Genomic DNA, 72,089 nt, shown 5'->3' with positions numbered 1-72,089 from the left:
CTGCAAAAGCTTACCATGGGGAACCTTCTCAAACGCTTTGCTGAAATCCATATACACCACATCAACCGCTTTACCCTCATCCACCTCTTCGGTCACCTTCTCAAAGAACTCAATAAGGTTTGTGAGGCACGACCTACCCTTCACAAAACCGTGTTGACTATCCCTAATCAAATTATTCCTTTCTAGATGATTATAAATCCTACCTCTTATAATCCTTTCCAAAACTTTGCCCACAACAGAAGTAAGGCTCACTGGTCTATAATTGATGTGGAGATGCCGGCGTTGGACTGGGGTAAACACAGTAAGAAGTTTAACAACACCAGGTTAAAGTCCAACAGGTTTATTTGGTAGCAAAAGCCACACAAGCTTTCGAGGCTCTGAGCCCCTTCTTCAGGTGAGTGGGAATTCTGTTCACAAACAGAATTTATAAGACACAGACTCAATTTACATGAATAATGGTTGGAATGCGAATACTTACAACTAATCCAGTCTTTAAGAAACAAAACAATGGGAGTGGGGAGAGCATCAAGACAGGCTAAAAAGATGTGTATTGTCTCCAGACAAGACAGCCAGTGAAACTCTGCAGGTCCACGCAACTGTGGGAGTTACAAATAGTGTGACATAAATTCTGATTCTAGGATCGCATGATAAAGACTCAGGAGGAAAAAAGCAGAAATATTTATGTGAAATAGTGTGACATAAACCCAATATCCCGGTTGAGGACGCGCATCTCCATTAAGGACGGTCACCTCAGCACCTCACTGTACCGCAAGCCCACGGATAACCTCACGATGCTCCACTTCTCCAGCTTCCACCCTAAACACGTTAAAGAAGCCATCCCCTACGGACAAGCCCTCCGTATACACAGGATCTGCTCGGATGAGGAGGATCGCAACAGACACCTCCAGACGCTGAAAGATGCCCTCATAAGAACAGGATATGGCGCTAGACTCATTGATCAACAGTTCCAACGCGCCACAGCGAAAAACCGCACCGACCTCCTCAGAAGACAAACACGGGACACAGTGGACAGAGTACCCTTCGTTGTCCAGTACTTCCCCGGAGCGGAGAAGCTACGGCATCTCCTCCGGAGCCTTCAACATGTCATTGATGAAGACGAACATCTCGCCAAGGCCATCCCCACACCCCCACTTCTTGCCTTCAAACAACCGCACAACCTCAAACAGACCATTGTCCGCAGCAAACTACCCAGCCTTCAGGAGAACAGTGACCAAGACACCACACAACCCTGCCACAGCAACCTCTGCAAGACGTGCCGGATCATCGACACAGATGCCATCATCTCACGTGAGAACACCATCCACCAGGTACACGGTACATACTCTTGCAACTCGGCCAACGTTGTCTACCTGATACGCTGCAAGAAAGGATGTCCCGAGGCATGGTACATTGGGGAAACTATGCAGACGCTGCGACAACGGATGAATGAACACCGCTCGACAATCACCAGGCAAGACTGTTCTCTTCCTGTTGGGGAGCACTTCAGCGGTCACGGGCATTCGGCCTCTGATATTCGGGTAAGCGTTCTCCAAGGCGGCCTTCGCGACACACGACAGCGCAGAGTCGCGGAGCAGAAACTGATAGCCAGGTTCCGCACACACAAGGACGGCCTCAACCGGGATATTGGGTTTATGTCACACTATTTCACATAAATATTTCTGCTTTTTTCCTCCTGAGTCTTTATCATGCGATCCTAGAATCAGAATTTATGTCACACTATTTGTAACTCCCACAGTTGCGTGGACCTGCAGAGTTTCACTGGCTGTCTTGTCTGGAGACAATACACATCTTTTTAGCCTGTCTTGATGCTCTCCCCACTCCCATTGTTTTGTTTCTTAAAGACTGGATTAGTTGTAAGTATTCGCATTCCAACCATTATTCATGTAAATTGAGTCTGTGTCTTATAAGTTCTGTTTGTGAACAGAATTCCCACTCACCTGAAGAAGGGGCTCAGAGCCTCGAAAGCTTGTGTGGCTTTTGCTACCAAATAAACCTGTTGGACTTTAACCTGGTGTTGTTAAACTTCTTACTGTGGTCTATAATTACCAGGGTTGTCTCTACTCCCCTTCTTGAACAGGGGGACAACATTTGCTATCCCCCAGTCTTCTGGCACTGTTCCTGCAGACAATGATGACCTAAAGATCAAAGCCAAAGGCTCTGCAATCTCCTCTCTAGCCTCCCAGAGAATCCTAGGATAAATCCCATCCGGCCCAGGGGACTTATCTATTTTTACCCTTTCCAGAATTGCTAACACCTCCTCCTTATGAACCTCAATCCCGTCCAGTCCAACAGCCTGCATCTCAGTACTCCCCTCGACACTGTCCCTCTCCTGTGTGAATACCGATGAAAAATATTCATTTAGTGCCTCTCCTATCTCTTCAGAGTCCACGCACAACTTCCCACTACTGTCCTTGACTGGTCCTAAGTAGGGATTCTATGACTTAGTTATTTCAACATTGATGTGCCTGTACTTTTGGACATTGTACAACAGACACCTTGGACTGAGAGGTGCATGAGGTGTTCAAAATGACAGCGTAAATTTCAATGGTATCTGAATCCCAATTGATCACTCATTTAGCCACATTCCACTGAGACACGTTACTACCGAGTGTTTAACAATAAAATACCAGCCGTTCTGCCTGTTGGCTTCTTCAAAGTTTCAGTGCTCTGGAGCATAATTCATTGAATCTCTACAGTGCAGAAGGAGGCCATTCGGCCCATCGAGCCTGCACCAACAACAATCCCACCCAGGCCCTATCCCCGTAACCCCACATACAGAATCATACAATCCCTACAGTGCAGAAGGAGGCCATTCAGCCCTTTGGGTCTGCACCAACAACAGTCCCATCTCGGCCCTATTCCCGTAACCCCACATATTTACCCTGCTAATCCTCTGACACTAGGGTCAATTTAGCATGGCCAATCAACCTAACCTGCACATCTTTGGACTATGGGAGGAAACCAGAGCACCCGGAGGAAACCCACTCAGACACGGGGAGAACATGCAGACTCTGCACAGACAGTGACCCAAGCCGGGCTAAAATTGCCCCTTAGTGTTAGGGGGACTAGATGGGGTAAATGTGTAGGGTTATGGGGATAGGGTTGGGTGGAATTGTGGTCGGTGCAGACTTGATGGGCCGAATGGCCTCTTTCTGCACTGTAGGCATTGACATGGTGGGCTGAAAGGCCTGTTTTGGTCCTGTATGACTCTATGACATCTTTCCCTCCCCCTTTAGGATTCTGACGGGATCATCCCCTGTTCCATTTGTTAGTCACCCACAACACCCTGTCCACCGCCCAGCTCAGCACCTTCCCATGCGATCGCAGGGGTGTAACACCTGCCCTTTCAACACCCCCCCCGCCTTCCTCGCCTCACTATCCAAGGCCCCTGTGCTCCTTCCAGGTAAAGCAGTGATTTACACACACGTGCAGACGGTTGAGAAAAGGATGTAATGGGATATAGATCAGCTTGCTGATATGGGTGGTGAGTTCCATATTCCCACCGCCCTCAGATCCCTGTTTGATGTCACCCCCACAAGTGTTTTGTTTACTCCATCTGGCCTTTTACTTTCAGAAGATAAACGACTCATCAGTTTTGTGCCAATCGAGTTGGTTTCGGCTGTCGCGTTCCCTCTGCTACGTGATTGACAATGCAAAGACAACCCTCTGTGAGAGGACATTGTACGTTTATGGTTGGATGTTCTAACCACTCGAATCAGTAAAGCTCTTGCACCTTGAGTTCAGAATGCATAATCTCCCAAGTCTAAGTATTTAAGAAATCGCACTCACAATGGTACCAGGGCTTAGATAGGTTTCTTCGGATTGAACAGAAATTACAGGAACAAAACAGGCGATTGTACAAGCTGCTGATCTGTCCTCCCCACGAGCCTCCTCCAGTGTTGTTTAACCCTCACAGCATACCCTGTTACTCCTTTCCCACACATTTATTTATTTATCCAGCTTCCCCTTAAGTGCATCTAAAGAACACAGAACAGTACAGCACAGGAACAAGCCTTTCGGCCCCTCCAAGCCTGCGCCGATCATGATGCCTGCCTAAACTAAAACCGTATGCACTTATGGAGTCCGTATCCTCCCATTCCCATCATATTCATATGTTGACCAAAGAACTAATGCTATTCACCTGAACCACCCAACAACAGCAAGTTCCACACGCTAACCACACTCTGGGCAATCCCAGGGAGGGGACTCAAATGTTTTATAGCTCCAACCATGGTATATAGGTTATTATACCCTGGCATATACCTGTGCCATCACTAAGACCGTCTATTTCTGCCTCCCTATGTTACTATGGGGCGGCACGGTGGCACAGTGGTGAGCACTGCTGCCTCACAGCGCTAGGGACCTGGTTCGATTCCCGGCTTGGGTGACTGTGTGGCGTTTGCACGTTCTCCCCGTGTCTGTGTGGGTTTCCTCCTGGTGCTCCGGTTTCCTTCCACATCTAAAGATGTGCGGGTTAGGTTGATTGGTGATGCTAAGTTAACCCCCTAGTGTCCTGGGGTGCATTGGTTAGAAGGATTAGAGGGTAATTATATAGGGTTACGGGGATAGGGCCGAGGTGGGATTGTTGTCGGTGCAGACTTGATGGGCCAAATGGCCTCCTTTTGCACTGTAGGGATTCCTTGACTCTTCCATGACTCACATTGCTTCAGCTCACCTGGTGCTGAAACCCTCATCTTTGTTTTCTCAATATTTGGTTAATCTGACGCACTCCTGGCTAGTTTCCCACTCCTTAACTCCCGTAGACATAAATTCATCTAAAACTCAGTCCCATTCCCCATCATGGGGAGGCAATGGCTTAGCGATATTATCGCTAGACTATTAATCCAGAAACACAGATAATGTCCCAGGAACCCAGGTTCAAATCCCGCCATGGCAGATGGTGGAATTTGAATTCAATAAAAAATATCTACTGATGACCATGAAACCATTGGCGGTAAAAGCCCATCTGATTCACTAATGTCCTTTAGGGAAGGAAATCTGCTGTCCTTACCTAATCTGGTCTACATGCAAAGCAGCATGATGGCACAGTGGTTAGCACTGCTGCCTCACAGCACCAGGGACCTGGGTTCGATTCCCGGCTTGGGTCATTGTCTGTGCAGAGTCTGCATGTTCTCCCCGTGTCTGCGTGGGGTTTCCCATGGGTGCTCTGGTTTCCTCCCACAGTCCAAAGGACGTGCAGGTTAGGGTGCATTGGCCATGCTAAAGTCTCCCTCAGTGTACCCGAACAGGTGACTAGGGGATTTTCACAGTAACTTCATTGCACTGTTAATGTAAGCCTACTCGTGACACTAATAAATAAGTAAACATTTAAGAGCCACAGCAATGTGGTTGACTTTCAACTGCCCTCTGAAATGGGCTGGTAAGCCACTCAGTTCATGGGCAACTAGGGATGGGTAATAAATGCTGGCCCAACCATCATCATCCGCATTCCATGAAGGGATAAGATACAAGTAAGATACCCCTGTGCTCACTGACTTGCCTTGACTCCTGGTTAAGCAACACCTTGATTTTAAAATTTACTTTCCCTGTTTTCAAATCCCTCCATGACATTATTGTCTGCCCTCCCTATCTCTGCAATCTCTTCCAGCCCCCAAGCCCTCCGAGGTATCTGCGCACCCCTCCCTCCGTCCCCCCCAACAAACATTGTGCATTTCCATTTTTATTAGCTCCACCACAGTTTGCCGTGCCTTCAGCTGCCTGAGCCCTGAGCTCTGGAATTCCCTTGCTAAACCTCTCTATCTCTACACCTCTTTCCTCTTTTAAGATACTCCTTAAAACATACCTTTTAAACATAGAAACTAGAAGCAGGAGTAGGCCATTCGGCCCTTCGAGCCTGCTCTGCCATTCATTATGATCATGGCTGATCATCAAATTCAATATCCTGATCCCCCTTTCCCCCCATATCCCTTGATCCCTTTAGCCCCAAAAGCTATATCTAATTTTTTCTTGCAATCACACAATGTTTTGACCTCAACTACATTCTGTGGTAGTGAATTCCACACATTCACCACTCTCTGGATGAAGGAAGAAGGGCGAAAGATGAAGACCTTTTTTTAAACACAGTGAATGCTTTTGATTTGGTAAGAAGTCTCACAACACCAGGTTAAAGTCCAACAGGTTCATTTGGAATCACGAGCTTTTGGAACCCTGCTTCTTCATCAGGTGACACTTACCTTATGAAGGAGCAGTGCTCCGAAAGCTTGTGATTCCAAATAAACCTGTTAGACTTTAACCTGGTATTGAGAGACTTCTTACTCTGCCCACCCCAGTCCAACGCCGGCATCTCCACACCGTGGCTTTTGGTTTGGAAAGCCTTGAAGGGTAATGGAGGCAGATTCAACTGTGGACTTCAAAAGGGAATTAGATAAACACCTGACAGGAGAACAATTGCAGGGCTTTGGGGAAGGTGTGTGGGATTACCAGAGCTGCTCTTCCAAAGAGCTGGCATGAGATTGATGGGCTGAATGGTCTCCTTCTATGCTGTAACCATTCTGTGCTTCAATGATTCTATCCTGGGGAAGAGGAGGGGGACCATAAAAGAGAAGTCTTTACGATTATGAAAGAGTTTTGATAGGGTAGACAGGAAGAAAATGTTTCTCTCTGTTTAGACCAGAACTAGATGTCAAAATATAAAGACAGTCCCTAAATAAATCCAATCGGGAATTCAGGAGAAGCTCCTTCGCCCAAAGAGCAGAAAGAATGTGGAATTTGCTATCACAGGAACTATTTGAGGTGAATAATGTGGTAACCTTTAAGGGAAGTCTAACATAGGTGCATGAGAGAGAAAGGAATAGAAGGCTATATTGGTGGGGTTATCATAAAATCCCTACAGTGCAGAAGGTGGTCATTCGGCTCATTGGCTATGCACCAATTTATCTTACCCAGGCCTTTTCCCCCATTCTATCCCTGTAGCCCCACACAGTTACCACGGCTAATCCTCCTAAGCTACACATCAGCATGGTAGTGCAGTGGTTAGCACGGCTGCTTCAAAACGCCAGGGACCTGGGTTCGATTCCCGGCTTGGGTGACCGTGGAGTTTGCACGTTCTCCCCCTGTCTGCATGGGTTTCCTCCGGGTGCTCTGGTTTCCTCCCACATTCTGAAAGACGTGCCGGTTAGGTGCTAGGGGAATTTCACAGTAACTTCATTGCCATGTTAATGCAAGCCTTACTTGTGACTAATAAATAAACTTTAACTTTAACATCTTGGGACACTAAGGAGAAATTTACCATGGCCAATCCACCCCATCTACACAACTTTGGCAGGTGGGAGGAAACCAGAGTACCCGGAGGAAGCCCACGCAGACAAAGGGACAACGTGCAAGCTCCACAGTCACCCAAGGCCGGAATCGAACCCGGGTCCCTGGCGCTGTGAGGTAGCAATGCTAACCACTCTGCCACCGTACAGCCCATAAATAGGAGCAATGGGTACCAAATATGTAAAGGTTAGAATGCCAGGAAGTGGTTTTCCACAGCATGTCATTTTCCACTAGAATAGTTTATCGTTTGGGCTGGATTTCCTGTCTACCTTCCAAAGAGAAGCTGGACAAGTGAACAAGGGAAGAGGATATGTTGAGTTATAAGTGATTGCTTAAGGAGTAGCTGGAGCTGGGTTTGATGTGGTGAAGAGTGGGAAGGAAGTGATCAGAATTGCTTTCCTAAATTGACCACAGTTTTCTCTATGTTTTGTTCCTGTGATCACAGGGTTGGCTGAATGATTTATGATGCTGCTTTATAACTGAATGTGGACTGGCTTTTCCTGTCCTTTTTCCTATATTAATGCATTCTTCAGTTTTCTTTTCAGCTATAGTTTGCAAACAAAGAATCTAGAAACTGGAGTAGGCCATTCAGCCCCTTCAAGCCTGCTGCGCCATTCATTTTGATCATGGCTGATCATCAAATTCAATATCCTGATTCCCCCCTTCTCCCCATCCCTTGATCCCTTTAGCCCCAAGAGCTAGATCTAATTTCTTCTTGAAATCAGACAACGTTTTGGCCTCAACCACATTCTGTGGTAGTGAATTCCACACATCCACCACCCTCTGGGTGAAGAAATTTCTCCTCACCTCAGTTCTAAAAGGTTTATCCCTTATCCTCAAACTATGACCCCTAGTTTTCAGTCAGGCAGCATGCTCGGTGCAGGCTTGGAGGGCCGAAGGGCCTGTTTCTGTGCTGTAATTTTCTTTGTTCTTAGTTCCGGACTCCCCCACCATTGGGAACACTCTTTCTGAATCTATCCTGTCTAACCCTGTTAGAATTTTATAAGTTTCTACGAGATCCCCTCTCACTCTTCTAAACTCCAGTGAATATAATCCTAACTGACTTAATCTCTCCTCATATGGCAGACCTGTCACCCCAGGATCAGCCTGGTAAACCTCCGCTCTATGTCCTGGACCAAGGTCTCCATGGTGGTTGCTATCCTACCAATAGTTACCTCAGAGCGCAGCCATGTTGGTGCGATGGCAGCCGACTGAACGTGGACAGACTCCTTCATCGTCCAGTGCTGCATCGACAGCCCTACCTGATGGCCTGGTGTCTGTCTCCGACAGCTGAGTGAGTTAGGGCCAAGTACAGAGGCTCATCATTTGCCTCGGACTCTGCAGGAGGCTGGTCTGCAGCAGCCTCCAAGTGCCGGTGATCTTGGATGTCCCGGCCTCCACCTGCCGTGCGCTCCGATCTGTGCCGTGCTCGCCAGATTGTGCCCCCGAGCCTGCTCTGCAGCGAGGTCCTGCCGAGGGTGCGCGTCTCCGCTCTGGAGGAGGGTGCGGGTGAACACTACGATGGCTCGATATCTTGTAGGTCCACAGGATCTTCGTCCAAGGTGGTGTGGGGGCTGGGACTAATGGGCTGACTGCTTGCCGCTAATGCCTGTCAAAGAGACAAGAGATAACGAGTGATTAGCTGCATGGTAAAGAACTTTTTCAAAGCACAGTGCTTTATTGGGAGAACACTAAGCTGGTGATGGGACCTCACTTGTTTGGGAGACACCATTCTCAATCTTGGCGCAAGCACGGTCTCAGTCCTCACCTCGCTGCAGAGCAGGCTCAGGGGCACAATCTGGCGAGCACGGCACAGATCGGAGTGCGCGGCAGGTGGAGGCCAGGACACCCAAGATCATCAGCACTCGGAGGCTGCTTCAGACCAGCCTCCTGCAGAGTCCGAGGCAAATGATGAGCCTCTGTACTTGGCCCTAACTCACTCAGCTGTCGGAGACAGACACCAGGCCATCAGGTAGGGCTGTCGATGCAGCACCGGACGATGAAGGAGTCTGTCCACGTTCAGTCGGCTGCCATCGCACCAACATGGCTGCGCTCTGAGGTAACTATTGGTAGGATAGCAACCACCATGGAGACCTTGGTCCCAGGACATAGGGAGTAGAGCGAAGGTTTACCAGGCTGATTCCTGGGGTGACAGGTCTGTCATATGAGGAGAGATTAAGTCAGTTAGGATTATATTCACTGGAGTTTAGAAGAGTGAGAAGGGATCTCAGAAACTTATAAAATTCTAACAGGGTCAGACAGGGTAGACTCAGAAAGCATGTTCCCGATGTTGGGGGAGTCCGGAACTAAAAACAAAGAAAATTACACTCCTCAAACTGAGTAAGGGACCTGAGCTCAGGTTCATTGGCCCTGCACTCCTGTCTGGGTCATTTCCCTTTTGTTATGGGTGAGTTTCCCCTGCATGAAGACAGTTGGGCAGACTGGGAGCAGGATCAGATGCCAGGGCAGAGGATAAGGATGCCTCCCTTGTGTGGGTGCTGAGTGGACACGCGTTCAGAATGCAATGCAGCACAGGATGTGAGAAGAGATGGAGATGTTAAAGATGTGTGTGAGAGAGTCAGTGGTGATGTCCCCTGGGCTGGTAGTATGTGAGATCCCCATGTTCTGTAACCTTACAAATGCCTAGTGCTTGAGAGTGAGTGAGAGGTGGGAGTGAGAAGAAGGTTGACTTACCTTGGCGGAGCGGATGAGATCATTCATCCTCTTCCCCCACTGAATAGCGGTTCTCCTTGAGGAGTGTGGCAACGAGCGCCTGGCAATCTGCCCCCTGACTGGCATGGATAGGGTTGGCGAACCTCTGAGTTCCATCACTGGGGCAAAGGATGTCCCGACAAACCTCAAGAGCATCCAGAAGTGCCCCCAGCGCATTGTCGCTGAACTTGGGGGCAGTGGACATCTTCCTCGCCACCACCAGCAGTCTAGGAGGGCAGACTGTGCGTAGTGTACATAAATATGGTGCCTGGAAATATCATCCATTGAGGGTTAGAATTCCAGCACCCCCATCACCCACTCCCCCCCACACCATGAGATGCAACGTGTTTCACCTTCATGCATACATAATGAGCTGGGGGATGGATGATCCAGCGTGGAAACCCGCCAGTCCAGCCAGCGGGAAAAGCCCAGCTTTTCCCACCCAACCACTGCACTTAGCGTACAGAGTGGAAAATTCTGCCCTACAATTCTGAATTTCTTGGCCTGCAGTTAAAAAGAATGCCAGAAATGCAATGGCTAAACTTTCTCCAACCACAATCGATGTGGATTAAAATGGTTGTCAGTTGAAATTGGTAATAAGAGAATTTGTCCTGAGGATGAAATAACTCCTCAGAGGCCGGTGTCCCTTCACCAGGTTCCCTTTACTTACAAACTCAATTCTACTCCTAAGAGTGCCTCAGGTACACAGTCAGAATCAGGTGCGCACAGTAAGAAGCCTCACCTGATGAAGGAGCCGCGCTCCGAAAGCTCGTGATTCCAAATAAACCTGTTGGATTTTAGCCTGGTGTTGTGAGACTTCTTACTGTACATGCAATGTGATTGCAATGTGAAGTCTCACAACACCTTAATCAGGTGCACTCACCTGATGAAGGAGCAGCGCTCCAAAAGCTTGTGATTCCAAATTAACCCGTTGGATTTTAGCCTGGTTTTGGGAGACTTCTTACTGTGCCCATCCCAGTCCAACGCCGGCATCTCCATCTCATCAGAATCAGGTGTGTTAGTGGACCTGACACTCCCATATTTATATATAGGTGAGGCTCCCTGATTGGGCAGGAAATTATGACCTCAATCAGGGAGCTCATACTCTGAGAGGCTAACCTCATGGGCCTCGTTGAAGTCATTACACCGCTCCCCCCCCAAGTCCGAGGAATCTCAGCAGTTCATGCATCTCATGGGTCTCTAGCACTGGGACCGGATCCTCCATCTTGGCATCTGACATGAGAGGTGTGTATCTAACAGGCGCCTGTCTCATACAACCTGAGTGCTGGAATTCTAGTTTGCCCCCTTCCTCGGCCGGCAGAAGAGTAGCCATGGTCTTGTCCGCAGTCAGAACCCGGAGTGCCAGAAGACCTGACCCTCCCATATTTATAGATAGATGAGGCCCCCTGATTGGGCAGGCAATGATGACCTCAATCAGGGAGCTCATACTCCGAGAGGCCCACCTCATGGGCCTCGATGAGGTCATTACGGGAGAGCCACCTTCAGCTTAAATCTGCAGCGAGGTCAGAAGGTGGAGCCTGACCTCAAAAGCAGAGAAAGCAATGGGTTTTATGCAAATGCTGCGAACTCTCAGCAGACTCCTGCAAGTGCAAATGGTCTTTAAATGACTGGCTGGCAGAGAAGAGACTTGTGGGTGCCAAGGACTGTTGGAGAATCAGTCCAGAGCAACACTGGAAACTTAGTTTTGTGATGCTGCGGGGTCAAACCAGTACATGGGATTAACGAGTTTAATGAGGTGGAAATTGGCCACTCAATCACTGCTTTATAGCTCTCATGGTTTGAGGGTGTCAGTTGTGACTCAGTTGACAGCATCTTACTTGAAAGGCGTCAGTTCAAGTTCCATAAAAACATAACCTAGGCTGACACTCCAGTGCAGTATTGAGAGTGGCCAGCTCTGTCAGAGATGCAAATTCTCAGATGAAATATTAAATCGAGGATCTCTCGACCCTCTCAGAAGTAAGTACCTGGCGCTGTTTAGGAGGAGCTTGCCCAATGGTGTTCTGGCCAATACTAGCCTCTCATCCTAAATCACTCTAACAGATTACTAACCTGCTCATTTATCTCCCTGCTGTCTGTCGGAGTTTGTTGTGTTTAAATTGGCTTCAGGTTTTCTATATTGTACCAGTGATTACTCTTCAAAAGCACTTCATTAACTTTAAGTGGGTTTCCCACTTGCAGATGGCACGGTGACCCAGTGGTTAGCACTGCTGCCTCACAGCACCAGGGACCCGGGTTCAATTCCCAGCCTCCGGTCACTGTCTGTCTGGAGTTTGCACACTCTCCCTGTGTCTGTTGGGTTTCCTCCGGGTGCTCCGGTTTCCTCCCACAGTCCAAGGATGTGCAGGTTAAGTTGATTGGCCGTGCTAAATTAATCCTAGTGTCAGGGGGATTAGCAGGGTAAGTGGGTGGGGTCACGGGAATAGGGCCTGGGTGGGATTGTGGTTGGTGCAGACTCGATGGGCTGAATGGTCTCCTTCTGCACTGTAGGGTTCTATGAAAATCCAGTGCTAGTCTTCTGGGTGCTCTGGTTTCTTCCCACAGTCCAAAGATGTGCGGGTTAGGTTGATTGGCCATGATAAATTGACCCTTAGTATCAGGAGGACTAGCGGGGTAAATGCATGGGGTTACGGGGATAGGGCCTGAGTGGGATTGTTGTCAGTGCAGGCTCAATAGGCTGAATGGCCTTCTTCTGCACTGTAGGGATTCAATGATTCTAAGGTGATTTGGGATATTCTGAGGTCAGAAAAATCATTATACAAGTGCAAGTCTTTTTTTCCCCTCAAGTAGGATAGCAAGTGGTGGAGTTATGCAAAAATAGAGGGTGGATATATGAAATAAAAACATATACTAGACCATATACTTCAAGGGTGGCACTGCTGCCTCACAGCGCCATGGACTCGGGTTCGATTCCGGCTTTGGGTGACTGTCTGTATGGAGTCTGCACATTCTCCCCATGTATGCGTGGGTTTCCTCCGGATGCTCCGGTTTCCTCCCACAGTCCAAAAGATGTGCGGGTCAGGTGGATTGACCATGTTAAATTGCGCCTTAGTGTCCCAGGATGTGCCGGTTTGGTGGATTAGCCATTGTAAAAGTGTGGGGTTACGGGGATAGGGCGGGGTGGTGGGAATGGGTAACACACTTTGTTGGAGAGTCGGTGTAGACTCGATGGGCCGAATGACTTCATTCTGCACTGTAGGGATTCTATAATACCCAGCAGCATCGATGGAGAGATAAACCGAGTTAACATTTCAGGTCAGTCCTGCTGTTATTGTTTTGGGCTTAGATGTGGTAGTCATTCTTCTGGACTTACAGATAAGGCTGGAGACAACGCTATTGGCAAACTCTATCTCTTATTGAACACTATGCTAACTATTCAAAAGGTAGACTTGGCGTGAGGTTCTACGTATAACTATCTCTCGCCATGCTCTGTTATCATGTGATCTAACATTACTGACAATATTTATGTATTCATTCTGGCTCCTGTCAACGTAAGATGGCTGCTGCCACCCACCTACACTGGCACCCGAGCCTGATTCTTGGCTGTTCAGATGGATTTCTGCCAAAGTTAGGGTGGCATTTTGCTGCATTTCCGGGCCCAGTTTTTGTATAGATGCTGGAAGATGCTGCCCATTTCACTCTGTAGTCACAGTGAACGCTGATGGTTGCTGTTATTCTTAGTGCAAATTCTTGGTGATTGTTCTGAATTTTGGTGCACTGTCTCTTTAATACAAAAAACGCTGCCCTCTGCACAAAAGGGAATTGCAATCAAGCCCATTTAATGCATCAGTTGTCACCACAGTTCCAGGGTCACATTGAAACACTTTGACTAGTGTCCAGGTTGATAATTATTTGATCCGTTCTGCCATTGACATGAATCATTTACAAAAGATTTTCTAACTGGTTCTGATCTGTGGCACCATGGGGGTAACACACATTGAGTAACTGCTGTACAGTCAGTCAAAATGTGCTGTGTTCATATGGGCCAGGGAGGTGATGGCCTAGTGGTATTATCACTAGGCTATTAATCCAAAAATTCAATGAAAGTTCTGGGGGACCTGAGTTCGAATCCTGGTGGAATTTGAATTCAATTTTTAAAAAAATAAATCTGGAATTAAAAATCTACTGATGACTATGAAACCATTGTTGGAAAAACCCACCTGGCTCATTGGATAAAAGCAAATTACTGCGGATCCTGAAACCAAAAGATAAAACGCTGGAAAATCTCAGCAGGTCTGGCAGCATCTGTAAGGAGAGAAAAGAGCTGACGTTTCGAGTCCAGATGCCCCTTTGTCAAAGCTAGAAGGTGGGAGATATTTTCCCCTTTGTGGCTATGGCTCATCTTTCATTCCCTCACCCTGCTGAGATTTTCCAGCATTTTCTCTTTTGCCATCTGGCTCACTAATGTTCTTTAGGGAAGGAAATCTGCCATCCTTTCCCCGTCTGGCCTACATGTGGCTCCAGAGCTATAGCAATGTGGTTGACTCTCCACTGCCCTCCAAGGGGAACAAATGCTGGCCCAGCCAGCTACGCCCATGTCCCAAGAATGAATTTTTAAAATCTGCAATATTTTGCTTTTAACTGGGTAATCTTTCTCCTCCACGTTCCGAGCCGCAGATAACTGTCTACGCTACGAATTAGAAATGTGATTCTGAGACTGACTATTGCCGATGGCTGAACTGAAATTAATGTTTCTTTTTTAAAATACACATATATATATAATTAAGAAGAACAAAATCCAGACCCAGCTTGTTAATTAGAGGCACAAGTTTAGATGACATGGAAAATACACTGCATATTTATCAAAATACCTGCATTCATATTGCAATGTTCACACTTTCAAAGTCTCCCAAAGTACTTTATAGCCAATTATAGTACTTTTTGAGGTGCTCCCCCTGTAATATTGAACCAATATATGCAGAGGAAGCTTTTGAAATAATTCCTCAGAGGCCAGTGTCCCTTCACCAGCTTCCCTTTATTTACAAACTCTATCCCTCTCATAGAGTGCTTCAGGTAAACAGTCAGAATCAGTGGACCTGACATTCCCATATTGATATATAGGTGAGGCTCCCTGATTAGGCAGGCAATCATGACCTCAATTAGGGATTTCTTTCGATACCAATCAAGTAAACGAACTCAAATTAACTTAGGGACAAAGTAAAAGGGGCAGCTCCCCAAAAGGAAGGGGGGAACAGCCCGAACCAAAATCAAAGTCGAAAGGAAACTTAAAACGTCAAACCAAAAGGTGATTATCGGGGTCGATAATACACCCCAGCTCCTGCGGCGCCCAGCGGTCGTGGAAGGCGTCAACCGCGCCCGTGGACACCGCATGCTCCCTCTCCAGAGACACCTGGCCGCGAATGTAGCCGCGGTAGAGGGGCAGACAGTTGGGATGGACCGCCCCGTCGATTGCCCGCTGCCTGGACCTATTGATGGCGCGTCTCGCCAGGCCCAGGAGCAGGTTCACGAGGAGGTCGGCATCCCGACCCGCCCCTCTCCACACCAGGTGCCCGTAGATCAGGAGCGTGGGACTGAAGTGCAAACAAAACATCAATAAGAGGTGTTTGAGGAAACCAAAAAGGGTGTGCAGCCTAAAACACAGAATGTAGACATGGTCCACGGACTCCACGAGGCCACAGAAAGGGCAGTCTCGGGAGCCCGTGGACCTCAATTAGGGAGATCATGCTCCAAGAGCCCAACCTCATGGGCCTCGTTGAAGCCATTACAGAAGACCCATTTGTGGCACATGGGCGTTGCTGGCTGGCCAGCATTTATTGCCCATCCCTAGTTGCCCTTGGAGGGCAGTTGAGAGTCAACCACATTGCTGTGGCTCTGCAGTCACATGTAGGCCAGACCAGGTAAGGACAACAGATTTCCTTCCCTAAAGGACATGAGTGAAGCAGATGGGCTTTTCTGACAATTGACAATGGTTTCGCGGTCATCAGTAGATTCTTAATTCCAGATATTTTTTATTGAATTCAAATTCCACCATCTGCCGTGGCGGGATTCGAACCCGGGTCCCCCAGAACATTGGCTGTCGTATTTCCGACTTACAACGACACTTCAATTTTAAAAAAACTGCCTTTAATGTATTTTGAGACATCCTGAGGTTATGAAATGTGCAAGTTATTTATTTCTTTACCCTGAATATTATGTGTGACTTGAAGTTACTTGATAGGAGAGTATGGAGGCAGCGTTACCCTGTTCCAGCATGACTGCTCTTTGGCTGACCTTACTCACAGGTACCTGGAAGCAATAACTAGTCAGCGATTGTTGCTCTCGCTGTAAGTGCAGCAGAAAAGGCTTTTAAAACATCTCCTTTGCGCTACTGCTGGTGTTACATTAACTTTGCGTTGAGATTTGACAATGTTGCATGTCTCTACAACGCTGGGTATTACACAGAGCTGCTTTAATCCCATTTAATACAAGAACTGGAACAAGTAGGGTGAGAGCAGGAGTCCAGTAGTGCAGCAACGGCAGGGCATGATAGATCTTATTCACAGCTCAGACGTATTAAAGTAGATTGGTTGCTGTTTCTAGGGATCAATGAGGCCTCCTATGTCAGTGTTTAGAAATCTAAGGAAATCCTAGTACTTCACAATAATATGGAAAGTGAGAACACTGGGTAACACAGTGGTTATAGAATCATAGAGTCATAGAGGTCTACAGCATGGAAACAGACCCTTCAGCCCAACTTGTCCATGCCGCCCTTTTTTTTAAACTCCGAAGCTAGTCCCAATTGCCCACAATATCCCTCTATACCCATTTTACCCATGTAACTGTCTAAATGTTTTTTAAAAGACAAAATTATACCCGCCTCCGCTGCTACCTCTGGCAGCTTGTTCCAGACACTCAGCACCCTCTGTGTGGAAAGAATTGCCCCTCTGGACCCTTTTGTATTGAACCTGGGTCCCTGGTGCCGTGAGGCAGCAGCGCTAAGCACTGGTACAGTTAGTACTGCAGCCTCACTGCGCCAGAGGCCTGGGCTCGACTCCCGGCTTGGGTCACTGTCTGCGTGGAGTTTGCATGTTCTCCCCTTGTCTGCGTGGGTTTCCTTCGGGTGCTCTGGTTTCCTCTCACAGTCTGATAGCCGTGCTGGTTAGGTGCATTGGCCGTGCTAACTTCTCCCTCAGTGTGCCCGAACAGGCACCGGAGTGTGGCGACTAGGGGATTTTCACAGTAACTTCATTGCGGTGTTAATGTAAGCCTACTTGTGACACTAATAAATAAACTTCAAAAACTTTAACTTAAACTTTAAACTTTGTTCATGGCACCTGGGTGTTGCTGGCTAGGCCAGCATTTATTGTCCATTCCTAATTGCCCAAAGCTGGTGGGGTGCTGCGCTCTGAACTGCTGTGATCCACAGGCTGTTACAGACAAGCAGATACAGTCACAACAGTGTCACACAATAAGAAGTGAGATATTGTGGCTGCTTTTTCACAGATCTGAAGGAGGATAGAACATAGAACATAGAACAGTACAGCACAGAACAGGCCCTTCGGCCCACGATGTTGTGCCGAGCTTTATCTGAAACCAAGATCAAGCTATCCCACTCCCTATCATCCTGGTGTGCTCCATGTGCCTATCCAATAACCGCTTAAATGTTCCTAAAGTGTCTGACTCCACTATCACTGCAGGCAGTCCATTCCACACCCCAACCACTCTCTGCGTAAAGGACCTACCTCTGATATCCTTCCTGTATCTCCCACCACGAACCCTATAGTTATGCCCCCTTGTAATAGCTCCATCCACCCGAGGAAATAGTCTTTGAACGTTCACTCTACCTATCCCCTTCATCATTTTATAAACCTCTATTAAGTCTCCCCTCAGCCTCCTCCGCTCCAGAGAGGACAGCCCCAGCTCCCTCAACCTTTCCTCATAAGAAATGTTGAAAAAAAAATGGGCGGCACGGTAGCACAGTGGTTAGCACTGCTGCTTCACAGCTCCCGGGTCCCGGGTTCGATTCCCGGCTCGGGTCACTGTCTGTGTGGAGTTTGCACATTCTCCTCGTGTCTGCGTGGGTTTCCTCCGGGTGCTCCGGTTTCCTCCCACGGTCCAAAGATGTGCGGGTTAGGTTGATTGGCCAGGTTAAAAATTGCCCCTTAGAGTCCTGGGATGCGTAGGTTAGAGGGATTAGCGGGTAAATATGTGGGGTGGGATTGTGGCCGAATGGCCTCCTTCTGCACTGTAGGGTTTCTATGATTTCTATGAAGACCTACCCTCCAAACCAGGCAGCATCCTGGTAAATCTCCTCTGCACTCTTTCCAGCGCTTCCACATCCTTCTTATAGTGAGGTGACCAGAACTGCACACAATATTCCAAATGTGGTCTCACCAAGGTTCTGTACAGTTGCAGCATAACCCCACGGCTCTTAAACTCCAACCCCCTGTTAATAAAAGCTAACACACTATAGGCCTTCTTCACAGCTCTATCCACTTGAGTGGCAACCTTTAGAGATCTGTGGATATGGACCCCAAGATCTCTCTGTTCCTCCACAGTCTTCAGAACCCTACCTTTGACTCTGTAATCCACATTTAAATTAGTCCTACCAAAATGAATCACCTCACATTTATCAGGGTTAAACTCCATTTGCCATTTCTCAGCCCAGCTTTGCATCCTATCTATGTCTCTTTGCAGCCTTCAACAGCCCTCCACCTCATCCACTGCTCCACCCTAAATTTCATATTTGGAAATCGGGCGTACATGCCTCCCCGGCACTAATGTAAAATTTGGTACGACGTCAGTCGCCAACCAGTCGTCATCACGCCAGTCTCTGATTATACAGATTAAGCTTGTTAACCACCCAAACACCTGGCACAAGGAGCGATCGGCAGCGGGTCCCGATGTCCGTGGAGAAGGTGGGGGTTGGGGGGGAGTGACAGGAGATCTTGATTTAATTTGAATTATTATTGTCACATGTATTAACATACAGTGAAAAGTAATGTTTCTTGCGCGCTATACAGGCAAAGCATACCGTTCATAGAGAAGGGAATGAGAGAGTGCAGAATGTAGTGTTACAGTCATAGCTAGGGTGTAGAGAAAGATCAACTTAATGCAAGGTAAGTCCATTCAAAAGTCTGATGGCAGCAGAGAAGAAGCTGTTCTTGAGTCGGTTGGTACGTGACCTCAGACTTTTGTACTTTTTTCCCGACAGAAGGAGGTGGAAGAGAGAATGTCCGGGCTGTGTGGGGTCCTTAATTATGCTGGCTGCTTTGCCGAGACAGCGGGAAGTGTAGACAGAGTCAATGGATGGGAGGCTGGTTTGCATGATGGATTGGGCTACATTCACGACCTTTTGTAGTTTATTGCGGTCTTGGGCCGAGCAGGAGCCACACCAAGCTGTGATACAACCAGAAAGAATGCTTTCTATGGTGCATCTGTAAAGGTTGGTGAGAGTCGTAGCTGACATGTCAAATTTGACAAAGATGACATACCAGGGCACCGTGTACACAGTGTGTACACAGTATACTGGGAGATCAGGACACCTGTACAATGGCGCCCCTAGAACTCAGCAGCCGGCTTCACCGGTGAGATTAGGCTCCGCCCCACCCCCTACTGGCGAGAATTGCATCCAGGTAGTTTTTTTTGATGAAGTGCCATAAGATTGCATTTTTTAACTCACTGAAAAAATGAACCGGAAACTTCTATTTTCTCGCTCGTTCAGCACTTAGAATTTTTTTGGTAAGGTCGTCCCCTGAGACACTTCTATAAATAACATGACAAGTGGACTGCAGACAAGATTTGTCACAGGCACAGTGGTTGAAGGTGCCAACAGATACTGCTGGGGATGGTGACTGTATGATCTTTTAGGTGGGTTCAAAATGATTTAAAAAAGACTAATTCTGTGAGCCGGGGGGATGTTACAATTCTAGCCATGAATGCGGCATTAACCCTGGATGAGCGCAGGCTGTACTGGTTGGCCGTGGTGACTCTCAGAATCCTCACACCAAGGCATTATTCATATTACAATGTGAATGTAGCTGCAACAAAAATTCAACACTATAATTTGTTGCATTAATCCAGGTCATGAGAGCTTACTGTTGTGCGGCATTTAAAAACAGGGATGTGAAACTGGCTCTGATACTCATTACAAGCTTGGAAAGGAGCAAGGGGGAGAGCTTGTGGTCAGGTAGGGCACAACTTCAGGCTAAAGGGATGATCCTTTAAAACAGAGATGAGGAGGAATTTCTTTAGCCAGAGGGTGGTGAATTTGTGGAACTCTTTGCCGCAGAAGACTGTGGAGGCCAGGTCATTGAGTGTCTTTAAGACAGAGATAGATAGGTTTTTGATTAATAAAGAGATCAGGAGTTATGGGGAAAAGGCAGGAGAATGGGAATGAGAAAAATATCAGCCACGATTGAATGGCGGAGCAGACTCGATGGGCTGAGTGGCCTAATTCTGCTCTTATGCCTTATGGTCTATAGTCTTATCTTACACAGTTACAATGGGCTGGTTTCCCTCCGGACAGCTACCAATTGGCTGCAACACACCCTATTCAGCATGTACTTAGGGCAGGGACAGGAGTCAGTGGATTGCACACTTCTGGGTTGGCTTCTTACACCCTGTCCAAAAATGTTTCATTCACTCCTTAGCTTTAACTGAAGTTAAAGGGATGTGTTGACTGGGAGTGTCTCGGAGGGGAGTGTTGAACCGTTGGCGAAAATCTCCATTACAAGGGAGGAAGTGTTAGGTTTGTTAGAGAATATAAAGACTGTCAAATCCCCAGGGCCTGATGGAATCTATCCAAGGCTGCTCAGGGAGACGAAAGGTGAAATCGTTGGGCCTCTGACGCAAATCTTTGTCTCGTCACTGGACACAGGTGAGGTCCCAGAGGATTGAAGGATAGCTAATGTGGTCCCGTTATTTAAGAAGGGTAGGAAGGATAACTCGGGTAATTATAGGCTGGTGAGCTTGACGTCCGTGGTGGGGAAGTTGTTGGAGAAGATTCTTAGAGATAGGATGTATGCGCATTTAGAAAGGAATAAACTCATTAACGATAGTCAGCATGGTTTTGTGAGAGGGAGGTCATGCCTCACTAACCTGGTGGAGTTTTTTGAAGAAGTGACCAGAATGGTTGACGAGGGAAGGGCCGTGGATGTCGTCTATATGGACTTTAGTAAAGTGTTTGACAAAGTCCCTCATGGTAGGCTGGTGAAAAAGGTTGGATCTCATGGGATAAAGGGGGAGGTGGCTAGATGGGTGGAGAACTGGCTTGGTCACAGAAGACAGAGGGTGGTAGTGGAGGGGTCTTTTTCCGGCTGGAGGCCTGTGACTAGTGGTGTTCCGCAGGGCTCTGTATTGGGACCTCTGCTGTTTGTGATTTATATAAACGATCTGGAAGAAGGTGTAACTGGGGTGATCAGTAAGTTTGCGGACGACACAAAATTGGCAGGACTTGCAGATAGTGAGGAGCATTGTCAGAAGCTACAGAAGGATATAGATAGGCTGGAAATTTGGGCAAAGAAATGGCAGATGGAGTTCAATCCTGATAAATGCGAAATGATGCATTTTGGTAGAAATAATGTAGGGAGGAGCTATACGATAAATGGCAGAACCATAAAGGGTGTAGATACGCAGAGGGACCTGGGTGTGCAAGTCCACAGATCCTTGAAGGTGACGTCACAGGTGGAGAAGGTGGTGAAGAAGGCATATGGCATGCTTGCCTTTATAGGACGGGGCATAGAGTATAAAAGTTGGGGTCTGATGTTGCAGATGTATAGAACGTTGGTTCGGCCGCATTTGGAATACTGCATCCAGTTCTGGTCGCCACACTACCAGAAGGACGTGGAGGCTTTGGAGAGAGTACAGAGGAGGTTTACCAGGATGTTGCCTGGTATGGAGGGGCTTAGTTATGAGGAGAGATTGGGTAAACTGGGGTTGTTCTCCCTGGAAAGACGGAGGATGAGGGGAGACTTAATAGAGGTGTATAAAATTATGAAAGGCATAGATAGGGTGAACGGTGGGAAGCTTTTCCCCAGGTCGGTGGTGACGTTCACGAGGGGTCATAGGTTCAAGGTGAAGGGGGGGAGGTTTAACACAGATATCAGAAGGACATATTTTACACAGAGGGTGGTGGGGGCCTGGAATGCGCTGCCAGGCAAGGTAGTGGAGGCGGACACACTGGGAACGTTTAAGACTTATCTAGATAGCCACATGAACGGAGTGGGAATGGAGGGGTACAAAAGAATGGTCTAGTTTGGACCAGGGAGCGGCACGGGCTTGGAGGGCCGAAGGGCCTGTTCCTGTGCTGTATTGTTCTTTGTTCATTGTTCTTAAACACCCCAATGAAAATGAGGATGCATTAGGTGTGCGGCAACGCCATTAGAGACAGCAACTGCTTTTGCATTGGCTTCTGAGGGGTGCTGGAAAAGATTGTAAACGTGATCCCTGGGCGGCACAGTGGCACAGTGGTTAGCACTGCTGCCTCACAGGGCCAGGGACCCGGGTTTGATTCCCGGCTTGGGTCACCGTCTGTGTGGAGTCTGCACGTTCTCCCCGTGTCTGCGTGGGTTTCCCCCGGGTGCTCCGGTTTCCTCCCACAGTCCAAAGATGTGTGGGTTAGGTGGATCGGCCATGGTAAATTGTCCATAGTGTCAGGGGGGTTGGCAGGATAAATACATGGAATTAGAGGGTTTGGGCCTGTGTGGGATTGTGGTCGGTGCAGACCTGATGGGCCGAATGACCTCATTCTGCACTGTAGGGATTCTGTGAGTTGCTGGTCTATTGGGACTCTTACGGTTGTAGTTCATTTTAAAATTCATTTGTGGCATTTGTCCCGATTGCTATAACCAGCAGCCCAACATCAACATTCCCCACCCTCAATTTCTCTGCCTTTCTGAGTCTGGCCTCTCTCGCGACCCATCCTGGCTCCATCATTGGAGGCTGTACCTTTAGTTGCCTTGGCCCATCCTCTGAAATTTCCTTCCCTCTGTCCCTCTACCTCTGTCGCCACCTTTTTGAACATTAGGTCTAGACATTATACCAAGGGGGACGTGACAGACCAGTTGCAAGTAATGTATGTCTGCGGCAACCAACCAAAATTGGAACAGGTGGTTCTACTCTGGAGCACATTCAGCGACTAGAAGAAACGAGAAGAATTTAAAAGAAAAAAAATGCATTTAATTTAAATTTAAAATTCAAAACGCAGAATTTCAAGTAAAATTATCATTGCAACTCATGGAAATGATAGTCTTGATTTGCTGCACAATAAAGCATTTTGATTTATCATGCATACCCTAACTTCCAGATTAGTTTTCAGAGGGAAAATGTGCATTATATTCAGAAAGTTATGATATTCCCAGCAATGTCCACATCCCTATCATCCATGGTATGAAGTTCCTCTGCCGTCCAATTTAATGTATCTTTTTTAACTCATTGGACAGAAATATCATTGGTTTAGTGAAGGTGTGGTGTCGGATTTTCCCGTCCCAAGGAGGGGCTGAAGCGCTTCGGGCAGGCTTTGGATATGATAGGTGGGATCTCAATCCGAGCTCCTTGCCCCCATTCCCAGCACCAAGAATTTTCAGGGAGATGGATCGTGAATCTGCACGTTGGTGTTCCGGCATTGTAGGCACCATTCCCAAACTTCTGCAATTTTGAAGAAGCAGGGTGAACTTTGGAAGGAACACAAATCACCCCAACACAGGAGTGTTTGCAAGCCATGGGGAAACCATGGTTTGGAGGTGGGAACCACATGAAACGCATGTCGCTTCTTTGGACACGGGTGAGGTCCCTGAGGATTGGAGGATAGCAAATGTGGTCCCGTTGTTTAAGAAGGGTAGCAGGGATAACCCAGGAAATTATAGGCCGGTGAACTTGACGTCCGTGGTAGGGAAGTTGTTGGAGAGGATTCTTAGAGACAGGATGTATGTGCATTTAGAACGGAACAATCTCATTAGTGACAGACAGCATGGTTTTGTAAGAGGGAGGTCGTGCCTTACAAATTTGGTGGAGTTTTTTGAGGAAGTGACAAAAACGGTTGACGAAGGAAGGGCCGTGGATGTTGTCTATATGGATTTCAGTAAGGCATTTGACAAAGTCCCACATGGCAGGTTGGTTAAGAAGGTTAAGGCTCATGGGACACAAGGAGAAGTGGCTAGATGGGTGGAGAACTGGCTTGGCCATAGGAGACAGAGGGTAGTGGTCGAAGGGTCTTTTTCCGGCTGGAGGTCTGTGACCAGTGGTGTTCCGCAGGGCTCTGTACTGGGGCCTCTGCTATTTGTGATATATATAAATGATTTGGAAGAAGGTGTAACTGGTGTAATCAGCAAGTTTGCGGATGACACAAAGATGGCTGGACTTGCGGATAGCGAAGAGCATTGTCGGGCAATACAGCAGGATATAGATAGGCTGGAAAATTGGGCGGAGAGGTGGCAGATGGAGTTTAATCCGGATAAATGCGAAGTGATGCATTTTGGAAGAAATAATGTAGGGAGGAGTTATACAATAAATGGCAGAGTCATCAGGAGTATAGAAACACAGAGCGACCTTGGTGTGCAAGTCCACAAATCCTTGAAGGTGGCAACACAGGTGGAGAAGGTGGTGAAGAAGGCATATGGCATGCTTGCCTTTATAGGATGGGGTATAGAGTATAAAAGCTGGAGTCTGATGATGCAGCTGTATAGAACACTGGTTAGGCCACATTTGGAGTACTGCGTCCAGTTCTGGTCGCCGCACAACCAGAAGGACGTGGAGGCGTTAGAGACAGTGCAGAGAAGGTTTACCAGGATGTTGCCTGGTATGGAGGGTCTTAGGTATGAGGAGAGATTGGGTAAACTGGGGTTGTTCTCCCTGGAAAGACGGAGAATGAAGGGAGATCTAATAGAGGTGTACAAGATTATGAAGGGTATAGATAGGGTGAACAGTGGGAAGCTTTTTCCCAGGTCGGAGGTGACGATCATGAGGGGTCACGGGCTCAAGGTGAGAGGACTGAAGTATAACTCAGATATCAGAGGGACGTTTTTTACACAGAGGGTGGTGGGGGCCTGGAATGCGCTGCCAAGTAGGGTGGTGGAGGCAGGCACGCTGACATCGTTTAAGACTTACCTGGATAGTCACATGAGCAGCCTGGGAATGGAGGGATACAATGATTGGTCTAGTTGGACCAAGGAGCGGCACAGGCTTGGAGGGCCGAAGGGCCTGTTTCCTGTGCTGTACTGTTCTTTGTTCTTTGTTCTTTGAAAGGTTATTACGAAAGGTGTTTCCTACTTCGCATGTCGTTACGTATGTTATAGTGCAAGTTATGTCTGGTTTTACTTCAGTGAATGGGAAGTGACCATTAAATAAGGTGGTTGCCAGTTTGTTGTCTCTGGCAACACCAAAAGCAGAAAAGTCTTCAGATGCATTAGAGTACTGAATCAAGTGCTATTCTGCATTATAAACTATTAAAATCCAAATCTGATTGTGTGAAATGTCCCCATTGCTTTAAATGTTTTACCCTGAAGTTCAACTCAGCCATCAGTTTGACAGTTTCAAAGCATTGACAGATGGTTGAGCTTCTGGTTGTGTTAAAAGGCTCAAATTGATTCTGCTCAGCAAGGATTGTTACAAGGATTGTTCAGTGGAATGTCATTATACATTCTTAATTGACTTCTGCTTATCAGGATGTATTGAGAGCTATAAGGAGAATTTGGTTTTGTTTATTTTGACAGATTTATGAGGTTTTAAAGTAATGTTTGTATTTTGACATATTTCTGAGTTTTTTTTCAAAGTTTTACGAACGATATTATATGACTTGTTCTATTTATAGTGGATACTGGGTGAGTAAGTTGGGTAAGGTGTGTGATATATTTAAGGAGATGGTGAGGGGATATGGGAGGATGAAGGGGTGATGTGGGATATATGTGAGGGGGGTTTAGAGATTGAGGGGGTTTGGGGGTAACTTGGATTTGGGGGAATGGGAGGATGAAGGAGTGAGGTGAGGTATGGGCATGGGGGGGTATGAGTGTGAGGAAGTTATGAGGGTTGAGTCAGATGAGGAGGACATGGGGTGGTGAGGGCTCATGAGCGGTATAGGGGATTGAGCGAGGTGAGGGGCGAAGGGGTGAGGATTAAGGGCCTCACACTCATCTCCAGTACTGGGTCAATGTCCCAGTGAGCATTTAAACTAGATGCCCGGCCTTGGCCTGACTCCATCTCTGCTTGGGACCTGTTACCAGAAGGGGCACCTCCGCCGCATGAAAATAGCATTGGCAGAGACTGCCTGTTAGGAGGCAGAATTAGAAATCATAGAAATCATAGAAACCCTACAGTACAGAAAGAGGCCATTCGGCCCATCGAGTCTGCACCGACCACAATCCCACCCAGGCCCTACCCCCATATCCCTACATATTTTACTCGCTAATCCCTCTCACCTACGTATCCCAGGACACTAAGGGGCAATTTTTAGCATAGCCAATCAACCTATCCAGCACATCTTTGGACTGTGGGAGGAAACCGGAGCACCCGGAGGAAACCCACGCAGACACGAGGAGAATGTGCAAACTCCACACAGACAGTGACCCAAGCCGGGAATCGAACCCAGGTCCCTGGAACTGTGAAGCAGCAGTGCTAACCACTGTGCCACCGTGCCAATTGCAAAATCAGGTCATCTCCTGACTCTAGAATATGGGGCGGCACGTTGGCACAGCGGTTAGCACTGCCTGTCTCACAGCGCCAGGGATCCAGGTTCAATTGCAGCCTCGGGTAACTGTGTTAAGTTTGCACGCTCTCTCCCGTTCTGCGTGGGTTTCCTCCGGGTGCTCCGATTTCCTCCCACACTCCAAAGATGTGCGGGTCAGGTGGATTGGCCATGCTAAACTGCTCCGGAGATTATCAGGGTAAATACATGCCGAATCCCCCAGGATAGGGCCTGGGTGGGATTGATGTCGGTGATGGGCTGAATGGCCTCTTTTTGCATTGTAGGGAGTCTATGGACGGGAATTTACAGCTTTGCTCGAACGAGACCAGAAATTCCTGCCCGAGGTCAACGGATATTTCCGTTGTCCACCCTTTGCCGGCTCCGATGGGCGAGGCAGTAGAATCCTGATGTCTGATTCTATGATTTGCATTAAAGATGATAATCTGGCCCATGCTGTGTTTCATCACCCACGTTACGATGTTAAAATCCGAGGATGTAAAGTGTATCTTCATAATTATCAACGAGAAAAATTAAATTTAAATATTTTTTTAAAATTCTACTATGGCTTTTTATTCACATTAGAAATTGGTGTTTAATGTAATGTATAAACATTTTAAAAAATACCAATCAAATGTCAATTTTTTTTACATTCGCACAGCTGGATCCAGTCTAGTTTCTCGATAGTTGGTTCACTGCAGCAACATTATGCGGGGTTGACCCTGGTGGATGTGTGACTCGACGGTTCACAGTCTCCTGTGTTACATTGTTCCATTCAGGTAGATCCTGGTGACATTCTGGATGCCCTCCGTGTGGATCCTGGCCCAGTCAGGGTAAGTTGACAGCTCAAACACGTACAGGCCCCAGGAGTTTATGGCCAGCAAGATTAAGGAGATGCCCAAAATATTCATGACGATCCCCGATTTTACCTGCGTAGACAAATCCATTCCATTAACAGCACGTTCAGTAGATTGAGGAAAGATGAGAGCAGGGATGTACTTCTGAGGCTGTATAAAGCTCTGGTCAGACCCCATTTGGAGTATTGTGAGCAATTTTGGGCCCCATATCTAAGGAAGGATGTGCTGGCCTTGGAAAGGGTCCAGAGGAGGTTCACAAGAATGATCCCTGGAATGAAGAGTTTGTCGTACGAGGAACAGTTGAGGACACTGGGTCTGTACTCGTTGGAGTTTAGAAGGATGAGGGAGGGATCTTATTGAAACTTACAGGATACTGCGAGGCCTGGATAGAGTGCATGTGGAGAGGATGTTTCTACCAGTAGGAAAAACTAGAACCAGAGGGCACAACCTCAGGCTAAAGGGACAATCCTTTAAAACAGAGATGAGGAGGAATTTCTTCAGCCAGAGAGTGGTGAATCTGTGGAACTCTTTGCCGCAGAAGGCTGTGCAGGCCAGGTCATTGAGTGTCTTTAAGACAGAGATAGATAGGTTCTTGATTAATATGGGGATCAGGGATTATGGGGAAAAGGCAGGAGGATGCAGATGAGAAAAATATCAGCCATGATTGAATGGCGGAGCAGACTCGATGGGCTGAGTGGCCTAATTCTGCTCCTATGTCTTACGGTCTTATAGTGTAGGTTGATGATGAGATTATTCAAACTGAAACCACAATGGATGGGAGAAGGCTGGGCCCTGTCTTGTTGCTGGTTGATATGTTGCCACATCTTCAAGTATCTGAAGGGATTGCTGTTTGGCATCCCAAAATATGGTCCCTTCTGTCAAAGGCAGTATGGATAGTAAGATAAACCATTTCCCTTTGTGCCTTTCTGACCAGAAATGAATAAAGTGCACAAGGCGCGAGCAGACCACATCCCCAACCTGTCACCTATTGTAAAGACTCAGGACGCCCGACTGCAAAGTAATATGGTTTACTACAGAATGCAAAGTAAAATCACTGCCGTGGTGTACCCATACTAGTCTCTGCCTGGGATTACAGTTCAGCAGGCCCAGTCCTGGGCCTGCCTTATAAAAGGCTCAAGTAATGAGATGCAGCTGGCCAGGCCAGTGCCTGTTATCAGGGGAACCCATACTCAACCCCCATGGACCGTGTGGGGGTTGTCACACCTATATTGTGGTTGGGGGAAGCATCAGGCAACCTGCCTGTCCTTGGGGCTATTGAAGACCTTGATTGCCAATTAATAGCCCAACCTGTTTTCACAGGTCAATCTGAAAGAATCCATCTTTGAAGAACGGGAGAGTTCTCCCTAATGTCCCGGCTGAACATAACATAATATTTATCCCTCTTCAGGTTATTTGCCTCATTGCCGCTTAAACCTAATTTGCCGCAGTGCTTCACACACACAACACTCAATACACATCAAAAATAAGTATCTTATTGCTTGTGAAGGACTTTGAGACAGGCTGAGGTTCTGAAAATCACTATACAAATACAACTTCTTTCTTTATAGTGCATTAAAAAACATAGTTCAGCATTTCATCAGCTGTGTTGATTGCACTGCAAGGACTGGACTTGGTTCAATTCTGAGTTAATCGTTATTCTAGGGCCCCTCTTTCATCCTTTCCCCTTGCTCGTTTAACGCAATCCATTCAATCATAGAATCCCTCCAGTGTAGGAGGCCAGTCGCTGGGTCAAAATCCTGGAATTTCCTTCCTAGCGGCATTGTGGCTCAACCCACTGCAGCGATTCAAGAAGGCAGCTCACCACCACCTTCTCAAGGGCAACTAGGGATGGGCAATAAATGCTGGCCTAGCCAGTGACGCCCATGTCCCACAGAATGAATTTTAAAAAAAAAATTCAACCCATCGACCTGCACCGATAACAATCCCACCCAGGCCCTATCTCTGTCACCCCCACGTATTTAGCCTACTATTTCCCCTAACACGAAAGGGCTCAGCGCCAGGGACCCGGGCTCAATTCCGGCCTCGGGTCACTGTCTGTGTGGAGTTTGCATGTTCTCCATGTGTCTGTGTGGGTTTCCTTCAGGTGCTCCTGTAGCCCCCTCCACAGCCCAAAGATTAGGTTGATTGGCCATGATAAATGTTTAGTTTTGCTTTGGATTTCCTAAGAAATTTGTTTGATTAAATGACATTGTGCTCGACGACAACACTTTTTTCCATCTGATTTCTAGTTGAAGGAGACAACATTGCCATCTTATGCCCAGTCCTAGACTGGCAGGGGTGGGGCAGCAGGCTAGGCTTTGGGTGCGACAGGAGAAGGTTTGGACAGGAATTACTGCACGTACACAATAAGTCTACTGTTTCGTGTATCACAATCATAGACTCTGCAGTGCAGAAGGAGGTCATTTGGCCCATCGAGCCTGCACCAACAACAATCCCACCCAGGTCCTATCCCGTAACCCCCCCATATTTACCCTACTAATCCTCCTGACACTAAGGGGCAATTTTTAGCATGGCCAATCAACCTAAGCCGCACATCTTTGGACTGTGGGAGGAAACCCGCAGCACCCGGAAGGAACCCATGCAGACACGGGGAGAACGTGCAAACTCCGCACAGACAGTGACCCAAGCCAGGAATCGAACCCAGGTCCCTGGCACTGTGAGGCAGCAGTGCTAACCGCTGTGCCAACGTATAAACAATGAAATGGTCAGTTCACGGAAACACAGATGCGCATCTGCTCATTCAGTCGTGTCACCATTTTAAAAATCGGTCCCTGGCTTGGGTCACTGTCTGTGCGGAGTCTGTGCGTTCTCCCCGTGTCTGCGTGGGTTTCTTCCGGGAGCTCCGGTTTCCTCCCACAGTCTGAAAGACGTGCTGGTTAGATGCATTGGCCGTGCTAAATTCTTCCTCAGTGTTACCCGAACAGGCACCGGAGTGTGGCGACTAGGGGAATTTCACAGTAACTTCATTGCAGTGTTAATGTAAGCCTTACTTGTGACGAATAGATAAACTTTACTTTATGTTAGATATTTTCCACCTGAAGTTTTAGTTAGAAAAATTAGGAACTCAGAATTATTCTTTTTGATTTTGAAAGTAAATGTCCCACTGCAACTGAAATCACTTTATTTGGCAAAGATCACTCACTCGTGACCTACATGGACATTAAATCAATTACGTTTAGTGTCCCAAGTGCAATGAGCAGCGCTTTTAAAGGTCACTCGCAATCTTGTGAACACAAAACAAGCCTGTTAATTGTTCATCCCATTGGTGAAGGTTACTCAGTGTTAATACCAGCCACTAAGATGGCCAAAAACATTTTAAAAAACAAATTGTTCTTTGTATGTGGGCATTACTGGCCAGGCCAGCATTTATTACCCATCTTTAATTGCCCTTGAAAAGGTAAAGTAAGGTAAAAGTAAAGTTTATTTATTAGTGTCACAAGTAAGGCTTACATTAACACTGCAATGAAGTTACTGTGAAATTCCCCTAGTCACCACACTCCGGTGCCAGTTCGGGTACACTGAAGGAGAATTTAGCATGGCCAATGCACCCTAACCAGCACGTCTTCCAGGCTGTGGGAGGAAACTGGAGCACCTGGAGGAAACCCACGCAGACACGGGGAGAACGTGCAGACTCCACCCAGACAGTGACCCAAGCCGGGAATCGAACCCAGGTCCCTGGCGCTGTGAGGCAGCAGTGCTAAGCACTGTGCCACCGTTGTAATGATGAGCTGGCTTCTTGAGCCGCTGCAGGTACACCCAGAGTGCTGTTAGAGAGGGAGTTGCAGGATTTTGACCCAACGACAGTGAAGGAACGGCGATATATTTCCGAGTCAGGATGGTGTGTGGCTTGAAGGGGAAGGGAACTGATGAAGTTCACATTCATCCACTGCCCTTGTCCTTTCAGCTGGTAGAAGTCAGGCGTTTGGAAGCTGCTGTCGAAGGCAGTGCATCTTGTGACTCCAGACCCACGGTAATGTGGTTTGGCTCTTAAATGGCCCCATAAATCATTCAGTGTATCAAACTGCTATGAAGCTTCAAAGGAATGAAGCTGATGGACCACTTGGCATCGGGGATCAGGGGTTATGGGAAAAGGCAGGAGAATGGGGATGAGAAAAATATCAGCCATGATTGAATGGCGGAGCAGACTCGATGGGCCAAGTGGCCTAATTCTGCTCCTATGTCTTATGGTCTTATGGTCTTAAGGCCTTGGCATCAGAGACAACTATGGCAAAAAGCCACCATCATCATCCCTGGGTACATCCTATTCCTGATGTGGAGATGCCGGCGTTGGACTGGAGTAAACACAGTAAGAGTTTTAACAACACCAGGTTAAAGTCCAACAGGTTTATTTGGTAGCAAATCATAGAAACCCTACAGTGCAGAAGGAGGCCATTTGGCCCATCGAGTCTGCACCGACCACAATCCCACCCAGGCCCTACCCCCACATATTTACCCACTAATCCCTCTAACCTACGCATCCCAGGACTCTAAGGGGCAATTTTTAACCTGGCCAATCAACCTAACCCGCACATCTTTGGACTGTGGGAGGAAACCGGAGCACCCGGAGGAAACCCACGCAGACACGAGGAGAATGTGCAAACTCCACACAGACAGTGACCCGAGCCGGGAATCGAACCTGGGACCCTGGAGCTGAGAAGCAGTAGTGCTAACCACTGTGCTAGCTTTCGGAGCGCTGCTCCTTCGTCAGATGGAGTGGAAATCTCACTCCATCTGACGAAGGAGCAGCGCTCCGAAAGCTAATGGCATTTGCTACCAAATAAACCTGTTGGACTTTAACATGGTGTTGTTAAAACTCTTACTGTGTACATCCTATTCCACCAGCAAGGCAAACCCACCAGAGACAGAAGCACAGAGGTACACAATTGGGAGCGTGCAGTCCTGGCTGTCCTCAATATTTGACCCAGGTCAAACATGGGCAAGGAAACCTCCTACTGATTACCACATACCGACCACCCCTCAGCTGATGAATGAGTACTCCTCCTTGGTGGACACCATTTGGAGGAAGCACTGAGGGTGGCAAAGTCAGAGATGGAAATTATGTTGACATTGCGGTGGTGCCAGAGGCCTGGAGGATTGCAAAAGGGGAGAGGGATAAACCTGGCAATCACAGATCATTGCCCCTAATGCCCATGGTGGGATAGCTTGTAGAGACAATAACGAAGATAGAAATGATTGTCACTTTCAGAAATACAATAAATGATTTCCAGCATGGATTTGTTAACAGTAAGTCATGGTTTGATGGAAGTACAGTAACAGAAGGTTAATAAGGGTCGTGTGGTTGATGTGTACACGTATTTCCAAAAGACTCTTAATGAAGTAGCAAGCACATAAGAGATCTGTTCACCAAACTGAGCCTGTGTGATTAGAGGTGCATTAGCTGTATTGATAAGAAATTGGTTAAGATTCAGAAAGCAGGGAGTAGTGGTGAACAGTTGCCTTTCAAGTTGGAGAGAAGAAATAACTCCTCAGAGGCCGGTGTCCCTTCACCAGATCCCCTTTATTTTCAAATTTATCTCCACGCCTTAAGAGTGTTTCTGGTACAAAGTCAGAATCCAGAGTGTCACTCACCCTGACACACCTCAATATATACGGAGGTGAGACTCCCTGATTGGGCAGGCAATCAATACCTCAATCAGGGAGTTCATACTCTAAAAGGCCCAGTTCATGGATCTCATTGAAGTCATTACAGTGGTATTAGAACCACCACTCTTTTTGATACATATTAGTGACCCGGGCTTGGGTACACAGGGCGTAACTTCAAAGTTTGCAGATGCTACAAAACTGAGAAAATAGTGAGGAGGATATGAATGGTTTCAGGAGGATGTAGATAGACTGATGAAATGGCAAATTCAATTTAACACAGAAGTGAGGTGTGACATCTTTAGTTGGAAGAATGAGCAAAGGCAATATAAATTGAATGGTACAATTTTATGGAGGGTGCATGTACACAAATCTTTTGAAGGGTAAAAAGTCTGTTACAAGAAGCATACAGGATGGTTGGCTTTATGAACTGAATGACAGAGCACAGCATCAAGGGAGTTACATTACACTATTATGTATCACTAGTTAGACCCCAGCTAGAATACTTTTGGAAGGATGCCAAGGCCATAGAGACAGTGCAGAGGACATTTACTATAGTCTGAGGGATATGGGACTTCAGCTACCTCTACAGACTACAGTTCTCCAATACAGCAGGGAAGCTTTAATGGAGGCATTCAAAGTCATGAAGGGTTTTTGAGAAAATAAGGACAAACTGCTTCTCGTGACAGAAGGGGCAGTGGTCCAAAGTCATGATTTTAAGAACAGGCAAAAACATGGGAGGTGCCACGAGGGGAAATCATTTTACACAGGGAGTTGCGATGATTTGGAATGCACTTCCTGGAAAGGTGGAAGAACAAGGTTAATAATAACTTTCAAAAAGGAATTGGAATAAATACTTTGAAGAATAAAAAACCTCCAGGGCTATAAAGTAAGAGCAATGGGTCTAAATGATTAGCTCCTTCAAAGACCGGCACAAGAGGCCAAAGAACAATACAGCACAGGAACAGGCCCTTCGGCCCTCCAAGCCTGCGCCGTTCATGTGCCCACTCGACTATTCTTTTGTATCCCTCTATTCCCAGTCTGTTCATGTGGCTGTCTAGATAAGTCTTAAACGATCCCAGCGTGTCCGCCTCAATCACTTTGCTTGGCAGTGCATTCCAGGCCCCCACCACCCTCTGTGTAAAATACGTCCCCCTGACATCTGTGTTGAACCTTGCCCCTGATGCGCGATATAACTCACGAGGCTAGAGATGCTCGAGGAAATAAAGGCTTTTATTGACTACTACAATAGAGCTACCATATATAATACACGATCCCAGACTGAGGGGTCCCAGACAGAGCAGTGACCTTTATACCTCTCCCAGGAGGCGGAGCCCGACTGGAATGTACCATAATAACTGTAATACAGGTAGAACAGCCCAACCCTAACCCCAACAGTAACATATAGAACAACCCAACCCTAACCCCAACAGCAACATATATACAGACTCATAGTACTGGCCAGACCCTGGCACAGTACTACCTGGTGGGAACCAACGATGGTTCACCACAGCCCCCCCTCACCTTGAACCTGTGACCCCTTGTGTTCGTCACCTCCGACCTGGGAAAAAGCTTCCCACTGTTCACTCTATCTATGCCCTTCATAATTTTATACACCTCTATAGGTGTATATACTCTCCTCTGTCCTGCATCATTCAATGAGAGTGATTAATCCCAATTGACTTTAACCCAATCACCAACTGGATGTTTCTATGAAGCTGTTCCATCGAACTGGCCCCAGAAACACTAGCACAGCAATTCAACCACTTGTAATGAAGCTAGGATACCTGACTAAAAGAAGTTATCACAATGCAGACAGTTGCCTTTGTGGGCAATGGTGTTGAGCTTCTTGAGTATTGTTGGAGCTGCACTTATCCAGCGCTATATAGATGGGAGTTATAGTTGTAGTGTGTCATCAGCCACAGTGTTAACAATGGACTCAACAGGTGGAATTTTACCGGCACGTCCGTCTGAGGTTTGTATGATCCCACCCGAGGCCAACACAGAATGCTTTTCTCCGAGCCTCACCCGCCCCTGGAACCGGTAAAATTCTGGCCAACAATTACAATCTGGATGCAGTTTTTTTATATGATACACAACAGATGCAAGCAATTTTATTAAGATACTGCAGCTTAAAATGCTTTACAAACTGCTATATTTGACACAAATGACCCCTTTATGTGTCTATGGCACTCCATCCACCACCTTCAGCATCCACTCCCTCTACCACTAACACCTACTGGCAGCAGTGTGTACCATCTACAAGATGCACTTCCTTCGAATGTAGGTGTTGTCGGCTGGGCCATCATTTATTGCCCATCCCTGAGGTCATTTAAGAGTCAACCACGTTGCTGGAGTCACACGTAGGCCAGACCAGATAAGGATGGCAGATTTCCTTCACAAAAGCACATTCGTGAACTAGATGGGTTTTTCCGACAATCAATAATGGTTTCATGGTCATCATTAGACTTTTAATCCAGATTTTTATTGAATTTAAGTTTCACCATCTGCCGTGGTGGGATTTGAACCCGGTCCCCAGAGCATTACCCTGGCAGTCTGGATTACTAGTCAGTGACAATACCATTATGCCACCACCTCCCCAATATTTCACCAAACTATACTTCATGCTACCCTATCCTCTGCAGCCGGGCCAGTTTCTAGCATGGCTACATTGGTCCAGAGAAGGATGGGAACTGGGAGGATTGAAATGTCTTAAATGACTCCGACAAAAGAAAGAAACACTGTTTGCACAAGTTTAGAAGGCCTACAGCTAGCGATTTGTCATTTCTGAAGCTGTGCTAATGTGTCACAGTTCAAAAATAAGGTCAAAGGATGAGATTCCAGGCAAATAAAGAGGAGTTTAGCATTGCTGAAATCAAAGTCCTGAAACATAATAAAATAAGGGATTCTCCGGATGAAACAACAATGACAGAGGATGCAGATGATTGTCAGTTAGAATCATAGAATCATACAGTGCAGAGAGGCCATTCAGCCCATCATGTCTGCACTGAATCTCTGACAGAGCATCTTACTACCCAAGCCCTCTCTCCCATCCCATCCCTGTAACCCTACACATTTACCATAGCTTATCCATCTAATCTACACATCCTGTGACACAAAGGGACAATTTAGCATGGCCTTTCCACCTAACCTGCACGTCAGGATTCTATGCTTCCAAATATGCTGCTCCGGGAGTAAACCGGAGCACCCAGAGGAAATGCACGCAGACACGGGGATGGGGGGGGGCAGCTTGCAAACTCCTCTCCGACAGTCACCCAAGGCTGGAATTGACCCAGGTCCCTGGCGCTGTGAGGCAGCAGTGCTAACCACTGTGCCACCAAGCCTCAACCATTAATTTCTTCCCAGCACATTGGCTGTTGTTGATACCAAATATGCTGCAATTTCTGTGGGGTTGCAGACCCAATTCTTCCACTTGATTTACATCTACTGGGGGCGGTACGGTGGCACAGTGGTTAGCACTGCTGCCTCACAGCTCCAGGGACTAGGTTCGATTCCTGGCTTAGGTCACTGTCTGTGTGGAGTTTGCACGTTCTCCCTGTGTCCACATGGGTTTCCTCCGGGTGCTCCGGTTTCCTCCCACAGTCTGAAAGACGTGCTGGTTAGGGTGCAGTGACCCGAACAGGCACCGGAGTGTGGTGACTAGGGGAATTTCACGGTAACTTCATTGCAGTGTTAATGTAAGCCTTACTTGTGACTAATAAATTAACTTTACTCTGCCAGATCTCCCACCCACAAGATAGACACAACACCCTTTTGCCAGAAACTGCACACCCAAAAATAAACAAGCATAACCAGATAAAACGCTACAGAGTAAAACCAATTCACATTGATCCTGTAGGGGTATCAGCGTATCATGTTAATATGCACAAATCTACCTTGTAAGTCTTCAAGATATATCGGAACAACCTCCCTTTAATGGAAAGCCATTCTTTCATGAACCAATGTTATCCCTCTTGGGCTTTCCTTGTGTCCTCGTGAAGGTATGCTTGCCTTCATCGCCTGGGGCATTGAGTTTAAAAATTGGCAAGTCATTTTGCAGCTTTATAGAACCTTAGTTAGGCCACATTTGGAAGATAGTGTTCAATTTTGGTCGCCACACTACCAGAAGGATGTGGGGACTTTGGAGAGGGTAAAGAAAAGATTTACCAGGCTATTGCCCAGCATGGAGGGCATTAGCAATGAGGAGAGGTTGGAGAAACTTGGTGTGTTCTCACTGGAACAACGGAGGTTGAGGGGCGACCTGATAGAAGTCTACAAGATTATGAGAGGCATGGACAGAGTGGATAGTCAGAAGCTTTTTCCCGGGGTGGAAGAGTCAATTACTAGGGGGCATAGGTGTGAGGGGCAAGCTTTAAAGGAGATGTAAGAAGCAGGTTTTTTCCACAGAGGGCGGTGGGTGCCTGGAACTCGTTGCCGGGGGAGATAGTGGAAGCGGATACGGTAGTGACTTTTAAGGGGCATCTTGACAAATACGTGAATAGGATGGGAATAGAGGGATATGGTCCCTGGAAGGGTAGGGGGTTTTAGTTAAGTCGGGTAGCATGGTCGGTGCAGGCTTGGAGAGACGAAGGGCCTGTTCCTGCACTGTAATTTTCTTGTTCTTTGTGTCTACAGGTCATAACGAGGACCACACTCATTGTAGAAAAGAGCAGCATATTTGGAAGCATAGAATCCCGACAGTGCAGAAGAGGTCATTTGACCCATTAAGTCTGCACCAAATCTCTGATAGAGCGTCTTACCCAGGCCCCCTCTCCCACCCTATCCCTGTAACCCCACACATTTACCATGGCTAATCCATCTCATCTGCACATCTTGTGACACAAAAGAGGCAATTTAGCATGGCCACCCCACCAGACTAATTTGCAGCATAGTTACTAAACTCCCATTCATCTCAACGGTGGCCGTCCAATGTCACACCACTGATTTCAATTATATGCAGTGAGATTCAATGCTATGCCGCCCTGTCAACTCAGGAATCCTACGTACCATATCGTTGACCTTTAGAAAGCCCGTAGCAAAAGCAATTGAGTTCGGAGGCGTTGATATTGGAAGCATGAAAGCATAGGAACCTACAACAGTTGCAGGGACCATCAGATAGAGAGGGTTCACCTTCAAATGTATAGCCTGCAACAAATAATAAATACATGGATAAGATGCTGTCCTTGAAAATTGAAAACAGTCCAATGAATATCAATCCAACTGGCGATAGAATAACTACATTATTAGTCGATAAAAATCTAACATCTGCTAACTTGGGCGGCACGGTAGCACAGTGGTTAGCACTGCTGCTTCACAGCTCCAGGGACCCAGGTTCGATTCCTGGCTTGGGTCACTGTCTGTGTGGAGTTTGCACATTCTCCTCATGTCTGCATGGGTTTCCTCCGGGTGCTCCGGTTTCCTCCCACAGTCCAAAAGATGTGCGGCTTAGATTGATTGGCCATGCTAAAATTGTCCCTTAGTGTCGTGAGATGTGTAGATTAGAGGGATTAGTGGGTAAAATATGTAGGGATATGGGGGTAGGGCCTGGGTGGGATTGTGGTCGGTGCAGACGCGATGGGCCAAATAGCCTCTTTCTGCACTGTAGGGTTTCTATGATTTCTATGAACTGACTCTCATGGCGGGATTTTATGGCCTCGCTCGACTCAAGAGGTCAACGGAACTTCCCATTGTCCGCCCCTCGCCCGCTCCAATTCCGTGGCGGTCAGGGTGATAGAATTCCGGCAATAGAATCATAAGAAGGAGGCCATTTGGCCCATCGAGCCTGCACCAACAACAATCCTACCTCGGCCCTATCCCCATAACACATGTTTTTACCCTCCTAATGTCCCTGACGCTAAGGAGCAATTTAGCATGGCCAATGCACCTAACCTGCACATCTTTGGACTATGGGAGGAAACCGGAGCGCCCGGAGGAAACACACGCAGACCATGAGGAGAACATGCGAACTCCGCACAGTCACCCAAGGCCGGAATTGAACCTGGGTCCCAGGTGCTGTGAGGCAGCAGTGCTAACCACCGTGCCACCCTAACTCGAGGGCGACTTGAGGGCCAAAACTTTATGGGGCTTTTGGGGACAGGCTTGGTGATGGGTAAGCTGGCAAAATGGCTTGGGATGATGTCAGGTGACATGTTGTCTTCCCACTACCGTGCCAACTTGCCATTGCTGGGAAACATGGCAGATGGGCCGCCCACCAGACTGGAGTTCAACTGAGCCACTTCAGTGACCAATAAAAGACATCTTACCACTCCACTGGCATTTTACCAACAGCGAGAGGGCTCCCCCCGCCCCTCTGCATGGGGAGACAGCCAGATAAACCCTGGGATCTTCCGCGTAGGTTCCTGGGGATCGGGGCTTTAATATTTGGATATTCTTTTGTCCACAAATGGGGCCCGTGGCTTACCCAAGGCAATGGTGACATCTGCCCTCTGTGACTCTCACATCTTCGTCGGGGCCTGCCTGACTGCACTTACTGGGTTGTGATGACGTGCATGCCTTGCTGCATCATCTTCCTCCGGGTGCAGTCCCAGGAATGGCCTCTGCCCCCGGTGGCGCTGCTGAGGTTGTTGAGCTGCGATCCTCTATTTGGGAGCGGGCCGCCCGCACTTAATGGGACTGGAGGTGGCACTGAATTCACTGCCACCCCAAAAATCTAGTCCTGAATCCCATCACTGCACTAGCAGCCACCCCCCAGCCCTCCCCAGCTTTCGGCCCCAGAGGCTGGCCACTACCACCTCAAAAAAAATCCCAGGAGCCAAAGGAACAATGTGGGCAACACATTTAAGATTTAATATAACAATAATTTTCATTTGTATAGTCCCTTCACTGTAGTAAAACCCTCCAAGTCACTTCACTGGAGCACTATCAGACATAATTTGACACCAAGCCACACAATTAGATTTTGGGTCAGATGACGCTGTGGGAACGCAAGCTTCTTCCTTTCTTCTTTCTGCACTTTCAAGAGACTTACCAATTCAGACACAATCGGTAACATGATCACAATGGTGGCAGTGTTGCTGGCAAATTCGGTGAAACATGTTATCAGCAAGCAGATCAGGATGACAGCTATGGTTGGCTTGATGTTCATCAGTGGCTGAAGCTGATTACCGAACCAGACAGACAGCCCCGAAGCCTGGAAAACAAAGACACTGTCCAGTTAGATGGGCAAAGAATCATAGAATCCCTACAGTGCAGAAGGAGGCCATTCGGCCCATCGAGTCTGCGCCGACCACAATCCCACCCAGACCCTATTCCTGTAACCCCACACATTTACCCTGTTAATCCCCCTGACACTAGGGTCAATTTAGAAAGAAATGATAGAAACCCTACAGTACAGAAAGAGGCCATTCGGCCCATCGAGTCTGCACCGACCACAATCCCACCCAGGCCCTACGACCATATCCCTACATATTTTACCCGCTAATCCCTCTAATCTACGCATCCCAGGACACTAAGGGGCAATTTTAGCATGGCCAATCAACCTAACCCACACATCTTTGGACTGTGGGAGGAAACCGGAGCACCCGGAGGAAACCCACGCAGACACGAGGAGAATGTGCAAACTCCACACAGACAGTGACCCGAGCCGGGAATCGAACTCAGGTCCCTGGAGCTGTGAAGCAGCAGTGCTAACCACTGTGCTGCCGTGCTGCCCCATTTACCATGGCCAATTAACCTAACCCGCACATCTTTGGACTATGGGAGGAAACTGGAGCACCCGGAGGAAACCCACGCAGACACGGGGAGAATGTGCAAACTCCACACAGACAGTGACTCGAGGCTGGAATTGAACCTGGGTCCCTGGCGCTGTGAGGCAGCAGTGCTAACCACTGTGCCACTGTTATATCTTCATTTTCAAAGGATGGACATTCTAGAAAAATGCAGCAACCAAAATTGTGAAATTATAGTGTTTGGAAGAAACAGGCACAGAAAGGCATTGCCAGTCTAACCTCCATGTTCAATTCTCCATGCTCTAATCTACACATCTTGGGACACTAATGGGCAATTTAGCACGGCCAATCCACCTAACCTGCACATCTTTGGAGTGTGGGAGGAAACCGGAGCACCCGGAGGAAACCCACACAGACACGGGGAGAAGGTGCAGGCTCCGCATAGACCGCAGGCTGGAATTGAACCTGTGTCCTTGTCGCTGTGAGGCAGCAGTGCTAACCACTGTGCCAAGGTGCTACCAGGGTTATCACAAGTTATTTCTCTCGGTTTCAGACACCCTTTTGCCGAAGATACTGTGGAAAGACTGGGAAAGTCTAGCCCTCCACTTGATCTAGAATCCTTTGGAATTAACCCATGAAGTAGAGTCCAAGTGAAGAATTTTTTTTTGAAGTTTGGAACAGATTTCCAAAAGGTGATCATCAAAATGAAACCAAGATGTTAATCAGGTCTTCTTTTTAAAGTTTATTTACTCATGTCAGAAGTAGGCTTACATTAACACTGCAATGAAGTTACTGTGAAATTCTCCTAGTCGCCACACTCCAGCGCCTGTTCGGGTACACAGATGGAGAATTTTAGCATCCCAATGCACCTAACCAACATATCTTTCAAACTGTGGGAGGAAACCCACGCAGACACAGGGAGAACGTGCAGAGAGTGACCCAAGCCGGGATTCAAACCCAGGTCCCTGATGGTGTGAGGCAGCAGTGCCACCGTGCTGCTCCTATATAGGTATATATAACATGTATGTTAGGCAAAATATCAAGTGCATCTGAGAAAAAATACCTCACAGCCTTTTGCTATTGCAAAGCCTCCTCCAAGTAATATGATCACATTCCAGGGTAAATCCCTCTGGATTTTCTTCCAGCTTAGCAAGGGTGGATTTATTACTGCTGAGGCTGAGGTAGAATAGAGAAAATAAATGAAGGTTGAAATGAGATAAGTGCCTAGCTATTGCAAAAGTCAACTAATTATTGGGAAAGGAAGTTGGTGGTTACAATTCATTTAGACCCAGTTTTTGATGACTGATAGTCATGTCCAACAAATCAACAATGATCTTAGTAAATGGCGGAGCAGGCTTGATGGGCTGAATGGCCTACTTCTGTTCCTATATCTTATGTTCCCAACCTTAATAGTAAAAAAAGGTTTCGGCAAATGATTCAGCATTTAGGGAAATGTAAATGTTTTACTCTTTCAAACAATGTGACAAGTCAGCCACTTTAATGAATAACTATGCTTTTGATAATGCAGGTACACACTTACTCAAGTTTTGTTAACACATTAGCAACTTTGACAGTGCAGTCCTCTCCGCAAGCGCTGTTCATTAAACGGAATTTGATCAAACAAAATTCGAAGCCGGATTGCGGTTTGCATCCCCCCCCACACACACCGCACAACCCCCTCCAAGCTGTACACCATCCTGACTTGGAACTATATCACCGTCCCTTCACCATCACTGTGTCAGGAAACTGGAACTCCCTTCCTTACAGCACCGTGGGGTGTACCTACTCCAGAGGAATTGCAGAGGTTCGGGAAGGCAGCACGCTACCATCTTCTCCGGGGCAATTCAGGTGGGGTTGCGGGTGGGGTGGGGGGGGGGGGGATGTGGTGGGGGGAGTGGGGGAGGGGAGGCGAGGGGGGGTGGGGAGGTGGGGGAGGGGAGGTCCTGGGTGAGATGATCTGTCAGAGAGTTGGTGCAGACTCGGTGGGCCGAATTGCCTCTTGTAGGGATTCTATGAATCTCCATCAAGAGAGGATCTAACCATCACCCCATGGACATTCAATAGCACCACCATCGCTGAGTCCCCACTATCAACATCCTGGGAGTCACCATTGACCAGAAACTCAACTGGACTAGCCATACAAACACTGTGCTTAGAAACATAGAAAAACTACAGCACAAACAGGCCCTTCGGCCCACAAGTTGTGCCGAACACATCCCTACCTTCTAGGCCTACCTATAACCCTCCATCCTATTAAGTCCTATGTACTCATCCAGAAGTCTCTTAAAAGACCCTATTGAGTTCGCCTCCACCACTACTGACGGCAGCCGATTCCACTCGCCCACCACCCTCTGTGTGAAAAACTTACCCCCAACATCTCCTCTGTACCTACCCCCCAGCACCTTAAACCTGTGTCCTCTCGTAGCAGACATTTCCACCCTGGGAAAAAGCCTCTGAGAGTCCACCCGATCTATGCCTCTCAACATCTTATACACCTCTATCAGGTCTCCTCTCATCCTTCGTCTCTCCAAGGAGAAAAGACCGAGCTCCCTCAGCCTATCCTCATAAGGCATGCCACTCAATCCAGGCAACATCCTTGTAAATCTCCTCTGCACCCTTTCAATCTTTTCCACATCCTTCCTATAGTGAGGCAGCCAGAACTGAGCACAGTACTCCAAGTGGGGTCTGACGAGGGTCTTATATAGCTGCATCATTATCCCCGGACTCCTAAACTCAATCCCTCAATTGATAAAGGCCAGCACACCATACGCCTTCTTAACCACCTCCTCCACCTGCGGGGCCGATTTTAGAGTCCTCTGGACCCGAACCCCAAGGTCCTTCTGATCCTCTACAGTACTAAGAGTCTTTCCCTTTATATTGTACTCCTTCATCCCATTTGTCCTACCAAAATGGACCACGACGCATTTATCTGGGTTGAAGTCCATCTGCCACTTGTCCGCCCAGTCTTGCATCCTATCTATGTCCCTCTGTAACTTCTGACATCCTTCCGGACTATCCACAACCCCACCAACCTTCCTGTCATCGGCAAACTTACCAACCCATCCCTCCTTATAAGAGCAGGTCAGAGACTAGGAATCCTGCAGCGAGTAACTCACCTCCTGACTCCCCAAAGCCTGTCCACCATCTACAAGGCACAAGTCAGGAGTGTGATGCCTGAATGGGTGCAGCTCTAACAACACTCAAGAAGCTTGACACCATCCAGGACAAAGCAGCCCGCTTGATTGGCACTCCATCCACAAACATTCACTCCTTCCACGCACAGTGGTAGCAGTGTGTACCATCTATAAGATACACTGCAGCAATTCACCAAGGTTCCTTAGACAGCACCTTCCAAACCCACGGCCGCTACCACCTAGAAGGGCAAGGACAGCAAGGATATGGGAGCACTGCCTGCTGAAAGTTCCCCTCCAAACCACTCACCGTCCTGACTTGGAAATATATCACCAATGCATAGCTCCAGACAGCGCTTTTTCTCCCTCTTACCAACTTACAACTCTGCTCCTCTTACAACTCCCCTTTTTCATTGACAATTTGGTTCACGTACCTTTAGGATTAAACCACCACTTCAATGAGGGTTTTTGAGATGGAAAGAAGCACAGTACAATAACAAATGACATTCCAGTCACCGCATCAGACACGTATCTGAAAAAGAGCGTTTTGGACCAAATTGTTAATAGGATCCAAGCTTATTGGCATTTCTTTATTGAGAAAGTTTATTGACTCATTCAGTCTTCCAGCTTTCCTTCCCACACAACCAGTGTCCCTATTTACACTCTTTATTCTTACATGGGATGTGGGCATCCCTGGCAAAGCCAGCAACTTTTGCCCATTCCTAATTGTCCTTAGACTGAACATGTAGGTCTGAGTTTAAGTTTTAAGTTTATTTATTCGTCACAAGTAGGCTTGCATTAACACTGCAATGAAGTGACTGTGAAAATCCCCTAGTTGCCACACTCTGGCGCCTGTTCGGGTACACTGAGGGAAAATTGAGCATGGCCAATGCACCTAACCAGCACGTCTTTGGACTGTGGGAGAAAATCAGAGCACCCGAAGGGAACCCACGCAGATACGGGGAGAATGTGCAAACTCTGCACAGTGACCCAGTGATGGGTTTCCCGATCTGAAGATCATATGAACATATACCAGGTTTGGATGAAGAATTGTCTTTCAGCCCATTGGACCCCATCCTTTCAGAATACCAACCCTAACATACTTTTCACAACAGCATCCAGCAGATCCTTAACCTGGCTTCAATTCACATTTCCTAGCTATTAATACAACAGCATATTTCCGGCTGACTTTTGAAAATATACCAACTTGAAAACTCTTTTCTTTTGTTAGCGCCCTGGTGAATCTGAAGGTATAAATTTAGGCTTACTTTCTCTGTCCAGTTCAGCATCTTAGGTATTTTCCTAATAGGTTCTCTGAGGTGTGTCACATCACAACGCCAAGCCTTTGTGGCTTCAAATATCTCTCAATGATGACAAAACCTAACAAATCTTGCTTGGGGAAGCTTTTCAAATGCCTTCTGAAATCAAAGGAATCACATCCGCTGGCTTAGGCGTAGAATCAAAGAATCTCTGAAGGGCCATTCAGCCCATCGAGCCTGCACCGACAACAATCCCTCCCTTTCCCCGCAACCCCACGTATTCACCCTGCTAATCCCCCCGACACTGAGGGGCAATTTACCATGGCCAATCAACCTAACCTAGTCTTCCCAAAGAATCACAGCTGTTCGGCAAAGCTTCCAAATCCAACAACAACAAACACTTGCATTTAAATATTGCCTCCAATGTAAAAATCTCTACACCCCAGCAATGAAACCCGGGTTCAATTCCAGCCTCGGGTCACTGTCTGTGCGGAGACTGCACATTCTCCCCGTGTCTGTGTGGGTTTCCTCTGGGTGCTCCAGTTTCCTCCCACACTCCAAAGATGTGCGGGTTAGGTTGACTGGCCATGCTAGACTAACCCTAGTGTCAGAGGGACTAACAGGGTAAAGTGGGTAGGGGTGCTGGGGCTGTAGAGTTGAGATAAAGAAGCTGGGGTTTGGAGTGGAAGCAAAAATATGCACATAAATGGACACAATCAGCACAGTTGAGATTAGTAGAGGCTTGTAAACCTGAGGGTAGACAGGAGATAATACAATAGAGTGTGCCATTAAATAAGCCTTCTCCCTTTCTGGTGTGGATCATATTTAATCAGGCACCCTTTAACTATTGCAGTTAGTGCAATACCTGCTTTAGTGACATAGATTCTTGAGCCAGAATGGCTGGACCAGGTATTAATTTGTGAATTCAGAATTAAGGATCTACATAATGCATTTGCCACTCCCCGATCCTTTATCTATTATATTTATTTTGAATGGACTGATTAAAGAACCAACAGACACCTACTACCACCAACATACCAACACTTTGGATTGACTTTGCTCTATCCATAACCCGTTTCTTTCCTTCTTCCTCTATCCATCAAGTGTGGGGTTTGCTGCTGTTGGACTGGGGTGGGGCACAGTAAGAAGTCTCACAACAGCAGGTTAAAGTCCAGCAGGTTTATTTGGTATCACGAGCTTTCGGAGCGCTGCTCCTTCATCCTACCTGATGAAGGAGCAGTGCTCCTTAAGCTCGTGATACCAAATAAACCTGTTGGACTTTAACCTGGTGTTGTGAGACTTCTTACTCTATCCATCAAGGCGAGGGATACGAGTAATGGAACATTCAATAGTTGTACCCACTCCTAAAGTGAAGCTCCCTCTATTTTTCTCCAGCAATTTTTCTTAAACCAGTCTCGTGGAGACATTTTTTTCATTCCCCACCCCAGCCAACTTGTGACCTCTGTGAGTCATCGGATTGTTAGTTTGGGCTGAGTTATGGGCGGCTTCGAGTTGTGCATCTAAATAGAAAGTGCTGGAAAAACGCAACAGGTCTGGCAACATCTGTGGAGAAAGAAACAGAGTTAACATTTCGAGTCCAACATGACTTTTCTTTGGAGCTGAAGAGGGGTAGAAATGTGTTGACTCAAAAAATTAATGTTTTTTTCCCCTCTCCACAGATGCTGCCAGACCTGCTGAGCTTTTCCAGCATTTTCGCTTTTATTTCAGATCTCCACCATCCACAGCATTTTGCTTGTATTCAAGTTGTGCATCATTGCCAGCTGGAAACGGAATTGAATTTGCCCAAACTCACGAAGACCCTTATGGCAAATTGACAGAAGGAACATTCATCCTGATAATCTAGGTCCCAACAGGTGAAAGGTCGGTCTACCCTACTGTGTTGCATTACCCAGTCCCCTGAAAATGCATTTTCTATTACTTTATTATAATGCTTCATTTCATTACTCTCCGCTGAATTTTATATGGTCCCTAGTCCATAGACCTACAGAACCATACAGCCCAACAGTACAGGAAAAAAGTCATCTGGCCCATGGAGTCTGCACCAACTCTTTGAAAGAACATCCCACCCAGGTCCTCCCCTCCTCTCTCTATTCCCATAACCTTGCGCATTTATCATGGCCAATCCACCTGACCTGCACATCTTTGCAGTGTGAGAGGAAACCGGAGCACCCAGAGGAAACCTAGGCTGATGCAGGGAGAATGTGCAAACTCCACACGGACAGTGACCCGAGACTGGAATCGAACCCAGGTCCCTCCACTCTTTGTTTCCTCATTCATAAATATTCATACGTGAAGAGTTAATTTATGTGAATTCAGAACAGTCTCCTCACCCTCGTTGGAAAATAGTGGCCCATCCAGGGATGAATTTTGGATCTCTTGTCAGAAGTAGAACCACAAAGAAGATGAAGAATACTGAAACAGCACCTTCTGCAAACCTGCAAGATAATTAAAAGAAAGAAAGACTTTCACAACCTCAGGAACTTCCAAAGCAACTAACATAATTAAGTATGCTTCAAATCTAGTCACTGTTGTAATGTAGGAAACACAGCAGCCAATTTGTGCACAAGCTCCTATAAACAGCAAAGAGAATATATTTCTAGCTAATCAGTGTTGTTGCTTGAGGGATAAATACTGGCCAGGACAGTGGGGAGAACCCCCCTGCAATTGTTCATGGGGTCTTTGTTGTCCATTTGCGAGGATAGATGGGGCCAACAGTTTTAATGCCCCATCGGAAAGACAATACAATGTTCGTTCAATGACCAACACCAGAACATGCATTCATTCAATCCAGTGAGTGGGACAGACACAATGGCCGGAATTTTCACTCAAGAAGCTTGACACCATCCAGGACAAAGCAGCCCACTTGATTGGAACCACACCTACAAACATTCACTCCCTCCACCACCGACGCTCAGTAGCAGCAGTGTGTACTATCTACAAGATGCACTACAGCAATTCACCAAAGATCCTTAGACAGCACCTTCCAAACCCATGACCACTTCCATCCAGAAGGACAAGGGCAGCAGATACATGGGAAAACCACCACTGCTGGTTCCCCTCCAAGCCACTCGCCATCCTGACTTGGAGATACATCGCCGTTCCTTCGCAGTCGCTGGGACAAAATCCTGGAATTTCCTTCCTAACGGCATTGTGGGTCAACCCACAGCACGTGGACTGCAGCGATTCAAGAAGGCAGCTCACCACCACCTTCTCAAGGGCAACTAGGGAAGGGCAATAAATGCTGGCCTAGCCAGCGACACCCATGTCCCATGAATGAATTAAAAAATTTTTTTTACAGGTACGCCCGTCCCGATTCCGGGGGCGGGCAAGGCTCGGAGAATAGCATTCTGCGTTGGCCTCGGGCGAGATTGTACGAACCTTGGGCGGATGTGCCGGTAAAATTCCGCCCAATAAATGAAAGAATGCGAGATTAAAACTCAAGAGTGAAAGGAAGTCAGGATTGTGAGACAATCGTGGTAAAAAATTAAAGAGTGGGAAATGAAGGAGCAGAAGCTGCTCTCACTGACGGCCCCACACATTTAGCAGCAGGACTAGCATCAGTGCAGCGAGATAAAGACCTTCCCATTGCTTGATTGATGTAATGTGCACCAATTTCATTCCAACCTAACCTTTACCACACCTCCCAAAGTGGACCAATCTCAACCCCAATATATTTCTTCCTAGACCTCTCCAGATTTGGATCATTAACATTTTAGTTTTCAATCGATATATGATGTGTTATCAACACAATTTAACTGAAAGCTTTCCCACATGGCCAGTCTGCCTCCTTATATCTTGTATAAATGGAGAGTAAGAATATGATCCTTTAGAATGCAAACTATCAATCTAACAAGACTGATTTTGCAATAGAACCCTGCCACCTAAATGTGCAGGTTAGGCGGATTAGCCGTGGTAAAATTGCCCCTTCATGTCCCGAGATGTGTAGGTTAGATGGATTAGCTATGGTGTGAGGTTATGGGTAAGGGTGGCGGACAGGCCCTGGGTAAGATACTCTGTCAGTGCAGACTCGAAGGGCTGAATGGCCTCCTTCTGCACTGTAGGGACTCAATGATTATTGAACTGAAGTCATTTCATCTGAGCAGCGGGAGTGAGAACTACCATTTGGTAAACCATTGACGCATCTGTATATGGTGTAGTCTCACATTGACAACTTAAGCTGCTGATAATAAATCACTAACCACAGTACACACGGGCAGTATTTGCATATTCTGTGTCCCGTTTTGTGCATGGTTGGCAGGGGATAGAGTTGGGTGGTAAACAAATACCTCGCCTGTCAATGCACTGTAAAGGATAATGTGCCGTAAAACCATTCATACTTACGTTAATGGACCCAGTTTATCGTAATCGCTCTTTATTTTAGTTCTCACTCTGGCTTGAGCCTCAGCGTTAGAGGTTTTCTTCTGTCTCCATGACCTTAGGATAAGATGGGAAAAGAAACTCCCAAATTATCATCGGCAAAGTTTCAATATAACTTTGCTTCTTTTTATCTGAATGAATCTAATTGTTGTTGGGTGCTGTGTGCTTGCCTAGAACTGGAGGTCAACAGACCTGCAGACAGTTCTATGCAAGAGAATGGGATAAAACCAGTTCAATAAGTCCGCAAAGAATTCAATAATAATAGAAGCGCAAATGGTGGAGGAAAAACTGAGCAGATCAAGCAGCATCTGTGGAGAAACGGGCGGGGTTTCCTGGCCTTGCTTGGCCCGAAACCGGAAAATTCTGCCTGAGGTCAACAGACATTTCCGTGGTCCCGCCCCTCACCCGTTCCGATTCCTATGGCGGACGAAACAGTAAAATTCCGGTCTAATTCTGGGCTGGCACGGTGGCACAGTGGTTAGCACCGCTGCCTCACAGCGCCAGGGACCTGGGGTCAATTCCGGCCTCGGGTCACTATCTGTGCGGAGTTTGCACATTCTCCCCGTGTCTGCGTGGGTTTCCTCCGGGTGCTCCGGTTTCCTCCCACAGTCCAAAGATGTGCGGGTTAGGTTGATTGGCCATGATAAATTGACCCTTAGTGTCAGGGGGATTAGCAGGGTAAATATGTGGGGTTACGGGGATAGGGCCTGGGTGGGATTGTGGTCGGTACAGACTCGATGGGCCAAATGGCCTCCTTCTGCACTGTAGGCACTCTATGAATTTGCCCCAACGTTTTCATTCACAACGAGATGTTGGTGTAGGCTTGATGGGCTGAATGGCCTCCCTCTGCACTATAGAGATTCTATGGACTTTGGAAGGAAACCGGAGCACCCGAGGAAACCCACGCAGACACGGGGAGAATGTGCAAACTTCACATAAACAGTCACCCGAGGCTGGAATTGAATCCGGGTCCCTGGCGCTGTGAGGCGGCGGTGCTAACCGTGTGCCACCGTGCCATGTGTTAAAGTTTTAGGTTGGTGGTGACCCTTCATCAAACTGACATTTCCCTCCACACATGCTGCCTGACTGCTGCATTTTCCAGCACTCCTGTTTTTATTGCAGCTTTCCAGCATCAGCAGTATTTTGCTTTTGCATCGACGCAAAGAATTTAAATTTACTGAGACCTCGACTGAAAGACATCGGGTGGGATCCTCTGGCCCTGCCCCACGGCATGTTTCTCAGCAGTGGAAGGTTGCGTGCCACTCACCGGCTGTGGGTTCTTCTGGTTCTGCCGCTGTCAAAGGGATTTCCCATTGATTCCACCCCATGCCGCCGAGAAACACACATCAACGGGACAGGAATATCCAGCCGGCATGAATGGCTGGAGAATTCAGCTAATGCTCTGGGGACCCGGGTTTGAATCCCGCCACAGCAGATGGTGGAGTTTGAATTAAATTTTTTTAAAATCTGGAATTAAGAATCCACTGATGATCATTGTTGATTGTTGGAAAAATCCATCTGGTTCACTAATGTCCTTTAGGGAAGGAAATCTGCCGTGCTTACCTGGTCTGGCCTACATGTGACTCCAGAGCCACAGCAATATGGTTGACTCTCAACTGCCCTCCAAGGGCAACGAGGGATGGGCAATAAATGCTGGCCAGCCAGCGACACCCATGTCCCACGAATAAATGGTCTGTCATTCAGTAACACGTGAGTACTGCCACATTCCGACACCTGTTCGGGTACACTGAGGGAGAATTTAGCACGGTCGATGCACCTAACCAGCACGTCTAACACCAGTTTAGGGATGCAGTACTCACGTGTTACTGAATGACAGACCATTTATTCGTGGGACATGGGTGTCGCTGGCTGGGCCAGCATTTATTGCCCATCCCTAGTTGCCCTTGGAGGGCAGTTGAGAGTCAACCATATTTCTGTGGCTCTGGAGTCACATGTAGGCCAGACCAGGTAAGCATGGCAGATTTCCTTCCCTAAAGGACATTAGTGAACCAGATGGATTTTTCCAACAATCAACAATGATCATCAGTGGATTCTTAATTCCAGATTTTAAAAAAATTTAATTCAAACTCCACCATCTGCTGTGGCGGGATTCAAACCCGGGTCCCCAGAGCATTGGCTGAATTTCTGGATTAATAGTCTAGCAATAATACCACTAGGCCATCGGTTTCCACTTCTGGACAGTTCAATGATGGCAGGGGTACAGTTCAGGAAAGGTGAGGGGAAATGAGGGGGGATGGGGGAGGAATGGGTATGATGAGGTTGACACCAGAATGCACAAAAAAGGAAGATTGCAGCTGAAAATTGTGTGCAGTTTCTTTCTACTTTGTGTTACCTTGGGTTGAACCCTCCGTACAGGAAAGCAATCCATAGCCAGCCAACAAACAGGAACAGGATTGCTAGAGGACAGCAGAACATAAACCAGGATGTAAAGTTCACCAGGTTGCAACCGGGGAAGTGCCTGGAACAAAGAAAGCCAAAGAAAATCTTATTTCTGTTGCAAATCACGTGTACCAATTGTAAATTCTCAGGTTCATTCCCCCGCACCTGTGGAGCGGACAGGAACTTAGTCGAGGCTGACAGTGAGCATAGAACCACTCTAGAATTTACCGCACAGAAACAGGCCATTCGGTCCAACAGGTCTGTGCTGGCATTTAGGTTCCACAGGTCATCTCATCCTATCCATCAGCATATCCACTAATTCTTTCTTCCTCGTACTAATCTGGTTTCCCCGATATTGTGTTTAGATATCACTCTTGGGGCTCAAGGGATCAAGGGATAATTGGGGAAAGGGGGGGGGATCAGGATATTAAATTTGATGACCAGCCATGATCATAATGAATGGCGGAGCAGGCTCGAAGGGCTGAATGGCCTATTCCTGATTCTAGTTTCTATGTTTCTAATAGTGCCTCGGCAATGACCCCACCAGCATTTGTGTAGTGACTGAATGGGATTCCTCAGCCTACTCATTCAAACAGAAATCAGACCCATAAATGACCATTTCAGCTACTGTCTAGTAATTTTGACTACTTCCCTTATCCATGATTTGGCCATGGCTCTGTCACTTGTTAGCTATTTAGTTCCTAACTCTTATTTGCTTAGTGTATGAGTATATCCTTCCCTCCACAACCTTCAGGTGGGTGTCAGAATTTCCCATTGTAAGGAGTTTGGTAACACCAGAGATGCAGCTACCCTGGGGTTGCCCATTCACTCACTGTTCAAATGCTGGTGAATTGAACCTAGGGCCACTGGAGCTGTGAGGCAGCAGTGCTAACCACTGTGCCACCGTGCCGCCCGATAAAGAATAGTGTTCCCCAGCCAATATCCCTTTCCCAACTTGACTTGCCAAGTGATAACCTCACTATCTTCTCTCAAAGTGAAACCATCTAACATAACATTGAGATGAAAATTGAACTCAGGAATTATTAAGATCTGTGCAGCTCGTTGTGTTAACTAGCGACAGCTGTTTTCATTATTGGGAAAATTCCCATTCATTTGTAAAACCCTGAAGAAGAATTCCAGTGGCATGGAGCAGGTCATTTTATTCTTCCATTTCTTACACCCAGCGACAAAATATATTCCCCAGGTTAATTATGATACAAGTTAGATATGAAGAATTCTCCGGTCCCGTACGCTGCCAAAGAGAAGGGCGGTTTTGGCACTCAGCCAAATCTCCGTTCACAGCAGCGGGACCGGAGAATCCCAGTCACGGGCGAGGGTAAAGCCTTCTGTTCTGCCTCAGTAATGCATCTTAATCCCGACTTTAGATAAGCACTGCCTACTGCACCCGGGCAACACTTAATCTATCTCTTGAACAGTCCTTAGGATTGTAGCAATGAGAAATTGCATATTTATCAGATGGATTTCGCCAGATGTTAGAACATGTATCAAATGCACGGTAAGGATCTGGGACAGTGAGGGACATATAAATTGCAATCATTTATATTTATCAAGAGCGTTTTGTTATCTATGGTTGAGTGTTTCAAAGCGTTATGACATAGTTTATTATTAAAATCAAGACTTTGATGATGAAAATTGCTAGTAAAGTCTGAATCACATGGTCATTATTTTCAAACTTGCAGCTTTTCTGAGCGGATGCGACCGATAAAAATCAAATGGTCCTTATCATCATTTGTACGTTTTCAGTTGTCCAAGTAGCAGCAGGTTTGGTGTGGTCCCAGTCAGCGTGGCAGTGCCTCCTATACTGGCAGCATAAGGTATACAGATAAGAAAGCCCTTCCAGAGTCTCTTCTGGGTCTCCCTCTCCTTCTCCTGTTGGACTAATGTAAAGTTAACATCGGTCTCGGGCTTCTGTGGGTGACTACCGCTGGAGAATAAGAGCAAAATATTGAGCATCAGATAATGGTTATAGTTATCACATCTAATGTTCATGCAAGTGTTCCAGGAGTCAGGAGCAGCAGATTAAGATAAATGGCCAATAGTATGTCCATGTATCAATGAGTGCATAAAACAATAAAAAGCCAGGCTGTGTAAGGCACATAAAGGCCACAGTCAATGTAATACCAACAGGGCAGAGTGGGTGGCACAATGGTGGGCACAGTGGTTAGCACTGCTGCCTCACAGCACCAGGGACCCGGGTTCAATTCCAGCCTTGGATGACTGTCTTAGTAGTCTTTGCACATTCTCCCCGTGTCTGCGTGGGTTTCCTCCGGGTGCTCCGGTTTCCTCCCACAGTCCAAAGATGTGCAGGTTAGGTTGATTGGCCATGCTAAATTAAACCTTAGTATCAGGGGGACTAACTGGGGTAAATAGTGGAGATAGGGCCTGGGTGGGATTGTTGTTGGTGTCGTCTGGAAGGGCTGAATGGCCTCCTTCTGTATTGGAGGGATTCTATGAAAGTGCACAAAGGGGAGAAGTTTTAGGCTATAGTTAGAATGTTAGAATAAATGTGGTTATTATTTTTAAAACAAACATGTCAGCCGATGCTGAATAGAAAGACAAAATAATTTACTGTGAATGTTTTAAAGTTCAAATTTAAGTTTATTCATTAGTGTCACAAGTAGGCTTACATTAACACTGCAATGAAGTTACTGTGAAAATCCCCTAGTGGCCACACTCTGGGGCCTGTTTGGGTACACTGAGAGAGAATTTAGCACGGCCAATGCACCTAACCCGCACATCTTTCGGATTGTGGGAGGAAACCGGAGCACCCGTAGGAAACCCACGCAGACACGGAGAGAATGTGCAGACTCCACACAGACAGTGACCCAAGCCAGGAATCAAACCCAGGTCCCTGGAGCTCTGAGAACATAAGAACATAAGAAATAGGAGCAGGAGTGGGCCATCTAGCCCCTCGAGCCTGCCCCGCCATTCAATAAGATTGTGGCTGATCTGAAGTGGATCAGTTCCACTTACCCGCCTGATCCCTATAACCCCTAATTCTCTTACCGATCAGGAATCCATCTATCCGTGATTTAAACATATTCAACGAGGTAGCCTCCACCACTTCAGTGGACAGAGAATTCCAGAGATTCACCACCCTCTGAGAGAAGAAGTTCCTCCTCAACTCTGTCCTAAACTGACCCCCCTTTATTTTGAGGCTGTGCCCTCTAGTTCTAGTTTCCATTCTAAGTGGAAAGAATCTCTCCACCTCTACCCTATCCAGCCCCTTCATTACCTTATAGGTCTCTATAAGATCCCCCTCAGCCTTCTAAATTCCAACGAGTACAAACCCAATCTGCTCAGTCTCTCCTCATAATCAACACCCCTCATCTCTGGTATCAACCTGGTGAACCTTCTCTGCACTCCCTCCAAGGCCAATATATCCTTCCGCAAATAAGGGGACCAATACTGCACACAGTATTCCAGCTGGGGCCTCACCAATGCCCTGTACAGGCAGCAGTGCTAACCACTGTACCACTGTGCCACCCTTCAGGAGTCAATCTGACCATCTTTCATCTCACCCCAGTAAACCCACATTCCACCACTCTCTCTGCTGGAGGGAGAACTAAGCACGGCCAATGCACCGAACCAGCACATCTTTCAGACTGGGAGGAAACCGGAGCACCCGGAGGATTATTTGAAGTGTTTGCGTATTAAAAACGCAAAGTCTAATTTCACAGCAAGGTGAGACGGTGTAATAGCTCCTTTAAATTGTTTTGGTGCTAGCATTACTGCACACAAAATAGCTGAAGCACATAGCCCTTTTTTATACTAAAAAACTAATGGCACATTGAAGAACATTTTCTTTTAAGATAGATAGAATAAATTTTGCCTAACACGCAGGTTAGAGTGCATTCAACCTCCAGGACCATTTTATACTTGGTAATTGTAACATCGTACCTGTCATCAGTAATAAAACATGACACCTCATTGGGTATTGACTCCTTTGAAGTTTTATCTGAGGAAGGAAAAAAAGAAAGGTAGTAGACAAATCCTGTTTTATTCAATTTTATACAATAGATATCAAACATAATGCCCCTTGACAATATTAAGTTTCAAACTAAGCTCTTCTGATTAAATAACAGGCAGTTTTTGGATGTTGTCGGAACAAATAGATGTTAATCAATTCTTTAATTGGCTGATCTTAAAAATGTACAATCAGTAGTTTCTGGGGCAATTAAATCTTACAGAAAGTACCTATAAAATTTGGCCATTTACTGTTAAATGTTTGGATTTTCCCTTCAGGAAAGTGTTCAATTCCTGACAGTCTTGTGGCAGTGTAAAGGGTTAAATGGGATGTTGTAGCCTTTTGTCCCAGACGATTGGCTCCTAATTTATCATTTTAAAAAGTCTACCTGTTGTCAGTAGTATCCACCACGATTTACATGCATACATATATTAATGCACAGGGCCCTGTTCTTTGTAGACAGGAAGAACAGGTGCACACATTGTGCCTGTTTCAGCTGAACAAAATAAGTGATAGCCCATTCCTTGACCAATCAGAGTCAAGCTGTCTGGTTTAAAAGTTCAAATTATGCTTAGCAGTTAACTGTCAGCCACCATTAACTGGTACATTCTCTATGGCAACACCTCTACCAATCAGAGTCCACTTGCCAACCAATCAACATTCTCTTCTCATACAGTATAAAGTGGCTGTCTCTCCGTGACATTGTTATTTTTGCAATTGTTCTGATGAGTGCAAGACAAAAACTTTTGACAAAATGTATTCTTTCAGCAAAACCCAAACCTTCAGTTTGGAGAGTTTAATGCATTAACATTGTAAGTATCAGTGTTGTCCAGAATTTTAGAATTACCTTTAGGGTCTAAGCCATCTATGCCATCTTTAAGCATAATTGACTTCTGGGTGAGTTCTATGCTGCCAAATAAGCTTTGGAGCACTGCATTGGCTATTGGCATCATCATGGCAGTTGTGGCAGTGTTACTAAGCCACATTGACAAAAAAGCTGTGGTTATCATCATTCCCAGGATAAGCCTACAAAACACAAGACAACAACAGCGCTAAATCTTTGCTACAAGAATCAGTTTCTGAGTGAATTCTGAATTAGGGTAAAGGAAGTTAACACACTGCATTGAAAATGATAAATGCTGCAAATATTCCTTATGCAATATAACATCTGAGAGTGAAAATCTATGCTGATGGTAGATTTTCAATTTGCCATCCAGGCATGAAACTGGCATTGCAAATCGGCAATCAATCGTGGAAACTGGATGAACAGAAAGACAAATAGGTTAAGAGTAGAAGTTCAGGAATCAAAAGGGTTGCTCAATATAGATAGAGAGATAGCCAAGTTCAGTCATTGGATATAGAAACCCTACAGTGCAGAAGGAGGCCATTCGGCCCATCAAGTCTGCACTGACAACAATCCCACCGAGACCTTATCGCCATTATCCCACATATTTATCCTGCTAACCCCTCTAACCTACTCATCCTGAGACACTAAGGGGCAATTTAACATGGCCAATGCACCTAGCCAGCATATCTTTGGACTGTGGGAGGAAACCGGAGCACCCGGAGGAAACCCACGCAGACATGGGGAGAATGTGCAGACTCCGCACAGACAGTGACCCAAGCTGGGAATCGAACCCAGGTCCCTGGAGCTGTGAGGCAGCAGTGCTAACCACTGTGCCACTGTGCCACCCTCAACTGTGCCACCATGCTGCCCTCCACTGTGCCACCATGCCACCCTGAAATGATGATCCCGACGGCCTCGACCTGAAGGAGAATTAAATCTGATTGTCCAGCAAAGTTTAACTGATTATTTTACAATTTACTAAGACTACTTTCCCCCCCTTTCTCCTGTTGTAGGGAAATATCCCTTACCAGTGCAGAATAGACGTTGAGTCGCAAATCAAGGTTCAAAGCGTGTCTTTATTGTACAATTACTGGGATCCCAGGGAGACCCCCGTAGCCAGCTCAGAAACAGTGGCTTGGCCACGTTGATCTCAATTGGATTACATCAGCCCTGGATCTTTATAGGGCTCCAAATTTGAGCGGGAACATTTGATTATGCATCTTTTTACAATATGTATAAAGTGGTCTGTCAGGTCAGGAAGTTCTCTGGGAGGCTTGTCAATTTGCATTTGTATGGTGTGTGTTCGTGTTAATGGGATTACTTGGTCCTGCCCCGGTGTCTAAATGCGTTTCCCATTATCATCTCTATGTGTCCCCTTATTTGAATTTGATCCTATTGTCCCGTGTCTGTGTTTCCTGCTTGTGAGATTGAGTGTTAATGTTATCCTGTCTTGTTGGATGTCTGGAGTACTTCATTCTAACCTTTTATTCTTATATCTTGGTTTATCAGATTTTTATGTCTGCCTTGGCCGAATTAGTAATGTTTCAGTGATAGCTTGGTTTTGATAACCCACTCTATGGCTCGTTTCATAGGGGTCTTGATCGTCCTTGACCAGTTTAAAATGCAGCTACAGGCTGTTGCTAGGCAGATTAGGGATCTCCCGCAGTTTCTGAAATTCGTGAGTCTCTCAGCTGTACAGGGGGGGACCCGATCGAATATCCATCCGGGGGTGCCCCTCTGCATTGTTGGCCCGTTATGAGTGGTGCCAATTAGTCCAATATGTAAATATGTTTGACGATGTAAAATATGGTTTTCTGTAAGATTTTCTCCTTCAGTCCCTCCTCTCGTCCAGGGGGTGCCATTCATGGCTGACCCCCCATGGACGACCTTCAGAGGAACAGTGATTTGTACAGCTGTTGTCCTTGTCGTTGCTCCTCTTCTTCTGTATCGTTGTTAAGTTCTTGCATCTGGATACTGGCAGTGGGTAGCATTCTTGATGTAATATTTGCACATATCACTTTAATACAGGTTAGGCCAAGGCAGACTGTGAACAGGATGGCTACTACTAGGATTAATCCCTTCATAATATATGCTCCCCAAACGGTGTTAAACAGCCATCCTAACCACCCATCAGTCCCTGTTAACCCCTGTTTAAAGTTATCCAATTGCTTTTGTATCCCGGACATGGCTGCTGTTATGTTTAGTGTCTCGTCGTGTACGTATGTGATGCATTTTTCCTTGATGATGGTGCATACCCCCCCTTGTCTGGCTAGCTGATAGTCCACCGCATATCTCGTTTGTTGTGTGTATAGTCTGAGTTCTGCGAGTTCTTGGTCAATTGCGCCTAATGCTTGTAGGGTGTTGTTTCCTAAAATGGTCAGTCCACATATGAAGAAGTTCCTATTACTGGCACTGATCACCCCTGCGGCGCCTCCCAGGGATAGTGTCCCCAGAAATCCATATCCTAAAGAAGACCCTAGTGTGACAGGGGCCTGCCAGTCGGAGCAAAATTCTGCGCTGATGGCCCTGGTCACTATGCGTTTCTGGACATGCCCCTCACTTGGGCATGGAACCGTGAGAGGTCTGATTGTCCCTACGGAAAAGAACCTTGGAGGCCTGTCTGTGGCCGTCATGTATACATTTTTAAATAAAAACACGTACCCGTCTTTAACCCGATAACATGCATTTCCCCGGGGTCGTTTGACCGCATGGCCCCATCTTGTGGGACCTTCCCTCCCCCTGGACTGTCCACTTGATTGTACTTCTTGGTGAGAATCAAATGGATATGTCCCTGAGGCTGAGCTTACGTGGGTGCTGTTGCACTTGCCACACATAAGCTGCCTACCCGCGGTGACTGCAATGCATTTCTGTTGCTTGCAGTCACAGGTGAAGTGTCCTTCCCGGACCCGGCACTCCTGGAGAGCACAATGTGCCTCAGCGCACGAATCATTTTTAGGGACAAAGGCATGCACGCACCCCCATCCCTCTCCCTTATCTCCTTGTGGGTAGTTCCCAAGTGTCTCCTCCGGTTGGGGTCCCGTCCCCCTTAGAATTCCCGGCTCAGTGAGCTCTACACACCTTCCTTGTATCCCTTGCTTAAAGTACCCAATATGTTCTTAGCAGGGTGCCCCCGATGTGTCAATAGTGAATAACTCTTGTGGGAGCCACCCTGGTGTTGCGATGAATAGGGAGTTTACTGATCGCGCTGAGGGGTAACAAGCGGTCCTATTCCCATAGATCTGGATGTGTGTTTTCAGGAATAGGTTTCCTTCCATGATTGGTGGTTCTGCTCCCCTAACCCCCATATGTTGGAGTGTATTTACAATGGTCAGGGTTATTATCAGATATGTCCCTGTTCCCATATCGCTCTTTTTTTTTCCAACAGTATTTTACAATTACAGTATATACAGAAAATAAACAGGCAATCAAATTAAAAGTAGTTGGTTCCGACGTCTTGATAGTAGATCTGGTCCTGGTTCCTGTGGAAGTTGAATGAGCAAAACGGTATTTTTTTAGTTCATTTGTCCTCATATAGTTTTAATTGGGTCCAGTGTTTCCAGACCCCTTGTCCCCTTATATCTATACAGGCACAGGTATCTCCGCTAATAATGACCTCGTAAGGTCCGTGCCATCTTGGGGCAAATCCTGGTTTTGCAGGAAGCACTTTTGTTAATACCCGGCTCCCGGCTTTTGGGACTTCTGGTAATATTTCTGAGTCCCCCTCTGCGTCGACCTGTGCCTGATTAGAAATTACGGACCGGCGCATCCCCTTCAATTGGGTGCTAAGGTCTCGGATGTATTGTCGGATCCTATCTTTTATCGGACCCACATCTGTCCAGCCTGTAATAATGTTTTCGGGTAAGTGCATTGCTCGCCCGGTCATCAGCTCGTATGGAGTCAAGCCGGTAGTTCGATTTGTGGTCGCCCTAAGCCTCATCAGAACTGCAGGTAGGACTTCTGTCCAATTTCTACCTGAGGATTGCATTGCTTTTGCCATTGTTATTTTTAGAGTCCGATTCATCCTCTCCACCATCCCGGAACTTTGTGGGTGATAGGGGATGTGAAATTTTTTGTTTTATTCCTAATAGTTGGCAAATGTTTTTCAGAACCTTTCCTGTGAAATGTGTTCCCTGGTCCGAATCAACTTGAATTGGCATCCCCCATCCATAGCAAGCTTAGTGTGAATTAAATAACACTTTGTACTGGCCCTTTTTGGCTGCAATTGGACATCCATTCATTTGTCTGTAATCTTATCAAAAGACATCGCTTTCCCCATTAAAATCACATGCCATACAGCTCCGATCTTTATATGATGTACTCTTACACTATCTCCAATTTGATCATTTGTTTGCGTGCAAGTGCCGCACCACAGTACTTCACAAAATAATTATGTCTTTATCAATGCCCAATATAGTATATGAATATATCATACAAAGTTGGTTAAGGCTTTTCAGGATTTGATGTTATTCTTGTGTCTATATGGCAGTGCTATACTGTATAATAAAAATAATCAAGCGGCAGTTGTATCATACCACTTTACACATCGTACCCGTGATATCCAAACCCTTTTAATTTAAGCCGTTTCTTTTTTTTTTTTAAACTGAGCTCCAGATCGAAACCCCCGCACTCTAGGAAAAGTAACAGGCGCCGAATCAAAATCAAAGCAGGTACAATACATACCAGTTATTTGATTAGGAACATTTTGGTTTCTTAACTGGCTAGGTTTTAAGCTTTGCAGTGCTTTTATATTTGGCAAACCTTGAACCTTGATGGCTCATGAAATTCCGACGGCAGTACATAATTTTAACTAGTTCCGAATACTAAACTATCTGACGTTCGCAAATCGCGATATTCTGCGATTAATACTGTATTTCACTGACTTGATACACTTTAAACTAATTCATAGACCTCAGTCTTTTGTTCCTGCTTTTCTACCTTTCCACAAAATAACTTATTTTCTTCTCTTAACTCCTCAACTAACTCTTATAATTTCTACTTCAAGACAAAGGAAAGAGCACATGCTTCCTTCCAAGGTTTAAATCCTTTCTTAACATTAAAACAAACAACAACAAAGCATCCACGCAACCACTTTGTTTAAACACACACACACACACATGGAAGCTTCCAAAAGTCATTCCACAGTACATCCTTTTTCATTCAAACTTATCATTTCAGACTGGGATGAGTGTAAAACATTCAAAGAGAATACTGAACATTGATTAAGACAATCGCTTTTATTCTTCTTTTTTCCAAACTGTAATTGACTCAAAGCAGAAGTAAATTCAAGAAATCCTATCACTTGAATCTTTACAGTTTTAACACTCTCCCAGCCCCCCTGAGGCTAAACCAAGGTGCAATGTACTGCACCTACTGCCTGTAGCAAACATTCCACAGGAACAAAGAGCTCCCTGCTCTCAATCTAATTACTACAACAACCACCTACATTCGACAAGCTACCAGATCTCACAAACACACTGAAATACAAAAACTAAGATCTCTCCTATCCATCTGCTGCCTTTCCCCTGGCGTAAAAGGCTTATAGGTTGCCTTTGGTTGTGCTAACGTCCCTCCTCTCGTGACTGGCGCTAGATTATAATTGTCTATGTTTTCTTTTGATGCTGGAGTGGCTGTATGTTTCTGCACTGACTCGTATGGGCGCCGAGGGTCCGTTTCCTCTGATCTCTGCGTTATCTCCGCAGTGTGGTTTCTGTATTCTAATTCCCTCACTCTCTCCTGTAATACTTTAATTTGCTCTGTCTCTTTGTGTCTCTCCTCCATAGAGGCATTTACTTCCTCAATTAGTCCAGCTAACTGGGTCACTAATATTACTCCCATTACTTTTGTTTTGTCCCGTTTAACTCCGTCTACCCACTTTCTTTGATCTTCTAAAGTTTGTGATGCGTTCCACCCGTTCCGTTTCATCTTTGCAACAATCGCTTCTCTGGCTAACAGATACTTTAAAATGAGAGCTACTGCAGTTTCTCCCTTAACAACGTGGTCTGCCATTTTTCTGTCTAGCAGTCCTGCAACCCCCGCATGCTGGCTGCTACAGTAAAAGTGCCTCAACTCCTGTCACTGATACTGCCCCAGCACCGTCTGTATTGCTGTAGAGCCTCGTAGTGAGGTTCCAGTGGGTCTCTTTCCCCTGGGCTCCCCCAACTATTCCTGACACCTCACGCTTGGACTATTTTGTGTTGTCTTATTGGGATGTGTGCTGGTTGTTTAGTGGGTTTGTCCGCCCCTGTTCCCAGCCCCTCTAAGTACAACGCCTCCCGCTCGGCCACCACCCCCACTAGCAGGGTTGATCCGTTACCCCCCAAAACCGGGTATCCTGCTATGGGCTGTGGTGTTCCCTACAGACGAACAAGGTTATCAAACTCCGCCCGGGTCCCTAATGGATCCTCCGTCGTCGTGTCTCTTGGTCAGGATGGATCGGGTCCACTTTTCCTCAACACTTACACACCTGTACTCTGTTATCAAAGCCCCTGTTATAGTTAGTAACTGTATCGACTCTGAGGTTGTTCGTCCCTTCAGAGTCAGTGTTGTTACCCGATTTACACTGTCCGTGCCTTGCACCCTGAGTGCCTGTCCCTCTTAGCGCCCGCTTCAAAACCCAACCTTAGCGTGGGAGATTTCTCCTCTTAACGTCCAGTTTAGGGTAGGGCACCTTGAGTCAAGCACTCCCTTGTCCTATTGCCTTGGCACAGACAGCGGTTTCATTTACAATCCTGGGTTAGTTACACCAATTAGTTCTGCATGCGGTACTTATCTTTATATTAGTCTTAATTCTTTGTTATCAAATAGCCCAAAACCTGTTATCTTTACCTTTGGTCCTTTACTCCTATTAAAGTTAACAGTTACTTACCTTCTTCCACGCGGTTGTTCTGACCTGTACCTCTTTAGTGCGGACTTCTGTTTCAATTTAAAACTTAGGCAAGATTATACAGTTCTACAAGACAACAATACTCAAAACAGACAAACCCTAACCCTTAAAGGTACCTCACTTTGAACGGAGACCTGCACTCGCCTCTGACTGCTCTGGATTTGTATCAGATTCGTTTAAATTTGATCCCGACTTTCAAACTGTGGCCATCAGTCAGAAGTCAGATATCAAATCCTGCCGTGACTACGCCATTTTGTTGTAGGGAAATATCCCTTACCAGTGCAGAATAGACGTTGAGTCGCAAATCAAGGTTCAAAGCGTGTCTTTATTGTACAATTACTGGGATCCCAGGGAGACCCCCGTAGCCAGCTCAGAAACAGTGGCTTGGCCACGTTGATCTCAATTGGATTACATCAGCCCTGGATCTTTATAGGGCTCCAAATTTGAGCGGGAACATTTGATTATGCATCTTTTTACAATATGTATAAAGTGGTCTGTCAGGTCAGGAAGTTCTCTGGGAGGCTTGTCAATTTGCATTTGTATGGTGTGTGTTCGTGTTAATGGGATTACTTGGTCCTGCCCCGGTGTCTAAATGCGTTTCCCATTATCATCTCTATGTGTCCCCTTATTTGAATTTGATCCTATTGTCCCGTGTCTGTGTTTCCTGCTTGTGAGATTGAGTGTTAATGTTATCCTGTCTTGTTGGATGTCTGGAGTACTTCATTCTAACCTTTTATTCTTATATCTTGGTTTATCAGATTTTTATGTCTGCCTTGGCCGAATTAGTAATGTTTCAGTGATAGCTTGGTTTTGATAACCCACTCTATGGCTCGTTTCATAGGGGTCTTGATCGTCCTTGACCAGTTTAAAATGCAGCTACAGGCTGTTGCTAGGCAGATTAGGGATCTCCCGCAGTTTCTGAAATTCGTGAGTCTCTCAGCTGTACAGGGGGGGACCCGATCGAATATCCATCCGGGGGTGCCCCTCTGCATTGTTGGCCCGTTATGAGTGGTGCCAATTAGTCCAATATGTAAATATGTTTGACGATGTAAAATATGGTTTTCTGTAAGATTTTCTCCTTCACTCCCATTCTTATCTTTCTACCGTACACTTCAGAAAATGTTGATTCCAGTCTGTAGTAAAGTTTAAATTACACATACTTATTTTATTTTAGTCTTTTAACCAAAAATTCAAATTATTTAATTAGCAATATTTTTAAAATGTTATTAGTGTCACAAATAGGCTTACATTTACACTGCAATGAAGTTACTGTGAAAATCCCCTAGTCGCCACACTTCGGTGCCCGTTCGGACACACTGAGGGAGAGTTTAGCACGGCCAATGCACCTAACCAGCGCGTCTTTCGGACTATGGGAGCAAACCGGAGCACCCGGAGGAAACCCACACAGACAATGTGCAGACTCCGCACAGACAGTGACCCAAGCTGGGAATCGAACCCGGGTCCCTGGCACTGTGAGGCAGCAGTGTTAACCCGCTGTGCCATTGTGCCACCCCTAGGCATGAGAGAAATATTTTATGCGTATTTTTGAATATTTGAGGCTTTCATACAAAATATCCATTCCTTATAAGAACATAAGAACTAGGAGCAGGAGTAGGCCATCCGGCCCCTCGAGCCTGCTCCGCTATTCAATAAGATCATGGCTGATCTTTTTGTGGACTCAGCTCCACTTGCCCGCCCGCTCACCATAACCCTTAATTCCTTTAATGTTCAAAAATTTATCTATCCTTGCCTTAAAAACATTCAATGAGGTAGCCTCAACTGCTTCACTGGGCAGGGAATTCCACAGATTCACAACCCTTTGTGTGAAGAAGTTCCTCCTCAACTCAGTCCTAAATCTGCTTCCCTTTATTTTGAGGCTATGCCCCCTAGTTCTAGTTTCACCTGCCAGTGGAAACAACTTCCCTGCTTCTATCTTATTTATTCCCTTCATAATCTTATATGTTTCTATAAGATCTCCCCTCATTCTTCTGCATTCCAACAAGTATAGCCCCAGTCTACTCAGTCTCCCCTCATAAGCCAACCCTCTCAACTCCAGAATCAACCTAGTGAATCTCCTCTGTGCCAGTATATCCTTTCTCAAGTAAGGAGACCAAAACTGTATACAGTACTCCAAGTGTGGCCTCACCAGCACCTTATACAGCTGCAACATAACCTCACTGTTTTTAAACTCTATCCCTCTAGCAATGAAGGAAAAAATTCCATTTGCCTTTTTAATTACCTGCTGCACCTGCAAACCAACGCCTTGAAATTCCTGCACAAGGACACCCAGGTCCCTCTGCACAGCAGCATGCTGCAATTTTTTACCATTTAAATAATAGTCCATGGTTATAGGATGCTCAATATCTTATTTCACAATATTTGGGCCTAAATATATGAATCGGACTTTTTAAATGCAAACATTACCCCATTTAAAATGAATGGATTAAATTTGGTGATAACATAATGGTCATTAGAAAATCTAAGCTGTATTCTAAAGCCTATAGTGCAAAATGTAATTGAGACTGTGTGGGAATCTGTAAATCAAAGGGAGATGTTTTCACTTGCGCAACTTATTGTGGAGCAAATTGCCCGTTAAAGAACAGGCCACATTTTAATCATAGAGATTCTATAGTGCAGAAGGAGGCCATTCGGCTCATCGAGCCTGCACTGACAACAATCCCAGCCAGACCCTATCCCCACAATCCCATGTATTCACCCTGTTAATCCCCCAGACACTAAGGGGCAATATATCACGGCCAATGCACCTAACCCGCACATCTTTGGACTGTGGGAGGAAGTTGGAGTATCCGGAGGAAACCCACGCAGACAATGCGCAAACTTCACACAGACAGTAACCCAAGCCGGAAATCGAACCCAGGTCCCTGGCACTGTGAGGCAGCTGTGCTAACCACTGTGCCGCCGTGCCGCCCTAAGAGTTCCTAAGAGTTAAAATAATGCTAGTTTTGGCAGGGGAGTTGGTACATAAGATTTGTGAAATCATGAAACCAGGTTGAAATGATGCCTTAGCCTTTTGTTCAACATTTTTTTCCAGATTCTTGTACTTAACATTCTTATGAAGGGTCAAATGAGCCATCATATTCTCCCCAATTTGCATGACATTCCTCTGTCCACTCTTGTCATGCCGATATTAGATATAATTTAATTCAACTAGATTGACATCTTCCCCAGTGGGCAGAGTAATGTCAAGTGAACAAAAATTAAGAGACAGTATTTCAGATGTTGGAAATCTGAAAGGACAAATAAATTGCTGCAAATACTCAACAAAGAACAAAGACAATTACAGCACAGGAACAGGACCTTCGTCCCTCCAAGCCTGCACTGACCATGCTGCCTGACTGAACTAAAACCCCCTACCCTTCCGGGGACCATATCCCTCCATTCCCATCCTATTCATGTATTTGTCCACACGCCCCTTAAAAGTCACTATCGTATCCGCTTCCACTACCTCCCCCAGCAGCGAATTCCAGGCACCCACCACCCTCTGTGTAAAAAACTTGTTTCGTACATCTCCTTTGAACATTGCCCCTCACACCTTAAACTTATGTCCCCAATAATTGACTCTTCCACTCTGGGGAAAAGCTTCTAACTATCCACTCTGTCCATGCCCCTCATAATCTTGTAGACTTCTATCAGGTCGTCCCTCAACCTCTGTCGTTCCAGTGAGAATAAACCAAGTTTCTCCAACCTCTCCTCATAGCTAATGCCCTCCATACCAGACAACATCCTGGTAAATCTTTTCTGTACCCTCTCCAAAGCCCCCACATCCTTCTGGTAGAAAGAACAAAGAGTGAAACCCGGGGTTAATATTCCAGCATGCTGAAGGGTGGACTCTGAAATGTTAGCCCCACCTTCTCCTCTCCAGTGAGCTGCTGAATGTTTCCAGAAATTTCTATTTCAATGTCACATGAACACTTAAGGTTCCAGTGCCCCTTTACTTAGCGCACAAGAAACAATACTTTTCACCAACCAATACAAGTGACAATAATAAAATCAAATCAAACATATATTGCACTTTTGGTATTTCCCAACCTCTTTGTGCTTGCTTTGCCATTTGATTATAAAGAAAGACATCATTAACTTTTTTTGTGATCTACGGTTTACAAGGTTTATTTGAGGTTTCCGCTAATCTCCTGCCTGATTTTTCTGTGACTAACCATCAGAATCCGTAAGTTGCTGCATTGATTAAGAGGATTGTAACCAATGGATAATTGTTAAGCTCTAAGTCATGCCACTTTTCCAAAATCATATAAGTACGGCTGTGGGATTGTGTGGGCAAGAACTACATTTGGACCATTGAGGGAAAATAATAGTTCCATAAAAAGCCTATAATTGTTCTTTTTCATCCATTCGTGGGACATGGGCGTCACTGGCTGGCCAGCATTTATTGCCCATCCCTAGTTGCCCTTGGAGGGCAGTTGAGAGGCAATGATATTGCTGTGGCTCTGGAGTCACATGTAGGCCAGACCAGGTAAAGATGGCAGATTTCCTTCTCTAAAGGACATTAGTGAACCAGATGGGCTTTTCCGACAACTGACAATGGTTTCTTGATGATCTTAATTCCAGATATTTTTAATTGAATTCAAATTCCACCATCTGCCGTGGCAGAATTGGAACCTGGGGTCCCCAGAATATTAGCTGAGTTTCTGGATTAATAGTTGAGCGATAATACCACGAGGCCATCGCCTTTCTCAGATTGCCATTGACTGTAAAGGTTTGATTTCTACCTGGGGTTAATAAGACCATGCCTTTCCTCTTTGGTTTAATCACTAAATGAAAACTCATTTGTATTCTCATTACTTACATGGATGGAGATGTTCCCACAAACAGGAGGACAGACAATGCTATTCGCCGGTGGAGGTTCCATTCTTCAATCACCAATGCCATAATCAGACCACTCATGAAGAGAGCATTGGTGTCAAGGAAGTACTGAGGACAGACCTTGCTAGATGGTAAGATACCAAATAGAGGGAATAGACTAATGGGGAACAGAGATGTCACAGCGATAGGTAAAGCTTCCGTGCACCAGTATAACGCCATGAGAAGAATCACGTAGAGACATTTTCCCTCCTAGGAAAGATAAAATGCAATGATTATTTCTACTCTATATGGGAAGAGGTTTGCGTTTCTTAGAATCATACAATGGTATACCAACAGCAGGAGGCCATTTGGCCCATAGTGCCTATTCCAGCTTTTTAACATTAATCCCACTCCCCTACACTCTCCACACAACCCAGTAAATGTTATCATTTGAAGTTTTTGTCCAGTTCTCCTTTCTGTGTTGTCGGGGGGTGGTGGAGGGGCACGGTGGCAGAGTGGTGAGCTCTGCTGCCTCACAGTGCCAGGGAGCCAGGGACCTGGGTTCAAATCAGGCCTAGGCTCACTGTCTGTGTGGAGTTTGAACATTCCCCCCATTTATGCGTGGGCTTCCTCCGGGTGCTCCGGTTTCCTCCCACAGCCCAAAGATGTGTGGGTTAGGAAGATTGGCCATGGTAAAATACCCCTTAGTGTCAGGGGGACTAGCTAGGGTAAATACATGGGATTGCAAGGATAGAGCCTGGGTGCAATTGTGGTCGGTGCAGGCTAAATGGGCCAAATGGCCTCCTTCTGCACTGTAGAGATTCTACGTTCATTTGTTTTATCACCTTTACAGGATACCTAGGATATGAATAATAGGTTACAACATTTTGCAGCTAATATGAGCCTCTTCTTCCTGGATGTGACCTTTGTTGCTTCCTTCATCTTCCTGTAGACAGAATTCTGTGTAATTCTTAGAGTGGTGTACTCTAACAGAAACCAAGGCCCATCATTGCCCTGTAAAAGCCCTTGTGCAGGGACCTCTGCATCTGAACATGAAGTTAAATGTTACGTATGTAATCTGGTGTCAAATCTACGAAGATTAGTTTTAAGTTAATTTATTAATGTGACAAGTAGGCTTACATTAACATTGCAATGAAGTTATTGTGAAAATCCCCTAGTCGCCACACTCCAGCGCCTGTTCGGGTACACTGAGGGAGAATTTAGCATGGTCAATGCACTTAACCAGCATGTCTTTCGGACTGTGGGAGGAAACCGGAGCACCCGGAGGAAACCCACGCAGGCAATGTGCAGACTCCACACAGGCAGTGATCCAAGCCGGGAATCGAACCCGGATCCCTGACGCTGTGAGGCAGCAATGCTAATTATTGTGCCACCGTGCCGGGTATGATCATGAAGGTATCTGTTTTGGAACATAGAAATCTAGAAACCCTACAGTGCAGAAGGAGGCCATTTGGCCCATCGAGTCTGCACCGACCACAAAACCACTCCGGCCCTATTCCTGTAACCTCACATATTTAACCCACTAATTCCTCTAACCTACACATCGGAGCACCCGGAGGAAACCCATGCTACCCACCAGGTAATGTAAAAGCAGTTGGCAAATACTGGGTGTTAGATAACACAGGGAAACAACATTGAACGATTACAATGCACCTAACCATCGATATTATTGCAGTACATAAGATGTGTGCAAATACAGAAATGACCCTTTCATTCTTCAGCCTGGATTATATAACACACAAGATTATTTTGAGTCACGGGTTGGGTCATTCCAGCTCTGGAATTGGGAATCGAAATCGCATTATTTCCCACCATAACTCATTCAGCATTCTCCACAATGAAGCAAGTTGTTGATCTATTTGTTAATGTATGGGACACACGGAGATGTTGCATGTACAGCATTATGGAGCAGAATGCTTAAAACTCACCTTGGATATATTGTCGTTGCAAACCAACTTTTGTATGTTTGTGGAGTGGTTGTAAGACTTGGAAGAGATGGAAAATAAAAGCAGACGGATGGTGGGGGGAGGGGGGGCAAGGTGGACATTTCATCGTTTCATATTTTAGAATGCCACCGGGTGACAAGGTGGCACAGTGGTTAGCACTGCTGCCTCACAGCGCCAGAGTCCCAGGTTCGATTCCTGGCTTGGGTCACTATCTGTGTGGAGTTTGCACATTCTCCCCGTGCCTGCGTGGGTTTCCTCCGGGTGCTCTGGTTTCCTCCCACAGTCCGAATGACATGCTGGTTAGATGCATTGGCCGTGCTAAATTCTCCCTCAGCTTACCCGAACTGGCGCCAGAATGTGGCGACTAGGGGATTTTTACAGTAACATCATTGCAATGTGAAGGTAAGCCTACTTGTGACTAATAATAAATAAACTTTAAACTAAAGCTTTAAGAATTCCCACAATTGGGAAGAACCTGGAGGAGTCAGAGAGAGTGAGGGTCTTTTTACAGAGAGTATCTGAACTTTATTCTCCTCTGAAGCATTGAGACACATTTTCAATGTGTTAGGCTGTTGGGTGAGGGGGTGAGGGGGCGGGGGGGGGGGGTGCGTGGGGGGAGAGGGAGGGATGGAAGAGGGGGAAGGTGATCTCATCCTGTAACGTAGTGCAACATCTATCCCTAAATAAAGGGGCTTGTTCTGTCTGCCCAGTCTCCCTCTTGCGATCACCACAAATTAAGATGAACTCTATCCACTGCCAATTTCCAACGCCAATGAAGACACATATTAAAGGTGCAATTTACACATACAATCATTGAATATAGTTAGCAGGCACTTAATGCACTCTACTGTCCTCAGAAAGACGGGGATTTTTTAATGGAATTGGTCCTGGATTAAGGATCCTATTCGATTAAACTCGCTCTTGGCAGATTTAAGGTAGTTTTTTGAAGGTTCCTTCAATTCCATGTGTCCCTCTCCCTCTCCTTAATAAAATAATGACCCTTTTGTAAGTCCCATTGCCACAAACCCCATCTCATTCCCCCCAGCACCATATCACAGAGAGGTTTTTTTTACCTTCGGAGGGGCGGTAAATAGAACGGGTGAAAGTAGCAGAGGTCCCAAGCAGACCACCAAACTCTTACGAAGCCTCCAAGCCTTCTTGGCGATCACCGCGATCTTGCCCATGTTTCTTGTGGCTTGGGTTGTGGAGACCTCTCTCAACTCTCGCTCCAGCTAACTCTCTCTCTCACTCTCAGGCACTCTGGCAACTGAAACATTCAAACACGTGAAACCCAGAGAGATTTGAACCAAAGCGCCTGACCTCCCAGACAGTCCAAAGGCTTCGCTGCTGCTGCTCACTCATCTGTGGTGAACAATGGCACCTCCGGATTTTAACCTGCAGTTCACCAGTGGACACCGTGCAGGTGACATAATACTGTGTGGGGAGATGTTCATTGTAGATTTCATTCCTCCCTGGCGAGAAACACCGTCCACTAAACTGGGAAAACTTGTGTTCCACACAATGGATCGTTGTATTCAAGTATGTTCAAAGTAAGCTGGATAACTTATAGAATCCTACAGTGCAGAA

At 46.4% G+C, this 72,089-nt stretch overlaps 1 protein-coding gene across 1 annotated transcript; it reads right to left on the bottom strand.

Annotated features, from left to right (window-relative positions):
* Positions 1-27,197: 27,197 nt before the first annotated feature.
* Positions 27,198-71,686, bottom strand: slc13a3 (solute carrier family 13 member 3). The gene is made up of 13 exons (XM_078236814.1): positions 71,576-71,686; positions 68,540-68,805; positions 56,835-57,013; positions 55,921-55,978; positions 53,756-53,944; positions 51,953-52,078; positions 49,564-49,656; positions 47,553-47,657; positions 44,377-44,474; positions 41,875-41,987; positions 40,112-40,273; positions 38,131-38,268; positions 27,198-27,573 (listed from the first exon to the last, which is right to left on the bottom strand). The coding sequence occupies exons 1-13, from the start codon at positions 71,684-71,686 to the stop codon at positions 27,406-27,408; spliced, it is 1,806 nt and encodes a 601-aa protein (XP_078092940.1). The 3' UTR covers positions 27,198-27,405.
* Between the last annotated feature and the right edge of the window lie 403 nt (positions 71,687-72,089).

This window comes from Mustelus asterias, chromosome 20, assembly GCF_964213995.1.
Source record: "Mustelus asterias chromosome 20, sMusAst1.hap1.1, whole genome shotgun sequence".
Lineage (NCBI taxonomy): Eukaryota > Metazoa > Chordata > Chondrichthyes > Carcharhiniformes > Triakidae > Mustelus > Mustelus asterias.
This window is presented reverse-complemented; position numbering and strand designations above follow the sequence as displayed.

Bases quoted from the DNA above. Each gene is read 5' to 3' on its own strand.
- slc13a3 (XM_078236814.1), bottom strand. From the start codon at position 71,686: ATGGGCAAGATCGCGGTGATCGCCAAGAAGGCTTGGAGGCTTCGTAAG. The intron at 53,945-55,920 runs GTACGATGTTAC...CTTATTCTCCAG, and splicing joins TGTTTTATTACTGATGACAG to CGGTAGTCACCCACAGAAGC. The intron at 38,269-40,111 runs GTAAGTCTCTTG...TATTTGTTGCAG, and splicing joins TACCGATTGTGTCTGAATTG to GCTATACATTTGAAGGTGAA.